Source organism: Helianthus annuus, chromosome 5 (assembly GCF_002127325.2).
Source record: "Helianthus annuus cultivar XRQ/B chromosome 5, HanXRQr2.0-SUNRISE, whole genome shotgun sequence".
NCBI classification, from domain to species: Eukaryota; Viridiplantae; Streptophyta; class Magnoliopsida; order Asterales; family Asteraceae; genus Helianthus; species Helianthus annuus.
In genome coordinates, this window is record NC_035437.2 from 111,589,618 (window position 1) to 111,661,706 (window position 72,089).

The window sequence follows — 72,089 nt, forward strand, 5'->3', positions numbered from 1 at the left end:
CATCTCTTCCTCTTCCAGCTGCAATATTAAGGTAAATAAAATAAAAAAAAAAATAAAAAAAAATAATAATAACAATCTAATAAGCGAATTCGAAAGGTTCAGGAAAATAATGACAAATCCCTAATGAATCTTTTGTCACCCAGTATATGGTATATAAATAACGGTAAGTAAATATACGAGTCGTATAGGGTGCATATCCTTTTTACATGAACTACAGACTCGTATATGTGTATACGAGTAGAATAAAACAGATTAGGTATTGAACTTTTCAAATCAACAACCTCCAGGACTACCACATCAGCTTCAACTATGCATGTATCGTTCAGAAGATATCCTCGACGCGGGTCATAGAGGTCACTAAGAGGCATAAATGACGTGAAACCCCAATCACTTTCTCGTGCATTGAACTCATGTTCGGTATCTGCAAGGAGAATAGAGTCATAATTATCACTTAATCAACAACCCAAATTATAGTGTGATGATGAGAGCAAAAAAAGTGATGGAAGAAAGTTAGAATATGAGAAAACTAATATGTATCCCTGTCCTTAAAAGTTAAAAGATTTATTGAACTATAAAAACTTAGGATATCTTTAAAGGAAACTTCATTGGGAAGTGTGTATTTTCACTACAATAAATCTTTTCACATTCACAACAAATAAAGACTTCATACATCATATGTCTATGGCAAACACTGTTTTATATGGTAAGCCAAACAGTGATGATAGACACTCTAAAAACAACAAAAGCATCCACACACACAACACACAAAGCCATTGTATCATGTATCCTTCAAACTGAAAAATGCCAAATGAACATTACTTTTCACACTGTATCTTACGAGTTAAATAAAAAAAAATAACCTTATAAGTTTCAACAAAAGACAGTGTTCACAACTTTAAAAACTTCACGAGTTTTGAAAGTTTCATTAGCTAGCATCATAAACTATTAATTTCCATGCGCAATTATGAATAAAAAAATTCTGAGATGTGGATGATAAACATAGCATGGACACTCAGCTTGTCACTAATGTGTATGGCTTATAAAATTGTATTGTCCCCTTTAAAGAAGTAAAAGAGTGTTCACATTTCTCGACCAACATCACACAGTTAAATCTTTCTTAAAGCTTCCTTGGTACAGTAAATAACTTCTTGCAAGGAAGTGTACTTTATAATCCATCTTAAAGACTATTGATGTCATTAACAGTAGCCTTGTTCGTTAAAACTTAAAAAGAAGCAAGATATACCTTTGCTTATGGTGAACTCGCTATGAATTTGGTTAACCACAGCTAGGCTAAACAGAGCATTTCTACTCCAACCATGTGGCGATGTGGTAGAATCAGCAACATCAAGATAAACTGACAAATAGTCACCGTTGTTACCTTTCGGGAATATGAGCACTCGCCTGACCAAGACACCATGTCAGAAAAATACTATATACCAATCACCACAATAATGTATTATACAGAAAATATAGATTCATAGCTAAATCAAAAGATACCATTTATATCCTCCAACAAAGAAAACATTAGAATACAACTTTTTGCCAGTCAATTTTGAGAAATTCTCTATTATCCAAGTGAACCTTACTGATGGTGGATCATCAGCTATTGGTGCATCAACAGCATTAGCATTTTCTGACCAAAAAAGGGTACTACGTTAGTTAGTTTACTAACTATCTATCAATTACATACACAAGCACGAATATGAAATATACAGATTCACAGACGGAAAACAAAACAACACAAACCCATAAATACCTTCCACTGATTGAGATCCTTCAGCAGCAGCAAACTCAGAATGTGGGGCTAATATCTCATCCTCTTCCAGCTGCAATATTAAAGTAAAAAAAAAAAAAAAAAAAACAATAAAAAAAGAATAATGATAATAAGCGAATTAATGAATCTTTTGACACCCAGTATATTGTATATAAATAACCGTATACGAGTCGTTAAGGTGCATGTCCTTTTTTACATGAACTATACGACTCGTATATCTGTATACAATACAAGTAGTAAAATATCAGATTAGGTATTGAAATTTTCAGATCAATAACCTCCATGACTGCTACATCAACTTCAACTATGCATGTATCGTTCAGAAGATATCCTCTACGCGGGTCATAGAGGTCACTAAGAGGCATAAATGATGTGAAACCCCAATCACTTTCTTGTGCGTTGAAATGATGTTCGGCATCTGCAAGGATAAAAGAGTCACAATTATCACTCAATCACCAACCCAAGTCGTAGTGTGATGATGAGAGCAAGAAAAGTGATGTAAGAAAGTTAGAATATACGAAAAACAAACAGGTATCCCGGTCCTTAAAAGGTAAAAGATTTATTGAACTATGAAAACTTAGGATATCTTTAAAGGAAACTTCATTGGGAAGTGCGTATTTTCACTTGAAAGATTAATGTTTTCACATTCACAACAAACAGAGATTTCCTATATCATATGTCTAAGGTACACAACGTTTTATATGGTAAGCCAAAAGGTGATGATAGACACTCTAAAAACGACAAAAGCGTCCACACACACAACACACAGAGCCATTGTATCATGTATCCTTCAGGTTGAAAAATGCCAAATGAACATTACTTTTCACACTCTATCTCTACATAAGTTAGATATAAAAAAAAATAACTTTATAAGTTTCAACAAATGACAGCGTTCACAACTTAAAAAATTTTCACCAGTTTTGAAAGTTTTAGAACTATGGCCATAAGTTAACCACCAAAAGACAAACAATTGCTAAGACATGCAAAAACATCAAATTAAAAGCATGAAAAAAAAATTCTGAGATGTGGATGATAAACATAGTATGGACACTCAGCTTGTCAGTAATATGTATGGCTTTTTAAAGTTGTATTATCCACTTTAAAGAAGTTAAAAAAAGGTTCTAATTTCTCAACCAACATCATCCAACTAAATTCTCCTTAAAGCTTCTATAGTACAGTAATTAACTTCTTGCAAAAATGTATTTATGATCCATCATGTAGACTGTTAATGTACAGTAGTCTAGTTTGTTAAAACTTAAAAGGAAGCAAAAGAATTACCTTTTCGAATGGTGGATTCACTATGAATTTGATTAACCATTGCTAGGCTAAACTGAGCATGTCTATTCCAACCATATGGCAATGTGATGGAATCAGCAGCATCAAGATATAATGACAAATGGTCTGTGTTGTTCCCTTTCGGATATATGAGCACTCGCCTGACCAAGACACCATGTCAGCAAAATACTATAAACCAATCACCATAAAATCTTACTGTGAAATGATTGCAAACTTAGATAACAAATATTTATAGCCAAAACAAAAGATACCATTTACATCCTCCAACAAAGAAAACATCAGACCACAGCATTTTGTCAGTCAATCTTGAGAAATTCTCTATTGTCCATGTGAACCTTGTTGTTGGTGGATCAACAACTGTTGGTGCATCAACGCCATGAAAAAGAAATACACAGATTTAGTGGAGGAAACAGAACAACATAAATATGGGATGTGCTACAATGTCTGAAGTAAAGAGTTCATATAGCAAGTAGCACCTGCCACATCAGCTTCAACTATGAATGTATCATTCAAAAGATATCCTTTACTGGGGTCATATAGGTCAGAAAGAGGCATAAATGACGTGAAACCCCAATCTTTTGTTCGTGCATTGAACCGATGTTGGGTATCTGCAAGGATAAAAAAAAGTCATACACTATTATATCACCAAATCACAACCCAAGATTCTAGTGATGATGAGAGCAAGAGAAGTAATGGAAGATAATTAAGATATATGATTTATGAATAATTGAATACGAACGGATATCACTGATCTTAAAAGTTAAAAGATTTTATTAATTATGAAAACTTAGGATATCTTTAAAGAAAACCTCAATTGGGAATTTCCAGCATGTGATAAGTTGCCGATTTTCAACTAATCAGAGACTTCATATACTTTAAGGTTGTGACCATTAAGACTACCTTATTGAAACAATGAAGGTCTTAGGTAAACGATGTTTTAATAAGTCAAACACACAAAATACGCAGTATATCGTAAGCCAGACGGTGAGATTAACACTCTTAAAGAGACAAAAGCATTGACACAGCATCATATCATATATCCTTTAAATCGAAAAACACCACATGAATATTACTACTTGCATTCTATGTCTCTTCATGAGTTTTTAACAGAATATGAACTTTGTTAATCTCACCATTAAACTGTAAATTTCTCAAAAACATTTCCATATAACATAGGATCTCAAGAAAACTCTTAACAGATTCTTGCTTAATTGTCCACAACCTTGAAAAGGACAATCAAATAAATAAGAAATCTAGTTACTTGCATTACAAAAGTAAGACCCTTAACACCATTTGCAATTAATCCAACCGAAACAGGCAAAAAAAAGACCAATTTGAACTTTTTTTGTTGTTGAAACTTATGTGCATGATGCATGAAAGGCAATATCTTCAAATTAATAAATAGTCACAAAAACACCATGGAAACCAGAACTTTGTTAAATCTTCACCAGGCTCTTTGTTTTAAGAAGAAATCAAATATATCCTGCAGCGATACGCCGATACATACTAGCCAGACGTTATCTTAACTTCACTTCCATTTATTATTCTTTCATCTTCTGGTGGGAAGCTTGAATTAAAAAAGGGGTACCAATATTGCTCACACATAAATATACAAAAGCTTTAAATTTTTTGAGTTTTTGGCATCAACTAAAACATTCAAAGAAAGTAAATTCTTTCTAACTAAAACCGTCCAATAAGTTTTCCTGGCTTATATTGTCAGAACCACCAGAAGACGTTAATTGCTGACATGCAAAAAATCAAACTAAAAGCACGAGAAACAAATCATAAATTTCGACATGTGACATCGGTTGCAAATTAATAAACTCCACCGGTTTGAATTTTTTGTTAGCAACGCAAACAATAATTTCCATGTGTAATTATAATTAAAAGCTCCTGAGGACTGAAATCACTCCAGCTGGTCAGTAATTTGTATGGCTTATAAAATTGTATTATCACCTTCTAAAAAGTTAAAGAAGGTTCTCATTTCTTAACCAGCATCATACAATTAGATATTTTTTAATGCTTCCTTAGTACAGTAACTAATTAACTTCTTGCAATGTAAGTGTACTTTATAATCCATCTTAAAGACAGTTAAGGTACAGTAGTCTAGTTGGTTAAAACTTAAAAAGAAGCAAAATAATTACCTTTGCTTATGGTGAAGTCGCTATTAACTTGGTTAACCACAGCTAGGCTAAGTTGAATATTTTTACTCCAGCCATATGGCAATGTGGCAAAATCAGCAACATCAAGATAAACTGACAAATGGTCCGAGTTGTTACCTTTCGGGAATATGAGCACTCGCCTGACCAAGACACCATATCAGCATAAAAATACTAGCAATCACCATAGTACGTGATCTCTTATAGAGAATATAATTAATTAAAACTAAACATACCATTTATATCCTCCAACAACGAAAACATCAGAGTACACCTTTTTGGGAGTTAATTTTGAGAAATTCTCTATTGTCCAAGTGAACCTTTCTGATGGCGGATCATCAACTTTTGGCGGATCATCAACTTTTGGTGCATCAACAGAATTAGCAGTTTCTGACCAAAAAAGGGCACTAAGAAAGTTAGTTTACTAACCATCAATCAGATTACATACATCTGCAAGAGCGCTAACACGAAAACAAAACAACACAAATCCATGAATACCTTCCACTGGTTCAGATCCTTCAGCAGCAGTAAACTCAGAATGTGGGGCTTGATCGTACATTAGTTTGAAAAGATTGATCGTTGTTGTTACATCAAAGGGAGGCGGAGTCAATTTTGAGAAATTCTCTATTGTGGAAGTGAACCTTTCCGATGGTGGGTCATCAACAGAATTAGCAGTTTCTGACCAAAAAAGGGTACTAAGAAAGTTAGTTTACTAACGATCAATCAGATTACATATATCTGCAAGAGAGCTAACACGAAATACACAGATTCATGGACGGAAAACAAAACAATACAAATCCATGAATACCTTCCACTGGTTCGGATCCTTCAGCAGCAGTAAACTCAGAATGTGGGGCTTGACCGTACATTAGTTTGAAAAGATTGATCGTTGTTGTTACATCAATGGGAGGCGGAGTCGGGAGAATCATCGCCGGAGATTGGTGGCGAGATCCGATCGGTGAAGGGGTTCCGAAGAAAAACGTCAACTTTGATGAGAAATTAGCAGGTGAGGAGGCAGGAGACTTATAGACAAGGGCATAAATAAGCAGATTCTCGTTTTCCTTGACACGTGACACATACATCACCTTTTTATTGATTTATTTTTTTTCACAAAATTTTCAAGTGTAAAATGAGAGAACAACCGTAGGATTTGTGTGTGTAAATTTTTTAAAATATGGTTGGTATTTCAAGGGTTGAAAATAGGATTTGTTTAATTTTTTTAGGATTTTCGTATCTCTAAAATCTTATTTTCATTACCCTACGTGTATAAGAGAATTCTTTTTAAAGAATGTTTTTTTTTTGTTTCCATCTATACGAGCCGCATAGAATTATACGATCCGTACAAAATGTTATACGGCCCATATAATATTATATGATCCAAATCTCATATAATATTGTTATACGACCCGTATAATATTATAAGACCCATATATAATGTTATACGACCCAATATTTTCTCTATTTATACGAGCCGTATAACATTATACGATCAATACTTTGTCGACATATCTTCTAGAATGCGGATACACAAGAGGAGGTATCGACATGACTCTTTTCACCAAAAGAATCGGAGATGACGTGATGCTTGTTGTCGATGATATCATTTTCGGGTCAACAAATGAAAATCTCTGCAAGGAATTGAAAAGGTAATGAAAGCAAATATCAACATCAAATCCACCACTCAAATATCAATCACATCGAGATTCGAATTCATGCGGTTCAAGATGCCTACGAAACATGTTACATTCAAATCTCATATAATGTTATACGACCCGTTTAATGTTATATGACCCATATAGAATATTATACGACAAATATTTTCTCCATCTATACGTGTCATATAGCATTATACGACCAATATTTGTCGTATCAAATTATTATATACGTCGTATAACCCTATACGACCTGCGTAGAGGGTGTGATAATAAGATTTTAAGGTGTGGCTTTATTAACACCCTTTTTTAAGTAGTTTAATACCCGTCTGGTGGATGGGTTACGTTGAACAGCTTAACAAACAAAGCTAATCTATATTAAGTGTACACAAATGTAAATAACGTTACAAACAAAAGCACCAACTTTAATTTAAAAAAGGAAAACGAACGTCAACATTTTACAACCATAAAACGATAGAAAATAAAACTAATAAAGTAGTAAAACATGAAATTGTGTCCTTTAATGCAAAAGTAAATGGTGTGGAAAACATACGCATGGTAACGTACAACAACATGGGTGGAAAATGTAATAACATTCAAACATGGTATACTGCCTTAATATTTTCGGCTTTTGGATTGTCGTCTTAGACCTCAAAGGGGGCCTATTTTCGACCTGCTGACTTGATGCCCGGTGCCCGTCTGTCAAATTTGATGTGTTTTTTTGCATCATCTATTGGGGGACACTTAGAAATGTGAGAGACAACCTCATGTTTCACATCAACAACCACTTAAAGTTGTTATACAAGTATGAGAGTAAGGAGTATAATGTATAAGTAAAAGTTTCTTTACATATAAAAACAATTATCGATGATGTATATTCTTCTTGCTGACTTGTTGCCTTGTGTCCATCTGATGAGTTTGGTGTATTTCTAGCATCATCTATTGGGAGACATTTAGAAATGTCAGTGTCGACCACATGTTTCACATCAACAACCACCTAGAGTGTTATGCAGGTGTGAGAGTAACACAAGCATGCTTAAACCTTTTTGTCATAGGTGTATCATCCTCTTCCAAATCTTTGTCAGAACTATTAATGTGTATCACCTCGTCCCACTTCCAATTCTTTAGTGTAATTGTCCTTTTGTTGATTCTTTTAAAGTTGCGAACCTAAGAAAAGACATTTCAGTCATTTTTACTATGTTAACTAAATCAAGAATCGTCAAATATCATTCCAAATGAACACCTAACCAACATGCCTCAGTAAGTAAAGATCAGTCATCTTCTTGGGAAGATGATTCTGGAGAACTATCGAGTACTCCTCACTCAAGGACACATGTGATAACTCCTCCGACTTTTTCTTATTACTAAGAATGTCCTTCAGAAATTTGGCATACTTAGGCCTATGCGCTAGAGCCTCTACGAAGGAAGATTAATGTGGAGCTGCTTAAACAAACCTAAGAATCTGGAGAATTGTTCTGCTTCCTTCCCTCTCTTGAATCTGCCTAGAAAAGGAATAGATGAGTAATCATGAACGGGTTCCTACTTCTTTGTTGATGCACTTTTGTGTGGATGTGGCTCGGTTCGGTTCAGGTCGGTTCAAGACCGACGTCGCGACATTCCTCCGTCATTAGACTCGGAGAACGACACACAAATGACGAAGACACGAGCATGATGCGGTTGAATATTGATGACATCATGATGATATCATCATGACATCACCACATTACATATAGATTATGTCAACAACCTTCTATATATCAATATAGTCAACATATGTATATTGATAGAATGCTTTTGATAATTTACTTTATATATCGATATAGCAACATAGTATATCGATATATATATATATATACTATATCGATATAGCATGTATCGATAAGGTCTAAGGTATGTCGATAATCATAAGTGTATTGATGTCTAGATGTTATATATCGATGTATATCGATTAGGAAATTGTGTGTCGATGTAATATCGTCTACTTATAAAACCAACAGATCAGATTCTCTGTTTCAAGGTAGAGAGCACGTTTCAGAGATTTTAGGGCAAATATTGTAAACCTTGTAATGTTACACTGCTGAAATCAATACTTGAGCTTTGAGTGTGATATATTTCTTGTATTGATCGCGTTCTTGCTTCGATTTGCATACAAACTTGGATTCCGCGCTTGTTCGTGTGTTCAACAACAAGGAAAAGGTTTCTCTAAGATCCTCATTAGGGAGCTACAAGTGGTATCAGAGCTGTTAGGGATAGATTTTTAATACTTATGGATCATGTATCCTTAGTTCAGCCTGGATCATGGATCCTCAGCAAATGGTGCAGAAAGACTGAGAATCACGGATCCTTACTGTTATCTTATCTAACTAACAATTGTTTCCAGTATGATCAACCTTGTTTTGCTGGTATATTACGAAGTGGACTTGCTCTCACCTGAAATATCGGGAAATATGCTTCCATTTCGAGCACGTGCATGAGGCTGGTGACCATTATGGTGAACATGGGTGTTTAGCAGAAGTTCGGATAGTTAGTTGGTTAGGATTAGCTAGATATTTTAATAGGGTATTGAGCTTGAATAGTTAACAGCTTCACACACACACTCTCGTATACATACTCTCTCGAACACAGCTCTCAAACACACTAGAAATCTCTTGTAACAAGCTCAATATCATCCAAAGTTGTAACCTTTTTATTCAACATAGTTGGTGATCAGTAGCTTCCATCACCCGAGGTTTTTTATGCCGGAGATCATTCATTGATCAAGGGCTTTTTCCTCGTATAAATCATCGTGTTCATTATCATTTATATTTAATAATTATTCATCGATTTGTTCATCACATAAAGCACTCTACCTCACATTCAAACTTTGGTTACATTGTCATTAATCAGATTTTTGACCAAAAACAAGAGATTTAGCTCATTTCCTTGTTGAAAATCAAACATATTTGAGTGATTTGAGTGGTTTTGAGTGTTATTCGAAGAGTTCTTGGAAAAACACTAAAAACCCACTTTCTTGAATGATAATCTGGACTAAAAAATGATTAAACATGAAGTTGTTTGTTGATAATTTTGGTTAAACACTGGTTAAAAAGATTGGAGATTGTCAAAGACGTGATTTTTAGTGAGTTTTCAGGTTTAAGATTTGAACTCCTTTTTTTCAGTGACAAGCTTGGCTGGAATTCCTAGCTGGAATAGTACTTTTTGGTGAAGATTTGTGATTGGTTGACCTGTAAAAATTTCAGGTGGAACAGGAGTGTACCTTCTGTCCCTTTGTTGTTTAGGTGCAAGTCTTGTCTGTTTACTCATATACATCTATATACAACACTTATCGAAACACATTCATATATGAATACTCCATCAACACTTCCATTATACCTCCTGTAACGCTTCACATTCTTGTATTTTCCTCATTTAGAAAGTACAGTTGTACTTCTTAGACAGTTGTAATTGTTTTGTACTTGTATTTCCTTTCCAACATTGTAATCCGAGACCTCGATCATAATGAAACTCGAATAATTTTATACATATTTATGTTACACATTTCAGACTTGTTTACATGTTCATACTCGAAAAAACTTATACTTTAAACACCATTTATACATGCTTTATATTTATACATTATATGGTTATGCTTGAGATACCTAAACCCGGCTAAACTACGTGAAATTGGACAAACTTAACCCTTCACACGACTGAACTACCCTTCGTGCGAATAGGACCCTTTTTCGTGCGAAGAGAACCATCTCTTCGTGCGAATTGGCCTCAGTCGCACCAAACCTTTCCTCACCCTATAAATATGTGCCTACCTCCACTCCTTACACTTTCCAGCCGCATCAACTCTCTCAGAATGCTCCGAACTTACATTTTCGGGCAGATTATTGCAGCCACATTCTAAGTGAGTTTTAACTCACATCTTTGTAACGCTCCGCTTTTTCGTAAGTTTCCTTAACTAGAAAGTTGTCTTGTAATTCTATTTTTGGAAACCTGTATCCTTATAATCGTATTTCGTTTTGAGACCTTGTAATCCGAGACACCGATCATAATGAAAGTCATATTTATATCAATTATGTTCCATTTATACTTGTTATGTTAATTTATACTTGTAATCGCATGCAACGAATCCTAATTCGAAACTATGTGACGATGCGTGCAAATAACCGACTTTCAACGCGTTTACGTGCAATACTTGTGATTAACCAACAATTAATGATTCCAATACTTATTATACATCATAATACATCATATTATACTTGTAACCACCTTCGACATATTAATTATACTTGCAATTATGTGTTATAGACCGTAAATCGCATATACTTGCATTTTGTGCGATAACCGACAACTATGTGTTACAACCGGCATCACCGATACTTTTTTTACATAATTTCACATACATGGACATACTTGACATCACTATTAAGTTTACGATACTTGTATGCTTGTTACACGCTTGAAACTACGCGAAAAGCATTCAAAAACACCCTAAAACCTAACTTTGGGGCCCTAATTGCATACTTATCAAACTTGAGGGACCATTTGTGACAAAAAGCCAAACCTCCCATAAAACCCACGTTTTGAATCTGCATTTTTGGCTCCAACCTCCACCCTAAAATATAAATTTTGAATCTTGTATTTATGGCTCCAACCTCCACCTTCATTCTCCACCAATGGGCTTCTAGACCTCATTAATCACTTACCTAACCTCACTCAACAATAAAACCAAGCCTCCCAACACTCATTTTCATTTTTCCAACTCATTTACACTCTCAAAACACTCTAATCTCAGCTAAAAATGCAAGTTTTGGACACATTATTCTAAGTGCTAAATGAGCACTTTTCTTCCTCTTTCTTCCACCTTTTTCACTTCTTCTTCCTCTACAAAGTGTGGAACACCTCTAGAATTGTTCTCACAAGGTTTTCCATGGAAAACCAAGGTGAAACATGACCAAAATGAGGTCCAACATTCTGTTTTGGAAGGAAAATTTATTAAACAAACATGAACTTATATTTCCTTTATACGTTCATATGTCCTTATGCCACTAATCAAGACTATAATTATGTGTGCTTAAAAACAAGGTTGTAACATACAATTCCAGAGGTTTAAGCTTCAAATCTTTCTGTTTTAAAAGGTTTTTAACCCACAAGTGATGAACAAGTCTTGAACTTGAATATGTGTGATTATTTGGATAGCTTGGGCTATCCTACTTACAAATCCACACATCACTTGATGTTTTCTTCTTAGTTAATTAGTTAGTTTATTTCAATTCTTTAATGTATGTTCATGACCATCCTTGTTGTCTTATGACAACTTGTGTATTGGTGACAACTAAAGAGGTTCCTAAATGGAAGATTCATCTTCCTACCTCATGCATGACTTGTATGAAACATAAAGAGGTTCCTAAATGGAAGATTTATCTTCCTACCTCATGCTTGACTTATATGCCATTCTTGTAGACTAGAACCTATAAATATATACTATAAAGATATATAATACTAATAATAACCAAAATTTTGATGATAACCTAATGGTTATTGGTCCAAATAGTAGGCTACACCACCTAAGAACATAATACTCGTCACGATTCTAATGGGTACTTTAACCCATGAAAACATTCAAACCCTATGGGTTTCAAAGTGTCAAGAATGAGTATTATGAGCTATATGGTTATTTTCTCATATATTTATTTTCCATGTACTTTTAAATTCCAAATTCCGACCTTAAGCATACCTTGAACTCCAATCCGTATACATTCAATCCCCTAATTCCATTACTCGTCAACACTTGGATAATAGGAAAGCATATGCAATATGTGTGAGTATACTTGAACCCCTTTTTATTTACCACCTTTTGGGGTGTAACATGTTTATCTATGAAACTTACACTTAAACTTTATTCGTAAACGCACAAACATTCCTTATACATGCTTGCATACTTGATTACTTGATACATTAAACTTGGGGTTATACGTTTTGTGTTAGACTTATCATTAACTTCGTACAAGTCTATCCTTGACATATATAGCGCTATAGGATTAACGCACCGCCTGTAAACTTTGGGTTATGTCATGAGCTTATTGTGTTTCATCATGGGTTGATTAATTAAACACATGCCAATTTTATTGTTTATCTTGTTTCAATAGCTTGCTATGTGGAATGATTTAAAACTTATCTATTTCTTTATTTATGCTATGTACAAAAACCTGTATACTCGCCTTTGCTTTTGCATTGAACTTTATTTTAAACATGTTACAGGTTGAGGATGACGATGCTTTGAAACTGAAGTAGTGATGATGCTTAGATACACATTTAGATGTCTTAGGTTTTAAAATGTCGTATAAATTTCGTATTTATTGTTGTACTATTTTCTTGTAATGAACATGTTGTATTTCAAATTTCGTGTATTGTAACATTTTGTTATGAATGAAATCAATTTATCTTTAATTCTATTGTCACAATTAGTGTTATGTGTGATGAGCAATCTTTCTTCGTCTCACTCTGATGTTTCCGCCATCGATTGGGGTGTGACAATCTTTACTTGTTTTCTTGTATTCTCTTTCGATTCTTCCATTTTTTTTCAAACCATCTTGTTTGGCAACACCTCTTGGATGGTTTTCACGAGTTTGCCTTGGCAAACTAATGGTGAAACCTCACCACTTTTGAGGTCCAAACAAAGATTTAAAACTTTGATTTTATCCATGTTTTTTCACTTTACAAATCTGTTTTTATTTAAGTTCTTGAATAGTATGCTTTCAATCTGAAACTTGGTGGAATCTGGTACCCACCGAGCTCACAACTCAGTTCATGGTTGTGGATTTGCATTGAGGTAAATTTTCACCAAGAACAGGACCCACTCGCACGAAGGAAGTCCCTTCGCGCGGATGGACCCCATTTGCACAAATGGTTCTGATTTTAATCTTTTTGATTCACGTTCATTTATGTGCCAAGTGTTGAAGTCCCCTCAGATTCACCATATTCAATATGGATGAATCTGAGTTTGTGACAGAAGTATGAACTATGGGAGCCTTGGCTTTCCAACCTAGTTCCACCACCTCACCTGCGTGCCTTGTAAATGAACCCCAAACAGTTTCCTAGAAACAAAGTAAGTTAACCCCGCCTCGCCTCCAACACTTGCCATGTTGGGTATGACACGCCCAGGTTGTTCTTATTTGGCTGCTTGAGTATTTATTATTTATTTCTGTTATACATATTCATGATTAACTAGACAAATAATATTACTGTATAATAACATATATAAAACCGAATCCACAATGGTAACTAGTTTATGGTTAAGTGTCACGAATGGACCTTCGCACAACTGGATCCTTTCGCACAAACGGACTTCCCATTCGCACGAATGGGCCTCCATTCGCACGAACAGACGCCTGTTTGCACGAACTGATCTTCCAGTCGCCGGAACAGTGTTGTGGACTTAGGTTATTTTCGTAAATTCATACTTTTTGTATTTAAATTCTGATCTGAAAGCTTCGTCACATCTGAATACTCGCACCTTCGTTTACCCATTGTAGGATAACCTCGGTGTTCCATCCATCAACTCGTCAACTCTCGGTTTATTGGAAAACTACGCAAAACTGTGATTATACTTGATCCCATTTTCTATTTAATACACTTTGGGTGCAACATGTACACTTATTATGAATCACGCAATCACAATTAAACTTGTTATAATCACACTCTATCCATTCAAACATGAGACTTGTATCATTCTTGTTATCTGGCATGCTATTTATACATATGTCTATATGCTTATTAACTTTGCTAGCCTACCTTAACAATTTAGCGCTACAGGATTAACGCAATACCCGTATTCTTGTGGTGTTGTTAAGTAATCTATGTTACACCATTGTCGTCTCGACGACATTGGTAATCCCGATTGCGTTAAACTCTGGTTTTGACATATAGTTTACAATTGTTAGTATGTTAGTAACATTATATGCAATTACCATGTTGGATATGAGCAAACTTTTTCATTATTATGCTATGTTATCAAATTTGTATACTTGCCAACTTTTGTTGACCATTATTTTATTACATGTTGCAGGTCGCGAGTTAAGGTTGATGAAGAAACTTTTTTAGGGTGGATTTAGATACACACCTTAAAGTTGAACTTATATTTCTGTTTCATGATGTTTATTTGCAACTTGATGTATTTTCGATTCAAGACAATGTATTTTCATTTTAGAATTTATGAAATTTGAATTACTTAAATACTGTCACAATTAGTGTTATGAGGCCTCTTGCAATCTTGTTTTTGTCTCACTCCAATGTTTCCGCCATCCGTTGCGGTGCGACAGATTGGTATTAGAGCCATAATTATGGGGAATTAGGAAGATTGCCATGCTTTTGACCTAGTCTATAGTTTAGGAACCATACTTGACCATTCTTGTCTATGCTTTAAAACTACATGAATTCTCCCTAAGGCAAACACAATATACATGTGAAGACTTGAAGACACTCTTACTTCAAACGAGGCGAAATTACCAAAAATAGGTGTGAAAACCCATAACTTTTGGTGAAATCTGTCAATCCGCGTTTATCCATTTTTCACGAAATTTCACCATCAAGTTAGGTGTGATATCCATATCTTGATGGGAAGTTCCCTTTCATATTCTAGTGGATCTTTATCGACGACTCGAAAACTATTTTATTGCTTCGTCCGATAAGTACTAACCACACTTAGGGTACGATGTTACCAAGTTAGGGGTGAAACCGGCATCTTGATAACTAGTCCCACTCCTCGATTTTCAATCTCGCCAAAGTCTCAAATCCTCGATTGATTGGGGACATATAGTAACAGGAAGGGTGAGTACTATAACAACCCTCGTAAAAATCACCCCTAAACGTTCCTAATATACCCCGTATACTCATAAACGAATCCTAATAATCTTAATTTTAACAAAAATCAAATAAAACAAATATTATTGGCCGCTTGCGGGGCGCGACAAGGGTCAGATGACTCACAAACGGCGAGAAAGAGAATGGACTCACAAACTGTGAGAAAAAGAGAATGAACTCACATTGTAGACTTAGATAATGTTATAGCTTCCTGTTGGTGTTCCTGATTGTTATCTACTAAAAATAAACAATGCACACGTGTTAGTAAATTAACCCAAATCACATTAGCCATACAACACGAGACAAAACTTCAACGAACTGAGTTAGGCAGAGCCTTAACATGCGTTACGGAGCCCTAGATCAATCGGGTAGGGTAACGAATAAGTGATTGGGGTTTAAAATACTTACAAAGAGGCAGAGCTTCGCGTTTTAGGGGTATAATGCCCGTTAATGTTGCACTATATTGTCTGAGAGAGAAATAAAATTTGAGCGAGGAACAAATGAGGCTGAAAGCCTCAATTTATAGGCTCGAACAGGGGCGGCTCGCGCCCCGCGAGTCCCCACCCACTCTCCTTCGCGGCACGCAAGCCATCTAGACTAGGGTTTAGGCTTGGCGAATCACCACCTAGCTTCACCACGTTATTAGACACGTGGCTCAAGGGGTTTCCGCCATCTGACCCTTGGTCGCGCCCCGCGACTCACCTGGAGAGCCAATAATACTTAACAGTGATTGAGTCTATGTATTCTACAATTGCTGCCGGTATGTGGGGTTTTGTATACACTACTTGTAATCCGTTACTATTGGATGACGAGTTAGCAAATGAGTAACATGACAACAGTCATGGAACTGTGAACATGACAAATACTGAATGAGTATATTGGTATATATATAAACATTGTAATCGCTCTCAATACTGTAAAGTTATAAAAGCTGTTTTGATTAAACTGGGATGCACTCGCCAGTATTTCTTGCTGATAAAATCTTTTTAAAACGCGTTTCAGGTAACTTAATGTGAAGCTAAACGCATTCGGGATCTTGGCAATGTTTTATTCGTGCATGAACATAATTGTACACCTCGTTCCCATGCCCTTATATTAGGTAAATTATTTTCAGAATTATACTTATGTCAGACTCTTCTCCAGAGCTCCTATTAGTGTCTTTTACTTTATAATACTAGCTCTTAACACATAGCATTACTACGTTTCTTTCATCGAATTTATTCCAATTGTATACAATCATTAATTGTACAAACCTAAGTATGCGGCTTGTTTCTAACTTCCTTTTTAAGCATATCTTATTCATATATTTGCTAATCGAATAAATCGATTTACTTTATACTACTCATTCATCGTATGCCATCTTTCCTTTTGTTCAAATGAACATGGCCAACAAGCCGAGCATCAGAGTTAGCATTTCTTAACGGTACTTCCCTACTCATAAATTCTATCAGTATTTCCACAGTTACGAGCATTCGGGTTCACTACCACCAATTCGCATAACAGTATTATTCAATTGTAACTTTCTATTTAACATCCACAAGTTAAACCATTTACTAACCTCGCTAATTTGGAACAAACCAACGTGTAACAACCCGAGTTGACTTGCTCCTTTATGAGTCCATAACTTAATAGGGTTGATCTTGTCCATCGGGTGTCATAAACTTTCGTTCATGAGCATTCTTTCACCGTTCTAGGTAGTTTCATCGCATCGTGATTCCTGCCAATCTCATTATAAAATTAGGGGTTTACACATTCCATTCGATTCTTTCATACATGATGTTTATCACATCGCCTTATTTATATATTAATACTTTCTCAATTCCTTCGTAAGACATTAGTGCGTTAGACCTATTCATAACAGGTCAATACATGGCCATTTCTTAATATATCATTCTTGTTATTTATATATATACGTATCGAGGTACATGTTTTAAATCCGTCCCACGGATTTAAATGTAACATCCATACCCTTCATTCCTTCTATGTTTGAATCCATCTAGCGGCTCCAAACATATCATTCGTACCTTTTCCTCCTTACATGTGTTTTAACAAAAACTTAAAGTTTTACCTGCCTTCAGCAACTAGGTTTTAAGGTTAGTCATCTTAGTTGTCGAATCATAATTACTTCATTTTAGTTCTATCCATATATGAGTTTTCTTCTTCCTTACACATTCAACTACCCAAGTAAATGGGGTTCGGCATAAACACTCTCAATGAGAGTTAAGCATTCACATTCGATTACCCAAATAATTGGGTTTGGCATAAACACTCTCAACGAGAGTTAAGCATTCACATTCGATTACCCAAATAATTGGGTTTGGCATAAACACTCTCAACGAGAGTTAAGCATTCACATTCGATTACCCAAATAATTGGGTTTGGCATAAACACTCTCAATGAGAGTTAAGCATACATATTCCACTACCCAAGTAATTGGGTTTTTCGCTTTTAATCATAACTTCTTCTTTCAATCCGTAATACGGATTAAGCTTCTAGCATTCATTAGAGCATTCCAAATCACCCGTTCAAAACGGATGGTAGCTCATTCTTATTCGACTTGTTCGCTAGAACCGGTCGACTCGCATAACTTTTCATAACCTTCGTTAGCATAACCAAATCCGCAATGGATTTGCTAATTTGCATTCGCTACAACATAGCGCCCGTCTGCTACCCCGTTCTACCGGGCATACCTGCAACAATTGCCACGGTCTCACGAACGTCGTATGCTTCTTGCGTACTGGCCAGGTGCGCAATCCACACACTAGTTTCGTGCCTTCGTGTAATCATCGCCTTATGCCCGAGAGATGGGTTTCAGTTTCGTGCATATTTCCAAAACTTCCCCAAGACCACATCATGGCCTTTCGTTTAATAATTACCCTCCCAAGGAGACCCCTTCCTTTTTATTTTGACATCAGTATTCATACATTTTAGTATTGTGTACCTGGGGTTAATTTGCCTAGTTGCACCTTCGCCGCCTTGGCGTTCATCCTATTCTGCATTCATGGATCACCCTCTTCAAACTCTTACGCTTACCTTGCACATAACATACTATTAGTTTCCTTCAAATACATAATCTAATACATACTTACATTCGCTTTTGCATTTAGGCCTCGATCGAGTCTTAGATTGTACGGGTTCTTAGTCACGAGAGCACACCGGTTTGAGTTCAAGTATCTACCTCTTGTTACTTGATTCTCTCAAACCTGGGCTCTGATACCAACTTGTTACGCCCTAACACGTTATTAACGAAAGTCGCAGCGGAAGTCCTTGCCATAAAACTTCTTACATTATAAACCATACTTCTTACTTGAAAGTTCACTTTTTTTTTTAGAAAATAACTCTTTTATATTAAATACAACAAACTGACTCAATTATAAAATAATTGACAGCTTATGTACAATAAATTACATCCTTAGACAACCCCGTACAATCCCTCAAGTGACTCGACCCTCAATCTTTATTCCTTGATGATCCTCCGTGACTCGTACCACCTGCATTCACCACATATATTCAAAACATTAGCGCACAATGTATAAACATGATCATTCACATACGCTTCACTTCTCGTTCTCTATCAAACTTCGAGCATTCCGTCTGCGTATCCATTTCCTAACGAGGCTTCTTAAATGTACCTGCATTACTTATCATTCTCAAGGTACACCGATAATAACGTTAATCCTCAATGTGTCTAAATCATGCACATATATGTACTTACATACCCACATGCCTATACATCTACAAACGTACATACACTCATACATACCCTTATACATACCTTCATACACAACTACATACTTACATAACCTTTCTACAAATAGGCATAAGTACATACACTCATACTCATCATTAAGCATAATTACATATTCCACCACATGCGTACTCTTGGGGTTATAAATAAACATACGTACATACCTACATACCTACTTACATAAGTTCTACATACATATATAATTACATACGAACACACAAACTTGCTTATCTACAAACGTGCATCCCTATATGCTCATAAGAAACTTACGAATCATCGGGTTGCGTTACGGATGACTTAGAAATACAAATTAAGCAAAACGGAGAGATGGGCTAGACAGCCCGTCGGCGACGGGGTGGGGACCCGTCGGCGACGGCTTCTTAAAACACCCGTCGCCCAACTTTTCCGTAGCCAGGTAGATAGGCCGTCGGCCAAAGTGGTGGTTTTGGGAGCCCGTCGGCGACGCCCTCTTGAAACGCCACTTTTCCGCAGTTCCGTTCCATCGTTCGTACGCACTAAAACGCGCGTAACTTTTGAACCGCTTACCCGTTCGACCTCCCGTTTCTTTCTACATGCTTGTAAATTCACCATTTATCATATGGACCTAAAACCCAACATCCGAGTTAAGGAAATTCTTGACTTACACGCTCTTGGCCTATTATTCTCTTATGAATTATTCGACCCGTTATGGGTATTTATACATTAAAAGATCTATAACATACAAAACCCTATACTTCGCTTTCATACTAAACCAAGACATTACTCTAATCGAATAGCTCACTTCTAAATGACTTTTAAGGTCGTTTACCCGAAATCCCCACCAAGGGCGTTTTTGACAACTTTGCCCCATTATTAACAACAAAGTACTACCTTGCATAAGTAACCAATCCTACTACCTAGTTACGGTTCTTAATCACGCATACCTTGCTCGGATCAAAGCTGAGATCCGTTTAATACTTCGTCGATATCATACCATTTGTTCCTATTCGACTTCAATTATCATACCTAGTTAAGTTGCATATAACTTTACATAAATAACTAAGAAGTGATTACGGAATCACTTACCTTATGGTTCCGTGCTCGTATCCGATTCCTCGCCTCCTCTTGACCCGTTATCATTCCGTTCTTGAGTCCATGCTAATGTGATCCCTATCCTTTCATGTCATTACAATCACATTATGGTTAGCACAAATGTTCATTCATACTAACATTCATTTCCTTTCATTCATACATTACTTGCATTTTTATTAATCAAATACCACATACACAAGGCATAGACTAAAAGTCACCTTGTTCCACACTCACACAACTCAATTATCTTCGTACACGGCATGTAGATCACCTAGTACATAACACATTACTTCTTTACTATTATCGTTGTGTCCGAAAGGCTAACCATGTTATAATTTATCGGTTGACTTTCAGAAAGTCAACCTTCTAGCATATAACTTCTAACTTTTGAACACGCATTCATGTTGATATAGTAGACCATATTAATGACATGATATTCATTTTATACATAATGTTTTATGTCACATACAACTACATGATCACCTAGTCACATACACAATATACGCATAATCAATTTACACATACTTATGCTTTCATGGTTCTACATTTGACAACCACATTACTAAGTTAGATAATTTAACGAAATTCGTAACATCATCCTTTACTAGTTTGGTCATATGTCATACATTAGTACCCATTCACTTCTTAATCGCAATTAAGTGCTTAATAAAAACATATGGCGAGCATCGCCCGTTCAAACACAATGTGCAAGCTTCTAATGCATAATTTTGACCAAAACATACATTCAACCCGAATTCTTGTACTAGTTCCATCTATAGCACATTCGTTAAGTTAGTATACTACTAATTACATCATTACCACGAGTCATTCATATATGTCAAGCCACTTCCTAAAATCTTACATCCTAACTTCTCTTAGACATTTCATCAAACACTTGGTGGGCATACTACCTTCTAAGCACAATGTACAACTAATTCATGCATAGTCTTCTAGGTTCTCACTTTCAATTATCAACATAACAAAACATCAAACTAACTCCATACCATATTCAACCTAACTAGCAAGGATGAATCACATACAACATAATATATCAAGAATTTAAACAAAGATTGGACATGGGTGACATACCCATGTCGCCACTTTTACTAACCCAAACGGGTTTCATCTTCAATCATCAATTAACATCTAATCTTGTATAACTCACCTTCCATATGATAATTTTAACATATATTCATGCTCAATTTCATAGAAATTCACGGATTTATCATAACCCACTTCATATCAAAATCACCAAATCATGAATTACAACTTACCAAGTGATTTGTAAGGCTAGATGATCAAGAATCCTTGCACATGCAGTAGAATTAGGCTGGATTCCCTCTTTAATTTGATGAATTTGATGTGGTTAGGGTTTTGTGGGGAAGGTTTCCCCTGGTCTTTCTTCTCGATCGCACACCCCACACTTTCCAAGCACTGGCCATTTTTATTAAGTGTTTTATTTACACATTTTACATTTTCACCCCCTCATTCTTTTATAACATGACACTTTCCTCATTTCTACATACTAACATAGTTAACCTTCATGCATACCTAATATTTTAGATTTACTAAGATTTGTAAACCTTTAATAATGGTGAAAATCTATGTTGCCATTTCTTTTCGTTGAAATATTGCGATTGTAATATTATAAGATGACATACGAATTTTTGGGGTGTTACATCTTTACCCCCTATCATTCAGCCTATAATTAGCCGAAATATTTTGCATTATGATCATCACTTCTCAAGCGAATCTCAGGTATTTCTCTCATCTTCTCTGTTTTTATTTTCTTTGGATTTCCTGTTTCTCGGCCGATACCCTTTATGGCATCTCGAACAAGATCCTGGTCGAATGAGCCAGTCGCAACCCTAACGAGTCAGAACCTCATACGAGAACCTCAAAATGAAATCTGCTCCTTCAATAACGCTGATATCGCCGCTCTGAAGGATTCTGGTGCGTTCCCTGCCGGAGTGGTCATTCGCCCCTTTGATCGGGAAGTCCGATCAGACGCGTCGTCGAATGAATGGGTCTGCTTCCTTGCCTATCCCTTTTCCTTGGGACTCCGGTATCCATTTCCACCCTTTGTTTCTCGTTTCTTTGAGCTTACCGGCCTCAGTTATGCCCAAACCATGCCGATGGTTTGGCGAGTTTTAATAGTGCTAAACCAGATTAAATCTCGTCATTGTCCTGACCTGTGCATCGAAGACCTCCCCATAGCATACCGATTGAGATCCCATGGTAACAGCCGCTTTCTTTTGTTCTCCACTTCCAAGAACCCTTTAGTCCTTAAGGCCACCAAGAATGAAGACCAGAGGCAGCGAAAGTTCTTTTTTGTAAAAAGAGACTCTATTGACAAGGGTTTTTATCTGCCGGTTAGATGGTTAACCAAGGGTAGGATCTAGGGTTTTAGGAATATCCCCAACTGTATTCTTAAACTATATCCTAGACTTATATCTTGATATTTTGTGCAGCGAATTTCAGAGATCTAGCATCCCCAAGCGCGGAATCAGAGTCCAGGATCAAAGAAATCTACCGACTTCCTGCTAGTGAAAGAACCTTCTCCCTGTCACTCACAAACTTAAGCCAAAAATCAAGCTCAGAGATGTCTTGTAAGCACACAATTATAATGATTGTAAAGTACAAGAGTTACAAATTGAATATTTCTTCCCTCATTCAGTGCCAGTTATCAACCTCGAAGGCTTCCAACTTGACGAGTTGGACAGTTATTCCAGTCTCGCACCTGTCAAGCAAGAATCCAACCCGAAGTCATCTGTCACACCAAAGCCTACCAGTTCGAAGACGACTACCGCTCCCAAAGCTCCTCCAGTATCCCGGACCCGGGCCTCTAGCTCCCGGAAGAGAAAGGAAACAGAGCCTCCCGCTACCCCCCATGTATTTCCATTTGAAAATCATGGGTTTACAGAGTCCGACAAATTCATGACCGGCTTCCTTAACCAGGTTAGTATCCTGATCCATATCCTGCAACATATGTTGGTTAAAGTTAATTAAAGTTAATACATGTTTCTTTATTTTGCAGGGTCTTGAACGCCTGGTATTCCTCTACGAGGATGCATGCGGCACGAATGTTATGCTTGAAAGCCAGCTGAAAAAGGCCGAAGCCACTATCACAGACCAAGCAGCAATCGCTACCGCTAAATCAGAGCATTACGAGGCCAAATACAAGGCAATGGCCCAAGAGCAGCAGTCCACTATCCAAAAGGTCACCCATAAAGCTCGGGCCAAGATCGACGCCGCCCAAGTCCAACATGAGCAGGCTATGGCTTCATACCGGGAGAGCCTCAAGAACTCCGTTGTCATCTCCCTTCTCCAGGCCAGACTGAAAATGGCTTACGAGGCAATGGCTTTGGGCCTTCAATGCCCTTCTTGGAACACCAAGGCCTGGGAGGCGAAATTGAGAGATCTTGTGGGAAATCCTGTGGAGCCTCCTGCCAAATCTGCTGTGGAAGAACCTGCCAAGGTGCCTGATGCTAATGCTTCAAAGGATGCTGGTGACGATGCTGGGACAGACGCTGGAGAGAATGCTGGCGGAGAGAATGCTGCTGATGATGCTGAGAGAAATACCGGGAAGGATGCTGGTGGAGATGCCATGATGAAGGAGGGAGCTGCCCCTTAAATGCAACGATGTGGGCGATGATGGATATATGTGCCAAGGCCGGAGCCCACTTTTTTAAATTTCATGGTTGTGGTCTGTTTAAACAATTTACTTTCCCTGTCGTCAAACAATTTACATTTCCTGCACTAGAACAATATGATGACCAAAGGTGGATGGGTCCTGGGTTTCAGGATGAAACCCTTGGTCATCAATTAGTATAAATTGTTTTGAATGACGCAACGGTCGTGTTGGTGCACGGAATGTCTGTTGACTACGTTTGCATTGAGTCTTAGGTCAAGTTAAGTCAACATAGGAGCTTGAAAGTCAAAATTAGGTTTAATATATAGGCTTCGCTTTTAGGGACTTGAGGTTTCGCTCTTATGGTCTCTTTAGGGTTTCGCTTATTAGTACACATGGGGTTTCGCTCATAAGGCATGTCTTATGAGCGAAATCAGCTGCATATAAATACCTGATGTGTGTATTGAGTCAGAATATTGGAGCGAAACCATGTCATGCTTGGTGTAACGAAACTCTGTCAAATTGTATTCAGAAACCATCAATAGAGAAGGAATTGAACGAGAAAAGCTGTGTAACTTCATTTGCATTGATTCCGTCTTTGTATCTGAAGATGAACTACCTTATACTGACTGTTTAGGGTTAGAAACCGGTCCAACAAGTGGTATCAGAGCTCAGAACGAGGAGTTCATACTACTACAGCTTGATTCTACCGAATTCTCTTACTTCTACTAACTTTCTCTCATACTTTTTCGATTTGAACTGGTTCCTACGGTTGAAATGGCCTGAATTTCGAATATATTGTGTGAAACATAGTAATAACAAACCCTAGAAAGAATCAGATTAAAATACCGCTTAAAAATGGTAAAAACTGATTAAAAACTAGGTTTCGCTTATTCGGACATCAAAAGATTGTGCTTGATTTCCTCATAAGGCCTTGTAAAGACCTAATTTCCCTCATTTGGACAATCAGGTTTCGCTCATAGGGACACACAAACCTGATTCGCTTACACGGACAAATCTGATTTCGCTTTTCTGTCAACATTGATATTTCGCTTATTTGACACTGTGCTATTTCGCTTATTGTGTCAACATACTGATTTCGCTTATTTGTCACAAATTGGTGATTTCGCTTATTTGTCATCATTTTTCAAAATTTCGAAAATTTTTCTAAGTGTTTGCTGATTTTGAAAGGTACATTCAAGATGGATGACATATTCTTGAACCCGTTTAGCGACATGTATGCATTCTCTGGAACTTCTGGAAATAATGATACTTCGTCAAGCAAAGAGAATGAGAATCCGCCGAATCCGAAGAAAAAGGAAGCTTGGGAATCTGAAAGTGCCTTTGGAACCTTCAATAAACCTCCAAAGCTAATGGCTATCAAGGAGTACAGTCGGTGGTCAAGAAAGTTTGAAGATTGGTTGATGGCATTTGCATTTCCCAGCTGGAGGAGTCTGAAAAACCGTTATCAAGATGGAAACAAAAATGGTGAAACTTTAACTTCAGCTGAGGAGATTGAATCATTTGTGGCTGAGCAAAAATGTGTGGCATTGTTATTTCAATCCGTTCGGGAAGACATAATCTCATTGATCGATTATTCAAATGTAAAAGATCTCTGGAAAAAGCTAGAAACTAAATGTCTAGGAAGTGCTGAAATTGTGAAAAGTAAAAAGAAACTTCTTAGGAAAGAATTTGATTTATTTGGCTGTCTAAAGAATGAATCAGTGTCAAAGATGATCGAGAGGTTTGGACATTTGAAACTGGAGCTAGCTAGACATGAAATTACGTATTCTAACGATGAGCTAGTAGACAAGTTGTTCGATTCATTACCAGACGAGATGGATTGGAGATATTATGCGTTGATGCTGAAGAACACTATCGAGCCTAAAAAGTTGACTGTGGATTTGTTGATTGAGAGACTTGAAAGTCACTCATCTTACCAGCAGAATTTGGATTTGTATTATCCAAAAAGCATGATGCCTAAAGCAACTTCTCCCAAGACTGCGTTTTCTGCTGAGAATGTGTCCACAACAAGCAAAGAAAGTCAAAGCAGTCAAAACAGTGGAAATCACAGTGGTTATCACAATAGATCTTCATGTTGGTCCGGTTTTCGCTCCGAATCGATTGCGTAACGACACGTTCGACGTGCGGAATCCGTGAACGTGCGTGACCGAACACACGAGAATGTACTAATGACGTGATTCTATTGATATGATGTCGTGTACAAAGCCGTGAATCACGTGGAGAGTCTTTCTCTCTCTAGACTTTCTTTCTCTAGAATTAGATCTCCAAATCTCCAAATGAGCCAAAAGTCTCAAATCTAAACCCTAAGGCTCCTATTTATAGGCCAAGGCTTATAAGAGATTCCCTCTTATTTACAATAATGCCACCTTGCCTTTTCTCTACTAATTACAACATAAAGCCTAGAATTAAACAGTTTTCAGTTACGGACTGGATTGACGGAGGCGATAGACATAAATGCACTAACAGACTCCCCCTTGGATAATGCCGTAGTCAAGCTCATAGCCACTTGTCTTTCTCTCTCTCTCTGAGTCTTCTTGAAGGTTTGATATCATCAGCAACCACAGACTCCCTCTTTCTTGAACATAATCCCCGTGGATCTGTTTTCGACTTCAGTTGCTCCCCCTCTCGCTTAGACTCTTTTTCTTCAGGCTCCCCCTTTCGTCAAGCTTCTGTGCTTTTGGGATCGACACCTGGCTTTCCGGATACAAGCTCCTCCAAGATAGTTATCTGGTTCTTTGAACCCATGCTTCCTCTTGCGTTGAGCTCGTCTTCAGACTCCCCCTTAGACTCAGCTGTCGGGATCGTAGTCTGGCTTTCACCGGTTCACAAGTTCAGGATCAATTCCTGACTTTGTTCTGCATCTGCTCAGGATTTGAAACCTGGTTAACCTGCACATCCTCTACCTCACCATAAGTTTCACAAATTTATAACATTTAGATTTAGGAAACTTACTGGTAGAAATCATTCATTCATTAATCTGTAAAGTTACATTAAGTTCAAATGAATGACCTTGATTAACTAACCACACAATCTTTCAAAACATTTGTATATAACATTCAAAGTTTTCAACATATTCTCCCAAACCAATTCATCATGTTTAGCACTTTGAATTTTGAATATCAGCTCTTCAACATCAGTTGTCGAAAATCTTTTTGAATTTTCAAAATTTTATGCTAAAACACTCCGAAAATCTTTTTGGATTTTTGTTTTTAGAGAAATGCAGTAAAGAAATATATACAATCTAGGTGTATATTGTCTGTATATATTTTTGTGAGTTTGTGTAAGAGGATCATATCAGTTCATGAGACAAATCACTAGCACCATTAAGCTTCTAAACATTTTAAGTTCTAAACGATTCACGTTGATTAACGATATAGTTGTCCTCTTAAGCTCAATCTAAAAGCTTTCGAAATGCTTACCGATACGTTTAAGGTATATTAATTTTGCACTAAGTTCTATGGACCCCACGATCTCAGTATATCCCCTCATCATGCAATACGCTAACTCAAGTAATGCCTTTAAACTTTCATCAACTGTGATATGTGCGAAAACAAAGCAGAATGTTTAACCATTAACAATCAGGTCGATACTTCCGTATACGCAGAGAAAGTCCAATGTTTAAACAAAATAAGAAATGAAAACAAGTTGAAGTTGTTTAGGCTTTAACCACCTGGTCGATACTCCCGTATACGCAGAGGTGATCCAAAGCTTAAACGAAACACCAAAGAAAATAAAGCAGAACGTTTAGGCAGTAACATCCAGGTCGATACTCACGTATACGCAGAGGATGTCCAATGCTTAAACAAAATAAAGAAATAAAACAAGTTTAAATCTTTGCAAAATGAAATGCACAATCACAGTGACTTTTCAGCAATTTGTGAAAGTTCACAAACTGACCGGTTTTTATGCCCTTTTAGCATTCAGCGATTACTGAGTAGGTACACAATCACGAAGGACAAAACCAAGTACTATGCTTTCAACCATGTTTCCCACTAGAACTAGGCTTTTTCATTTATGTTTGTATCGTTATCGTAAATCTACTAGTCTAGCTGAGCCTATCGTCACATCTTTAGTGAGACCGTTTATCGCTTTTAACATCTCATTTCTTTAGCATGCAGTGATAGTCCACTGATTTACTATCATTTCCTCTTTTCTCAACAAAACTCATTTTGATTTTTTTCAATGTTTTTGGCTTTTTCTGGTTTTATCATGTTTTTGTATTTTCAAATTTTCAAAATTTCTAAAAATTTTCTTACTCCCCCTGAAATCAAAATATGTTTCAATTTTGATTTTCCAGGAAAATTTGAAAACAATAGACTGTACAAATAACATGACATACTGATGAGAATTGCCTCAATTCGCCATCCACTTGGCATAAACAATCAGAACTCCCCCTGACAACAAACTATTTTCCCATTTAGATTTCAAAACACTTAAGTTTATTTTAATCAAAATGGTTTTTCCGGAAAATTAGTTTTGAGTGTCATTTTTACAAATATGGGGATTCATCACATTGTTTTCCTTTAATCACTTGTCGAAAAGAGAAATCAAGTACAACTTAATGTCCTTGATTAGTCTTTTGTAATTCGAAATATCATAGTTACCAACCTGTGAATTTCTCAAGAAAGATGCTGATACCTGTTCCACACTTACCAACCTGGGAACTCCGGCAAGTCAGGATTTTACTTGAACAGATTCACCCAAGCCTGACCAGCCTTGGGTTTGACAGTTTTTACCTCACCAAATGGCTCTTCTGGTTTTGACGAACCAGAATCATTGCCTGGATGTGGCTTGTCTGACTTTGATGAGTCAGATTCATCGCCAACACGTGGCTCCTTTGCTTCCAAAGAAACAAATTCATCGCCCGGAACTTTTTCTTTCTTTTTTAACCTGTCTGTCCTCAGATTTGTATCTGATGAACTTAGTTTGCTTGATTTGTCAGTCTTTGATGAGCAAACTGGATTATCAGAAATCTTTTCTGATTTTCTTGTTGTATCCGAGAACAAAATCCTTTCGAGATACTCTCTCGCCTTCTTCCTTTTCTTCCTCAGTTTGTCTTTCTGCCCTTGTGAAAGCTTTATTTCTTTTCTTGAACTTTTGGTTCTTGAACTTTCTGTTCTTTGGGCTTGACATTGACTGGTTTCTTTGCCAATTTCTGAGATTCAGCCCTCGATCTTCCTTTTGATCTCATTGGGCAATCTCTTGCAATGTGTCCTCTGATATGACATTCATAACACCTTCTCGTTTCAAATCTCTGGCTTTGGCAGTTAACAGAAATGTGTCCCTGATAACCACATGAGTAACACACTCTGTTATCATACCTATTCTCATTTTCATATCGTACACCATTTTCATACCACACACTTAGATCATAGCATTGAGTTGCCTTGTGGTAGTCATTTCTCTTCTTGTATCCTTGATTTGGCATTTGAGCACTGTGGTCAAACCTGCAACACTGATTACCAACTATTTTTGAGTTTTGATTTTTAAATTTTTGTGATTTTTTATTGTGATTGAATGATTGATCTGATGAGCTTTTATTTTCTTTTTGAAAATTTTCAGATTTTTTATCTTTTTGTTTCTGTTCCACATTCTTCTTTATGGGTTTTTGCGTTGAGCATTCACCTTTCTCAGTAGAATGTAAAACAGTATTTTTAAACATTTCATTTAATTTCAAAAATGTTTTTTTTTCTTCTTTTTCTTTTTCATCATCAGATTTGTCATCACAATCTTCAATTTTGACTTTGTCAAAATTTGTGACATTGTCACTTATTGGAACTGAATTGATCGGTTTTGGACAAGGATAATTCAATAATTCTGAAGAAATCACAAAACCTTTCAATTTCTTTTCAAGCTCGTCAATTTTATTTCGAGCACATTCAGCTTCCTTTTCAAGTCGAATGACGATGGGAATTTATTACCTTTTGCTTTTCAATATTGTTCTTGCTAAAAACAGATCTCCCATCTTCAAGAATCTTTATTTGACTTTGAAATTCTTTTTCAATTTTTAATTTTTCATTTTCAAAACTTTCAATTTTTTCTTTCAAAATTATGTTTTCTGATGTCAAACTGTTCACACCACTCAACAGTTTGACATTTTCAGACTTCAATTTCTCACAAATTTCTCGCATTTCAAGAATCTGTTTATTATCAGATTCTTTCTCATCCTTCAAGCTTTTGATTTCCAATGTTAAACTCTCCACATCCTTCAAGAATTTAACATTGTCTGCTGCAGATTTTTCGCATTTTGAGCATACAACTTCATATTTTGAAGTTTCATCTTTCTTGGATTCTTCAATCTTTGACGTTCCTGCAAGAAAAATTTTAACCATATCAGCAGGATTCAAATCTTCATTTAAAAAACAACCTCTCTTGTAATCATATTTCATCCTACTTCTTACATCAAGGCCATTTCTAATTCTTTTCATTATTTCAAAGATTACATCCAAACTTATATTTTCTGAGTTTCTTTCTAATTCCTTTATCAACTCTTTCTTTTTCTTCTCAATTTCACAATTTTGTGTTCTAAGCTCTCTGATGAAATCTCCTGGACTAAATTTTGAGAACCTAGAATCCTTTTTCACTTTACACACAAATCCATCCCACTCTAAAGGTAATGCATCTGCAAACTTAGATATCTGTTCAGCGTCTGATATCGTTATGTAATGCATTCTCAAACCTTTAAGTAAATCATCATATCGCTTTTCCAGATCATTAAGCTTCTCATGTTTCCTACGCATAAAATATTTAAATCTTTCAACCACAACCTCCTTTGACTCAAGATAACAACCACTATACCAATTGTTTGATCTTTCAAGTTTAATGTTTTCCTGTTCGTCAAGCATTTTTAACCACAATTTCTTTGTTAAACGATTGGTTCAAAAAATTATTTTTCACTCAAATTCCTCAAAATTGCACTTTGTAAATCACCTTGAATCACCTGCAAACACACAAACAAACAAATGATCAGTTTAAACGGACTTACAACAAAACAATGGGTCGATGATATGCAAACCTGATGAAATATTATAAATGGCCTATTAAGTCAAATAGTTGTTTCTGAAGACATCACATGGGCCGACAAGATTAATTGTTCATAAGATTTTGATTGGACCTTTATAAAATCTCACAAAATACAATTTGACCAAACACCCACTAGGCCGACATTTCAAAAAAAATGTAAATTATATTCTCATTGGGCCTTTGAATCCACTATTGTCTTTTATTTTTTTTTTGAAAGGAAAACTTCATTAAACAACAACCAAACCCGAAAACCGGGCAGGCCAACGAACACCAAAACAACCCACTATATAATTACAAATTTACACCAATCCGACCATGAGGTAGGATTGTTCTTAATTCTATTTTTAAACCAAAGGAAGCCTAAAGACCTGACATCGCTAAAGATAAGGTTCACCTTCGCATCGATCCCCGAGAAAACGGCCCTGTTCCGGGCCAACCAGAGGCACCAACACGCAACAACAATAATACCATGGATAATCGGTCTGACTTTGATTGCAATGCTTCTATCGAGATGAATTTCTAACAGGTCCTTGAAGGAGAACGCAAAGATCGGCGGTAACCGACACCACCTACTAATTCTGTGCCACAAATGAACAGCCGTAAAGCACGAAGAAAAAATATGATCAGCCGTCTCGGGCACCTCCTTGCAGAAAGGACACAGACCTTCGCTTACAAAGATGTTTCTTCTCCGCAAAGCATCCGAAGTCGGAATTCGGTTCATCTCAGCCCTCCAGACAAGAATGTTGCATTTTTTGGGGACCCAAGAACACCATTCCATCACAAAAAGATTTCTGTTGACAGTAGCCTCATCCAAGATCTTTTTAACCGACTTGACGGAAAACAAACCCGAAGGATCAGACAACCACACCCAATCATCCTCCCTATCGGCAACCGAGACTGATGCCAAAGCATCCATCAACTCGTTCAGCTCTCTCCGTTCCTCGTCCAACTCGGGATCGTGTCTCCATAACCAGTTTCCTTCCACACGATCACGGACACAGCAGGTTTTAACCATCTCGAGCGAATAGAGGCGAGGAAAGACCTCCTTAAGAGGCACATCTTTGAGCCAGGGGTCAAGCCAAAATAGGATACGGTCTCCCCTGCCCAATTTACCGCAGAAACTCCCCCGAAGACAAAAATTACCGGCCAAAGGTCTGTTGATGACAGAAACGATATTGACCCAAACACCTCCTAAGCTCTTTTTAACAGGAAGAAGGGACCAGTCAGAGCCGCCAGAGTGAATAGCGTCCACGACCTTGATCCAAAGACTGTCTTTCTCCTTTTTGAACCTCCACCCCCATTTGCATAATAAGGCTCTGTTGACATTATCCAGTTTAGATATACCCAAGCCCCCCAACTTGACCGGGATGGCAAGCCTCTCCCAAGCAACCCAATGGGTTTTTCGAGCCTCACCAGACCCTCCCCACAAGAATTTTTTGATCATACGTTCTAAGTCTTTGATAACCGCGGCCGGAGCTTTATAGAGCGAGAAGTAATAGTTAGGAAGACTAGCTAAAACTGACCGAATAAGCGTTACTCTCCCGCCGATGGAGAGTAAAGCGGATTTCCATAAGGCGAGCCTAGATTCGAAAATGTCGTAAACGGGTCTCCAGTTGCCAATACGATTCATATTCTCCCCCACCTTGAGGCCAAGATATTTGAAAGGGAGCGAATCCGCCTTGCACCCAACGCTATCCGCTACCTGAGACACATCCGACATGTCCACCCCAATTCCAAACAGGCTAGATTTTCCCAAGTTGATTCTCAAACCAAAGCACACATAAAAACATCTTAAGATTCTCACAACATTGAGAGCATTACCTTTGTCCCAGCCCCCAATGATAAGAGCATCGTCCGCGAAGAACAGGTGAGACAAAACCGGCCCGTCATTGGGAAGAGAGACGCCCGAGAATATGCCCAGTTCCTTGGCTTTGTCAAGGAGGCACGACAAAGCCTCCATAACCGCCACAAACAAGAAGGGAGAAATAGGATCGCCCTGCCTCATCCCTTTTCCGCACTTGAACTCGAATGTAGGAGCTCCATTCACTAAGACAGACGCCCTAGCCGAAGAGAGGATACCCCAAATCCACTTGCACCATCTCCCCCCGAAGCCCATCTGTCTAAACACATCCACCACAAAACTCCAGTTAATATTGTCATAGGCCTTCTCGAAATCAATTTTGAAGAGAAACGCTTTTCGCTTGCTTTTTCTGAGCCATGAGCACACCTCATTGATGATGAGGGGCCCATCCAAGATAAATCTACCTCCCAAAAACGCAGACTGATTGATCGAGATAACCGACCCCAGAACCTTCTTGAGTCTGTTGGCTAAGATTTTGGAAATCACTTTATTGACAACCCCGACCAAGCTAATGGGTCGGTAATCGCCAAGGCCCGAAGGATCTCTAATTTTCGGAATAAGCGCAATGAAAGAGGACCCGCATCCATCGTTAATCTGCCCGGAATCGAAGAAAGCCGACATAAGGGCCGAGAAATCATTAGCAAAGAGACTCCAGAATTTTTTGAAGAACCGGAAGTTGAATCCGTCCGGGCCGGGAGCCCTATCGTCCCCACAATCAAAAACCGCAGCTTTGATTTCATCAACCGAGAACTGATCTTCCAGCGAGGAAGCGTCAGAGGCAGAAATCTTCTTCAAATTATCACAGACTAGACGAGGCCGAGACGCACAGTCCTCCACAAACTTGGAACGGAAAAACTCAAAGACGCCCTTTTTGACCAGAGAAGGCTTTGAAATCCAGTTACCGTCTAAATTAAGCCCATGAATCACATTGGACGCTCTCCTGCAGTTGATCATAGAATGAAAGAACTTAGAGTTTTCGTCACCGTCTTTGGCCCACCTGACATGAAGCACATGTAAACCGACAACAACTTTAAATTTGATATGTATGAACTTTGATAGGGCCTCTCAATTGGTGCCTTTTAATGATTTGTGACAATTAATCCTTTTTGACCCCAAAGTTCACTAACCCGACAACTTTCAATGTATCACAATATCATTCGGCTGTTGATTTTGATCACATGCAAACAATTAATGAAGTTGACTGACAATGTTGATAAAGTGAGATCTGAACGAGTTGTGTGTTATAAAACTATTTGTTGATCGATCGGTTATGCTACTCGATCAAGACACTTCCTAGTCGATCGAGTGAGCTACTCGATTGAAACACTTCCTAGCCGATCGAGTGAGCTACTCGATTGAAACACTTCCTAGCCGATCGAGTGAGCTACTCGATTGAAACACTTCCTAGCCGATCGAGTGAGCTATTCGATTGAAACACTTCCTAGCCGATCGAGTGAGCTACTCGATTGAAACACTTCCTAGCCGATCGAGTGAGCTACTCGATTGAAGACACTATACAACACGACAAATCTTGTTCGATCGGCTTACACTTCAACAAGGGCACTAAAAGACAAATCTTAGCCGATCGGTTGGCCAATTGAATTATCTCATGCAATCTGACAAACTAATGTAATTAATGAATTTCATTACAATCAACAATATAATGGCCGACAACACTCTTGATGATGGCTGACAAAAATTGATTAATAAAGTCAACCGAATCACGTGACTTGTTCGTTTCAAAGCTGACAATCACTACACGACAAACAGATTTAATTGAACCGCTAAGCTTTAATGGGTCGGTGCATGATGATTGGGCCGTTTTAAAATGATTTGTTTATTGAGGATAGTGTCGATGATACATACACACCTGCACAATGATTTCAATTCAAATGCACATGGGCCGTCAAAATGATATGATGCATTGATTGGGCCAATGTTTTAGTGGGACGGTGACAGTAACCTCACTTTGATTGGGTCGATTCAGAATCACGTGATATTCTGTTGTTTAATAAAGATGACAGCTGACTAAGTGTGACGTATTGCTAACCGATTGGTTGCCAAGGTCGGTCGATCGAACAGAAAAGCTAGCCGTTCGGCTAGAGTGCTAGCCGATTGGATGAATATGGCGGTGGAACGAACTGAAGTCCTAGCCGATCGGCTAGGTCAACAGGTCAAAGACTTAAATGAGTGTCAGTGATGCTACTGTTCGATCGGTTACACCAGCCGATCAAGTGACATTTAATCACTGCTGTTCGATCGGTTACGCCAGCCGATCGAGTTGCATATAAAGCTCCTGTTCGATCGATTACGCCAGCCGATCCAAGTTGTTGTTCGATCGAAGTTGCTGTTTGATTCAAGTTGCTGTTCGATCCAAGTTGCTGTTCGATCGGTTTAACCAGCCGATCGAATGGTAATGAATACTGCTGTTCGATCGAACAGTATATATCAGCTAATGACGAACAATTTCAGCAATATCGAACAAAAAAACGCAGATTTCTCCCAAACGGCTTGGAATTTTGACCTGAAAATTTGTAGTATTATAGATCATCTGATTACGCACAACATATCAAAAAATCAGCCAATTTGAACCGTAAAAACCCTGTTAATTTCGCAAAATTCATAGAAAAATGTGAAGAACAAGAAAGTTAAGAAGAATTTGACAAATCTGAAGGATTTTGGCTCTGAATCTGATCAAAACTTGTACGAATCTGTGCGTTTGATCTTCGCAACCGAGCTCCTGCTCTGATACCACTTGTTGGTCCGGTTTTCGCTCCGAATCGATTGCGTAACGACACGTTCGACGTGCGGAATCCGTGAACGTGCGCGACCGAACACACGAGAATGTACTAATGACGTGATTCTATTGATATGATGTCGTGTACAAAGCCGTGAATCACGTGGAGAGACTTTCTCTCTCTAGACTTTCTCTCTCTAGGATTAGATCTCTAAATATCCAAATGAGCCAAAAGTCTCAAATCTAAACCCTAAGGCTCCTATTTATAGGCCAAGGCTTATAAGAGATTCCCTCTTATTTACAATAATGCCACCTTGCCTTTTCTCTACTAATTACAACATAAAGCCTAGAATTAAACAGTTTTCAATTACGGACTAGATTGACGGAGGCGATAGACATAAATGCACTAACACTTCATCATCTGCAAGCCATTCTGATGCAAAAAATCGTTTTCAATGTAACATCGCAATAGACTTAAAGAATGCTCAGAATTTTGACGAGGAATCTGCTAAACAACAGATGATTTTCTTAGCATCTATGTTGGAATCATATGAAGGGTTAGTAGCAGGGAAGATAGGCAACACCAACCTAACGAAAGAGGACTATGATCAAATAGATCCTGAAGAAATGGAACTAATTGACATAAGGTGGTGCATGGCCAGTGCTGTTCGTCGAGCACAACGTTTCATGGAAATAACCGACAGGAAGACAATTGGTGGTCCATCTACTAAGCTGGGTTTTGATAAGTCCAAGGTGACATGCTTCAAGTGAAAGCAGAAAGGTCACTTCAAGCGAGAATGCAGGAACGCATATGCTGATGAGTTGGAGAACCCATTCAGAGAGGATTACTACAAGAAGGCAATTTATCACCAGAATAAATCTGAGCCGCCTAGATTGAAGCAGGTTGAAGACAACAAAGAGAAATCTAGAGCTCTTGCGGTGATTTATGATGATGAGGGTTACGACTCGAGTGAAGAGGTTCTACCAGAGGAAGATGCGGTTGGTTACGCGTTCATGGCGAAAAACGAACCTATTCCTTGGAAGGATAACCGAACTGAAGAGCAGAAGTATAAACACAGAAAAATGTTGGCTGAAAACAGAATAATTCGAATATCTGGTATCTATTTGGAAGCGAAGAGAGCGAGAAGATGGGATCCGGACATGGAGTGTTATCTTGATCAAAATGGAAATATTGTAGTCGATGACAAAACTCTTGATCTGGAAGCAATAATCAAGGAGTTCAAAGATGAGGATGATTATTGGTAGAATAAATGGTGGGGAACTGGAGACGAGAAAGAGAAAGAAGAGAAAGAGAAGAAGGAGAAAGAAGAGAACGAGAAGTCAAAGAAAATTGATACTGGGGTTATTGACACAACGCAGGAGTTAACTGCTGAAAACCTCAAAAAAATGGCTGACAAAGTGCTGGCTGCTAAGGCACTTGAGGTAGACTCTAACTCCGTGTCTGAGTCAAAAATCCAGGTCAGTTCAAACTTGTCAACAAATGTGTCAGGTAAGAAAATTGATGGAAATGTTGATTGCAAAAATTGCATCAAAGAATGCAAATTTTGTAACACAGTCACGTATCTCAACGGTAAGAAAGTTGAAGATTTGACAGCAAAAGTCAGAAGCGTTGAGAATCAAATTCTTGATCGTGACAAAAGGGTTAAAGCTTCAACTGAACGGATAAAAGAGTTAACTAACAAAATTGAAAATGATAAGATTGATCATGAAAGAATTAAACAAGAAAATGAAAAGTTAATTCTTGAAAACCGTCAGATTTCTGAGAAGTTTGAAAAACTCAAAAGCACAATGAAAGATAATGATGATCGAAATGGTAAAACTTATAAAGAAAATGTTCAATTAAAAGCAGTGCTTAGAGTAAAAGAAGAATCAATCAACCAACAACTGGATGAAATCGCTAAACTGAAACTTAAATTTCAAGAGGCTGAAATTGAAAACGAGCGAATCCAGTTGAAGCTTAACAGTTACAGCTCCGCAAGCTTTGTTTTGCAACACATTGTTCCCAAACCCACCGGGAAAAACAAAGCTGGCGAAGATGTTTATTCTGATGGAACCGGGGTGGGTTTTCATAGAGTTCCACCGCCGATTTTGGATAATTACACGAAAAAGCAATCTAGGTTGGTTAAAATTGAAGAAGAAAGTGAAGTGAAACTTCCTGAATCAATTGATGTCACGTTCACATCTTCCAATGATGATAGTGTCCAAAATGATATTGTAAAAGGTGTTGTTGAAAATGTGCTAAAAACATATAGTGACACTACTGAGGAAGATGGGTGTTTCTTGGACAAATACACTCCGAAACAAAAGTCCAAGAACAACTTAAATGAAGAATCAAATCTTGTCATGTACAAGATGTTGGGTTCAGATAAGTTGTTTTCGGATTCTGAGTTTCCGATTGAGAATGTTAATGTGAACAAATTGACAAACGTTTTCAAGTTGGTCGAAGTTGAGTTGTCAGAAGTGAACAATCTGAGTCAAACAAAAAGAAAAATGAGTTTTGAGAAAGAAAAAGCTTACAACAAGAAATCTGTTAATCCATCACGTTTTTATAATAACAACAAGAATCGAAACAATTGGTCGGGTGGTTATCAGGGTGGTAAGAATTATCGGAGAGGAAACGTTCAAAACAAGAGGTTTGTTGAGAAGAAAAAGTTTGTGAACAGTTCGAGTTCACTTGCTGATGAGGAAAAAGAGATTTTTTTCAAAATCGAATAAAGAGTTATTTGAGAAGAGAGCTTCATAGGCTCAGTCTGAAGGCACAAGTCAAGCGGCTGATACTCGAACATGCTTCAGATGTAATCAAGTTGGTCACATTGCACGAAAGTGTACCAACGTGAAGCCTAAGACTGAAACTGTGAAGACTCAACAGAAGAAAGTTGAGGTGAAGGGTAAAGCACAAATGATTGTTGAGAAAAAGAGTTTGAAAAATGACAACACCAAAGTGAAAAATGAACCCGTAAAGAAGACGGTAACTAAAAATGACAAATTTTACAAACGGGTTGCATTATCTCAACAAGTTTGGAAACCAAAAACTGAGAAAAAATTTCATCTTCTGAGGATTCAATTCCAATTGATTATGATGCAAATTTTCCAACTCTGAAGGATGAAAACTTTAAAATTCAAGTTGCGAGAGTTAAAACTGTCAAGGTTACATCCAAGGCTGATGAGGCTTGGGTGGACACAATGTTTAACTAAGCAGTTTGAATTGCCGGAGCTTCCTTGATCGCGAAGCATGAATCAGCATCTTTATTGAAGTGTTTAAATCATATTGTTATATGTGCAGGATCTTCCGAGATTAGTCTCACGGTGGATTATGGACACTGGAGCATCTCGACATATGACAGGGAAGACTGCATTGTTGTATGATGTGAAAAATATCAATGGAGGATATGTTGGTTTTGCGGGTAATCAAGGAGGAAGGATTATTGGTGAAGGAACGTTATCTAACGGGATTGTGACGTTTGAAAGAGTTAATTACATTGCTGAGCTGGAGAACAATCTGCTGAGTATCTCGCATATCTGTGACAAGATGTATACCACTCACTTCACTGATAAAGAATATTTGATCTTGAAACCAGGATTTGTTATCCCTGAGGAATGGATTATCATGAGGGCACTGAGAGTTAATGATCTGTACATGTTGGAGATGAGCGTAGCTACTACAACCACGGGTCAAGCTCATTGTTTCGTGTCCAGAGCAACTGAAAAAGAATCGAGATTGTGGCACCGGAAGATGGGGCATATACATCTTAGAAAAATGAATCACTTGGTGCACAATGATTTGGTTACAGGAGTTCATGTCAAAGGTTTTCATCTGGAAGGGGAGTGCATTAGCTGTGTCAAAGGCAAGCAGAAGAAGAAGTCACACCCTACAAAGCAAGTCAATTCAGTCTCAAGACCTCTGGAGAGACTTCACATGGATTTGTTTGGTCCGGTGAATGTCAAGAGTATTACGGGAGATAAATATTGTCTTGTGGTTACTGATGATTATTCCAGATTTTCGTGGGTTTCTTTCTTGAAGACGAAAGACGAAACGTTTGATAGTTTGATGGCGTTATTCAAGAAGATTGAGAATCTGTACCAAAGGCGTATTAAAAGAATTCAAAGTGATAATGGTACTGAATTCAAGAACAGCAAGATGGAAGAATTTTGTGATGAAAGAGGTATATTGCATGAGTTTAGTGCTCCATACACTCCGCAGCAGAATGGAGTCGCAGAACGCAAAAACCAGACACTGATCGAGACGGCTAGAACGATGCTCGCAGATTCAAAGTTACCAATTAATTTTTGGGCTGAAGCTGTTTCTACCGCATGCTATACGCTCAGCAGGGTTCTCACTGTCAAGAAGTTCAACAAAACTTGCTTTGAGCTAATCAATAATCGCAAACCGAATTTGAAGTATCTAGAACCGTTCGGGTCACCCTGTACTGTTATAGAGCCTTTTGGAAAGTTTGGTCCGAAGTGCATTGAGGGAATATTTGTTGGTTATGCAAATCTGATGCGACGTGTCTTCGTTCCAAGTGAGAAGCAGATTATTGAAGGTGCAAATGTTGAATGTCAAGGTTATACTATGCCGCCACAAAGTCCAGGAGATTCATGGCAATATCATTATGACAAGTTGTGGGAATCGTTTGACATGACAGAAGAAGAAGATGATGAAGAAGATTTCTTTGATGAGTTGGATATTTTGCGTGAATACGAGTCACAGCAAAGGTTCCCAACTGAGTATTCGAGGCGACCACGGGAAACTTCAAATGATGATGAAGCAGGTCCGAGTAATGCTGGTGAACACGATGATGTCCAACAGAATGAAGTTGCTCAAAATAATCAGTCGGATCAGAATGATAATCAAGAATCTGAGAACATGCCGATCTTTGATCATGGAGATTCAGATTCTGAGGGGGAGCAGATTCAAGATTCAAGTCAAATAAACCAAGTTGGTGAACAAAGTGCAAATCAAAATGTTACTAATCTGGAAGGTGATGTGGATGTTCCAAGTGAAGTAATGCCGAGAACTCTTTCATATCATCCAGAGGAGTTGATCATAGGAGAATTGCATTCAGGCGTTCGCACGAGACGTCAAATAGACCAGGGCTTAACATGTTTTTATTCTACAGTAGCACCTTTACAAACTGAATTTTCACTAAGTTGTTTTATCTCGCAGATCAAACCGAGAACGTATAAAGAGGCGCTTACTGAAGACTCTTGGGTCATTGCGATGCAAGAAGAGTTAAGTCAGTTTGAAAAGTTAGGAGTATGGAAGCTAGTGGATTTGCCGGATGGTCAAAGGAAAATCAATACAAAATGGGTATTTAAGTGTAAGAGAGACGACAGAGGAGTGGTTGTAAGGAACAAAGCTCGACTCGTTGTTCAGGGCTTTAGTCAACAGGAGGGGATTGATTTTACAGAAGTCTATGCTCCTGTGGCATGACTAGAGGCAATCAGAATTTTCCTTGCATTTGCGTCTTGGAAGAACTTCAAAGTATATCAGTTAGATATGTAAAATTGTCGTTTCTTTATGGGAAGGTCAAAGAGGAGGTTTATCTCGGACAGCCGCCGGGCTTCACCGATCCAATCCACAAAAACAAGGTCTACTTACTGGACAAAGCGCTGTATGGTTTACACCAGGCTCCGAGAGCCTGATACAAGACTTTGTCTCAACATCTACTAGCCAACAAGTTCATTCGTGGAAAAGTGGATGCCACTCTCTTCACTAAAGAGGTCGACGGTCATCTTCTGATAGTACAGATTTATGTGGACGATATAATCTTTGGGTCGACGAATGAGAATCTATGTAAAGATTTCGAACAGGTGATGAAGCAAAAATTCGAAATGTCATCAACGGGGGAGATGAAATACTTTCTGGGTCTACAAGTTGAACAACTACCCGAGGGAATTTTCATTCACCAGACGAAGTACATTCGTGATATTCTAGAGAAATTTGGGATGTCAAGTTCCACTCCAGCTACTACCCCACTTGCAACAAATCATGGGATTCACCCAGATCTCACCGGAGACAGGGCTGATGAAACGTTCTACCGTTCCATGATAGGTTCTTTGATGTATCTAACTGCTTCACGTCCTGATATTATGTACCCAACGTGCCTCGCAGCAAGATATCAATCTAACCCAAGAGCTTCGCACATGATTATTGTGAAGAGGATATTCCGCTACCTGAAGGAACTCCTTCATTGGGGTTGTGGTATCCTAGAAAAGGCGACCTTACGCTCGAAGGGTATTCCGATTCGGATTTCGGATGCTGCAAAGTCAATTCAAAATCAACGACTGCAGGATGCCAGTTCTTTGGACCTAGATTGGTTACCTGGCAGTGTAAGAAACAAACGTTTGTGGCGCTATCTACATGTGAAGCGGAGTATGTTTCTGCTAGCAGTTGCTGCTCTCAGATCCTGTGGATACAACAATAGATGCGCAACTACGGTTTGCAGTTTCTTAACACACCTCTTTTTGTTGATAATGAGGCCGCTATAAATATAACAAAGAACCCAGTACATCACGCTAAAACTAAACACATAGAAATTCGTCATCACTTTATTCGCGATTGTTTCGAGAAAAAGTTGATACGAATTGAGAAAATCCACACTGACGAACAGAAAGCTGATTTACATACCAAAGCTTTTGATAAAAATTGGTTTAAATATTTGTTAAAACTGAACGGTATGAAGCTTCTTTCGGTGTCGGATGGCATAATTGGCGTCGATGAGAGTACTGTTGCGGATGAAGATGAGAAACAATCTGCAATGGTTTGTCGATTTTTTACTTCTTTTGGTATTTAGGGGGAGTAGATGTATATAGTTTATTTTCAGAAAATACAAAAACAGTAAAAAATGTAAAAAATACAAAAACATGATAAAATTTTCAAAATCCAAAAACATTAGAAAACTGAAAAAGAGCTTGTGTATAAAGGGAAAATGATAGTACATCAGCTAGACAATTACAGTATGCTAAAGAATTGTAAAGTTTAATTGAGTTAAACAGTCTCACTAATGATGTGTCGATAGGTTTTCGCACATTTAGTAGATTTATTCGGGATATAAACCTAAAATTCAAACTTGTGAAATTCGTGGGGAACACTACTTGGATATATAGGTAACCCCTGAAATCTCGTTTGAAAGGTCTCGTGTTCTGATATACTAGGTTTTTATACTCAATGATGTCTAGGGTATTATTCCGGGACTTCTGCTGAATGGAAGTTCTGACCTAGTCCTTGGATAATACTTTCCTCAAATGCTTGAAACATAGCATAAACCCTCAGCATGCTGATGAAACAATAAAATTGATAGTCGCTGCTGTTGTAACTAAAAGATCCTCTAAAGGGGACATACTGAAAAGTCGAAGCTGATATCTCTCTGCGCATACGGAAGTATCGACCTGAGATCCCTCGACCCTCGCATTACATAATTTATGCACAGATATCATTGTAGTATACTCACCTGTAAGACTGAGTATCTGGGATTCTGGATACGGGAGTATATTCAAGAGGTGGGACACATGAATGAGCTAAGTTCATAAGATATCTAAATCGTATCCTGAATAGATTGAAATCTGTGTGAGAATTTAAGATGGATCAGTATATCGACAATCGAGGTGAATTGTTTAAGTCTGAGTATGTAATGAAGCTTAACGGTACTTGTAATTTGTCTGAAAAGCTGATATGATTCCCTAACACGCTCGCCAAAAATAAGTTTGTAAATAATTTACTTTGTTTACTTTCTGCGATTTAAGTTTCTGTATTTCATTTCTTAGTTTAGAACACTTTATTAAAATCCAAAAAGATTTCATTTATGCTTCATTTTTGACAAACCAAAGTAGAGAGTTAATCGTTGGATTCTCGAAGATTGAAGCAGATGCAGGAAAGTTCTGAGCTGAAGAATGAGGAGAGCTTACTTTGTTGGAGTTTGAGATGTTAAAAATTAAAACAAGTTCATTAATTTGATGCTTGTTACATTGTTCAGAAAATGTTTGAAAATGATTTTACAAAATCAGTTTGTTTTGTCAAATGATCAACCAAGGTCATTAAGTTGAACTGGGTAGATTAATTGAGTAATCAGGGTCATTAACTTGGACCTGAATACTTGAGTGGATTTCTAAAGCTAATTGAGTTTGTGATTTATTGTTGAAAAGATAGTTTGTAATGATTGATGTTTGAGACACAGGTTTTGGACTTCATTATTCCCACGGAAGCTAACTGTCAAAGCTTGAACCAGATCAAGACCTCAGATTCTAGCATATCGATAAGGGAAGTCTGTGAAAGGGGGAGTTTGGATCAACAGTCAAAGGGAAGTTGAAAGATGGGCCAGGACAAGATTGTAAATTTGTGAAGATAAAATGCTTATGATGAGAAGACAGAGAGTTGGAGAAAAGACCAAGACTGAAGACTCGGAGCTAAAGACTTCGTCAACATCTAAGGGGGAGTCTGTTGGTGCATGGAATGTTTAGGTCAAGTTAAGTCAACATAGGAGCTTGAAAGTCAAAATTAGGTTTAATATATAGGTTTCGCTTTTAGGGACTTGAGGTTTCGCTCTTATGGTCTCTTGAGGGTTTCGCTTATTAGTACACATGGGGTTTCGGTCATAAGGCATGTCTTATGAGCGAAATCAGCTGCATATAAATACCTGATGTGTGTATTGAGTCAGAATATTGGAGCGAAACCATGTCATGCTTGGTGTAACGAAACTCTGTCAAATTGTATTCAGAAAGCATCAATAGAGAAGGAATTGAACGAGAAAAGCTGTGTAACTTCATTTGCATTGATTCCACCTTTGTATCTGAAGATGAACTACCTTATACTGATTGTTTAGGGTTAGAAACCGGTCCAACAGGTCGGAGGTGGATGGGTCTCGTTTTGAGATGAAACCTTCAACCGTTGCGTAAATATGGTAAAACTAATCGTGCTTTTGGTGGATGGGCCTCGGTTTGAGGTGAAACCAAAAGCACAACTTTTGACTTGTTAATAATATAACCACCTTTTGACTTATTTGTTGTTGCCTTTAATTTTTTTTCATGCATTACTTAGTTTAGATTTTAATTTTGCAAAATTAGTGTTACTATTTCTGTGAAAATATCTTGATCCATATAGTCATTGGTGTCCTATGAAGACTTTTGGCAAATAGAACTTCTCAAAATCCACACAATTCAGACAAAGTTTCAAAAATAGTTTATTTTTCAAAATCTCAAATAATTTTAAGTTTTCAAAGGAAAATGATGGTTTTTATAAACAAATTCAACTCTGATTTTTAAACCCATGTATTGTATCCCAAATATTCCAACCAAATATCCTGAATCATATTTCGAGAATATATTCTAAAGATATATCCTAATCAGAATATATCAGCCGGAAAAACTTATGTATGATTCATAAAGGAATGATCATACCAGGAATAGAGTGTAACCCTAGTACCAAACTTCAATCCTTCTTGTAACTCCCTCCACTAAGGTGTCCCCAGTCTTAGTGCACTGGATTCAAATCTGACTCTTTGTGCCTTATATAATCGCCTTTGGAGATATTTCCCCTGTGCACGAAATCTTTCAACACTTAGAAAATTTTCTGAATTCAAGTTTTGACTGTATGGACAGTTCTTGTGTTATTGGGGGTTAACCCCAAAGTATGCTGGAGATAAATCCTTAGCGTTCTGGGGGTAAACCCACAAGTATCCTGGGGAAAATCCCAAATTTTCATGCGCTACAGGCGGGAGTGTAAACTCCAAGACTTAGAAAGGTGAAAACCTTTAAACCTTAGAGAGTATGAAAATACCCTTTCACGAGAGAGGGTGATCAATCCTCATATACCTTAAGAGTCCAGGATATAGCCAACAGTGACGAAATTGTTAGCCACTTTTACATGAACTGGTCCCGCCACCTTGAACTATCCCTGGATAGCTTGCGCTCCAGGCGGGGTGTTTAAACCCAATTCGTGAGAAAGGTGAATACCTTTAAACCTGTGAAGGGACCAGGATCCCTTAAACGTGAGAGAGGGGCCAACCTCTAATCTTTCGAATTATCCTGAGTGTGTATCCTGTAGCTATATCCCAAAGCATATTCTGCAAAGCAATGGTAAGCTAAGGTGGGTGTTAGCCTGGCTAACACCCCTACGATGCTTAAGTCAGTAACGGGTTCAAAACAATAATATTAAACATATTAAAAGAAATAATATTCATACCATACTGAGTTAGAAATTAAATTCCTAACTCAATTGAAATAGAGCTTCAAATGTATAGCATTCCGGGATCTTGGTAGCATATCCCCCTCCATATTCTTGAGTCGGTATGCTCCTTTTCCTGATTCTGATTCAATCTCATAGGGTCCTTCCCATTTTGGAGCCAACTTTCCATCAGCAGGATTAGTAGTATTCTGAAAAGCTATTCTTAATACCCGGTCTCCAACCTGGAACCTTCTAGTTCTTATATTCTTGTTATATGCTTTGGATATTCTTTGTTGATATGCTGCCATCCTTAGCCTTGCGACATCTCTTGTCTCATCAATAGTATCCAATTCCTGGCATAGGATTTCAGGGTTCTGCTCAGGATCACGGAGGCTGGATCTTGCTGTAATTATTACCATTTCTGTTGGGATCACCGCTTCTGCTCCAAATACTAAGGAAAATGGGGTTTGGTCGGTTGCGTTTTTTCACCATTGTTCTATCAGCCCATAAAACAAAGGGTAATTCTTCTGCCCATCTTCCTTTTTTGGCTCCTAGTCTCTTTTTCAGGTTGTTGACAATTATCTTGTTTGAGGATTCTGCTTGTCCATTCGCTTGAGGATGTACTGGTGTGGATGTGATCATTTTGATTCCCCAACTCTTGCAGAAGTCAGTAGTCCTCTTACTTATGAATTGAGATCCATTGTCACAAATTATTTCAGCTGGTACACCAAACCTAGTTAGTATATTCCTTTTTATGAAGGATACCACTTCCTGATCTCTGACTTGAACAAATGCTTCAGCTTCAACCCACTTAGAGAAATAATCAGTCATTGCCAACATGAAGACTTTTCCTCCTGGAGCTTTTGGCAATTTTCCTACTATATCCATTCCCCATTTCATGAACGGCCAAGGGGATACAATAGGATATAATGGCTCTGCAGGCTAATGTAGTATGTTGCTATGTCTTTGGCATGCATCACACCTTCGAGCATATTCTGCAGCATCTTTTCTCATGGTAGGCCAATAATATCATGTTCTTAATACTTTTGAGAATAACGACCTTCCCCCAGTGTGGTTACCACAATCCCCTTCGTGTATATCCTGAAGCACTTCTTTGGTTTTAGGATCCTCTAAGCACCTCAGATACGGTCCTGCAAGAGATTTCTTATTCAAAACATTATTTATAATAGTGAATCGTGATACCTTCATTATTAGTGGCGGGGAACTCACATCTGATAGCCTGGGGGTAATATGTCCCCCTGTGGCGATTTTAGTAGTATACCCAAACCTATGCCTCTTACATTAGATGCACCATCAGTATATAATATCCAGGATTCTAAGTTTTCTCCTAGCTGTTGTACTTCTAGGTCTACTTCTTTTTGAATATCACTACTGAAATCAGCCACAAAGTATGCTAAAGCCTGAGACTTTATGGCATTTCTAGGTTCATATACTAGATCAAATGCACTTAATTTTACCGACCATTTAGCCATCCTACCTGACATCTCGGGTTTCCTAAGCACATTTTTAACAGGATAGTTGGTTTTAACATGAATCCTATGTGTTTCAAAATAGTGTCTAAGTTTTGTTGAAGCCATAACAAGAGCTAATATCAGCTTTTCTAAGTGAGAATACCTAGTTTCAGTATCTAATAAACTTTTACTAACATAATAGACAAGATATTGCTGACCTTCATGATCTTTTACAAGGACAACAGTTACTGCATTCCATGATACTGCGAGATATAGGGATAATGGTTCACCATTCTCAGGTTTCATCAATAGAGGTGCGGTTGAAACATACTGCTTCAAATCCTGCAAGGCTGTTTCATGCTTCTCTCCCCATTCGAATTTCTTATTTTTCTTTAGAATATCATAAAATTCCTTGCATTTTTCGGAGGATCTTGAGATAAATCTATTCAATGCTGCTACTCGCCTTGTTAATCGTTGAACATCCTTCATATTTGAAGGTGACTTGATATCTAAGATGGCTTTAATCTGCTCCGGGCTTGCTTCTATCCCCCTTTTTGTCACCATGTACCCTAGAAACTTTCCTGCCCCCACACCAAAATGGCATTTAGCAGGATTCAATTTCATGTTGTACTCGTCCAGGATATCAAATGCTCCCTTAATATCTTGGAGGTGATCCTCAGCCTTCTTAGATTTTACTACCATATCGTCGATGTACACTTCCATGGTGTCCCCCAGCTTATCTTTAAACATCATGTTCACTAGCCTTTGGTATGTTGCACCTGCATTTTTTAAACCAAAAAGCATAGCAGTGTAACAATAAATACCTGTGATTGTCATGAAAGCAGTATCCTCCTAATCGGAGGGTTCCATTTGGATCTGCTGAAATCCTAAAGAGGCGTCCATGAAGGTTAACATCTCATGGCCAGCGGTAGCATCCACCATTGAATCAATATGAGGTAGAGGAAATGGGTCTTTGGGACAAGGTTTATTCAAGTCTGTGTAATCCACACACACTCTCCATTTCCCGTTTTTCTTTTGCACCACAACCACATTAGCCAGCCATTTGGGAAACTTCACCTCCCTAATCATCTTGCTCTTTAGTAGCCTTTCAACTTCCTCTTGGATGATCATATTTCGTTCCGGAGCAAATTTCCTTCTCTTTTGTTGGACTGGCTTAAATGATCTGTCTATACCAAGCTTACGTGTTATAATATCCTTGGAAATACCTGTCATATCCTCATGTTTCCATGCGAATGTCGACATCCTGCATTTCAAAAAGTTAGTCAATTGATTTTCAATATCCTGAGGGATATTGGTTCCTACGAGCACCGAGATATCCGGGTTATCCTGATCCAGGATAATTTTCTTTACATCCTGCTCAGAAGCCTCCAGAATATCCTGGGCCCGCATCTTTAATTGCTATGTTGCGTTAGGCTTGGTAGAGGATTTCATGGATAATGAGTAGCACTCCTTCGCTTCCTGTTGGTCACTATCCACTTTGACAACTCCCCAAGGTGTAGGGATCTTGATGCACTGATGATAAGTTGATGGCACAGCTTTCATATCATGGATCCATGGTCTACCCAATATAATGTTGTAGCAGGATAGCGAGTCCATCACACAAAAGCGTTGTATTGAATTGACCCCTTCAACATATACTGGTAATTTTATCTCCCCTACAGTATTCCTGGCTTCTCCACTGAAACCGACAAGCACAGTGGATTTCGAAGTAATATCCATTGGGGATACATTCATTCTTTTCAATGTCTCTAACTGAATTATGTTGACGGAACTGCCGTTATCTACCAGTATCCTGCGCACAAAATGGTTAGCAACATATAAAGTAATACTAGAGCATCATGGTGAGGATCCTGAACAGTATCCCTGTCATCACTATCAAAAGTGATCACTTTGTCAGTTGTGAGCGTCATCATCCTGGTCGGCTTTTCTCCTCTTTTTGCCTTAGCTTCCTTTGCATGTCTCTTGGCTGCGGAATATGAAGTCCCGCAAATGTCGGATCCTCCTGAAATAAAGTTAATTATTTTGGCATCTGCTGGGGGTGATGTTGCTCGTCCAGGATCCTTCTCAGGATCCTGCCATTTATTCTTCTTTTTTTCCCAGCAGATCCTTTAGATATCCCTTGCTCAGCAAGTAACTTATTTCTTTCCTTAGAGCAATGCAATCCTCAGTGACATGTCTGAAATCCTCGTGGAAGGCACACCATTTGGACTTATCATTCCAATCAGCTTTTTGTTGATTTTTGCGAAGGCACCTGGCTTTGTCTCCTAAACCCTGCATAGCATACATTAGTTTAGGTATATTAACAGAAAAACAATATTCAGACAAATCAGGATACTCCTCAGGATCCTCATCTTCAACAGCATTGACTTTTTTGCTATCATTTCTGCCATATGGCTTTGAGCGATATGGTTTATAGGAGGATTCTGATTTCCTGTTGGTTGACTCATAGGTTGTGGACGAATTCATTCTCTCTTGCATCTTTTTGTCATCCTCCAGCCGAATGTATCTCAATGCCCTGTTACGAGCTTCATCCAGGTTCCTGCAGGGATTCATTACAAGATCCTGGTAAAATTGGGAATCTTTTTGCAACCTCATCTTGAAAGCTTGCATAGCTGTTGCAACATCAAGGTGCGGGATATCTAAGGATTCCCGGCTAAACTTATTCACATAATCCCTCAAGGATTCCTGAGGTCCTTGAGTTATCCTGTAAAGGTCACTGGTTAGTTTCTCAAAACTTTGGCTGTAGGAAAATTGTCTATTAAATAAATTAACTAAATGAGCAAAAGAAGTAATTGAGTGAGGAGGAACGTTTAACAGCCATATTAGGGCTGATCTTGTTAAGGTAGAGCCGAAACCCTTGCACAAGCATGCTTCTTTGAGATCTGGAGGGATAGGATTAATTTCCATCCTTTCCCTATACTGGGCGATATGCTCCTCAGGATCCGTAGTTCCGTCATAGAGTTTCATGTTGGGGGTTTGAAATCTTTTTGGGATTTCAGCATCACAAATGGGATATGCAACTGCGATATCCTGTGGCTATCTTGGGATACTTCAGGAATTGGCTGCACCACCCCAGGTACATTGGATATCATGTCCTTCAGCTTCTGAAGCTCTCTAGACAACGCAGATGTCATACCTGCATCCTGCAAAGATCCAACACCGTTAGTGGCAAGAGTATTATTATTATTATTAGATACATTACCGTTCTGAGGATTTTGACCATATCCTGAAGCATATCCTGAGCTTCTCACAATTGATATTCTAACTGATGAGGGTATCTCAGGAGTATGATTCTGGGAGTGGCTAGGCACCATATTTCCTCGGTTATCCTCAGTGTAAACTGCAGAACTGAAGTTCAAAGCCCTGGGCTGCAAGGGAGTGATAGTATCTTCAGCGGGCCTGCTCGAGCTTGATTTCACGAGTTGTGTCTCTCTCATCAGCATCTGATTAGTTTCCTGCTGCTGCCTCATCTGTTCTTGTACACTACCAAACAAATTTAGAATTTCCTCATTAGAAGCTAAAACAGGACCGGATCCCTGGACATTGCGAGTGGGAATAACATCCCGAGCCACGTGAATTTCAGTTCCTTGGGAAGAGGCTTGAGATCTCGGAGGAGGTGGTGGAAGCACCGAACCAATTGTTGCAGAGGTTGTAGCAGATATGGTGGAAGAGCTCATGTTTGATCTTGAGGCCATTAAAAATAATGTAGCAAAAAGTTTTGAAAAAAGAAAACTAAGTAGCGATTTTGCAAAAGCTTTTAGTAAAAATAGCACTACTCGCCCCACGGTGGGCGCCAAATTGTTTTGGTCAAAAATTACCTAAGCAATTAAGTGATCAAATTGGTTTTGTGAGGTAGTGTGCTAGTAATACTTTGTGAAAAATATGTTGGTTTGTTAGTTTACAAAAACAGTTAACAGGATACGGCTCAGGATATCGAGTTGTATCTATAATCAAACAATGAGCGAAAATGTAAAGGTTGACACGAGATGTACGAGGAAAGCCCTTGATCAATCTAGATCGCCGGCATAAAACCTCGGGAGCTGAAAATCGCAGCTGCCTTGTTCTTCTATTGCTTCAAATTTTAGGATACAGTGCAGGATATGATGCGGATCAACTAGGTGTTACAATGTGATTTGAGTACAAGTGTTGGTGTATAGTGATTGCTAGTGACTAGAGAGCAAAGTGCAAATGAAAGTGCATGCCTTAACTTGATCCGATCATACTATTTATAGTTAAACGAAATCAACTAACTATCCAATTAAACCGGGATGCCTCGAATATTCCTCAAGTTAACGTTGCAGTCCTGGTCTTTCGGGTTCAACGTCCTTAATCTAACCGATTAGCCCGAGTCTTGGGGGAAGAAGTCTTCTTGAACGTTGGAGACTTGTACCTCCTAATCTGCACGTGATTAATTCGGTCAATACCAGGATATCGTACCAGGATGTTACCAATATCCTGATCCGGTATCCTGATTACAAGTAAACAATCAGAAGCAGAATATTAGTCAGGATATATGTTCAGAAAATTACCCATATCAGAGATAGTTCATTCTACAACATACTCACAACCATTGATTTGTCCATGATTTCATTCACCCCTACACTTGCATCATAATCTATAAAAGAATATGGTAAATCTTCATGAAGAAGAAGAGGGACAACATGATCTTGTGGGTTCTTTGATTGAGCTTCTGCTACAAGACACTATTAATTATAATTAAGAATTACATATTCACCTTTCTAGGCTACGTCTTTAATCTCTCTTCTTAACTCACCAACATGGAAATTAACTAAGTTTTAAATGATAGTAAGGGTATGAGTTATGCAACCTTAGAAAGTTTCATCCCATACAAAAAAAATTGAGAGTTTAATAAATAGAGTGAGAATGTGAAAGATTAGGATGTTCGTGAGTTTGATTAAGAGGAGTTGAGATAATTATATGAGAATGTGCGACATCGACGTCACGCTAATTTGTGTAGTTGTTGATCTTATCTTTATATACCAGAAACCATAAAACTTGATGACATAAAAATAAACCACATTTTGATCTTATCTTTATATACTCGTAAGCCAAATCAATACCTATGTAACTTAGGTGCATGCAATGATTTAGAAGATTAAGTTAGACATAAGATATGATTAGTGTTTAGATGTTATTGAATGGGGCAACAAACATACAACAACTGAGATTAAAGGGTTAAGATTCAGTTCGTTCATGATTATTGCATTCAAGTCCTAGTACCTTTAAATCCATGAATAAGCAATTATTCCGAACATCTATGGTCAATCAAATTTATGGGAAAATCTAAATTAAGACTATCATGGTATGTGTGTTGGTTCATTGAATGAAGTTGTCATTAATGAAGATTCAGGTAGTTGAATGCCAAATTCAGGTAGTTGAATGCCAAATTCATGGATATTTAATAGAAAATGATTATTGGATATAAGTTGCTTCAAGAATACTTCGTGGTTCCTAGTCATAAGTAATTCATAAAAAGGGTGTTTTTATCGTATCCTCAAATTTAAGATTCATATTAGAACTCACATTTACCAAAGATTGTTCTTTGACATTCGCCTAATGTTATTCTATGGCAGACAATAAAAAAGGCAATAGTTAGAAATTAATCTGAAGTTCAATGGGAGTTGTATGTAGCCAGTATGGGATTTTGTTCTCTTGCTAATGTGACAGTTTGATATCTTGAACCCCTCATTGATTCAAAGTGGTATAAATCCATTGTCGTGCTCAAACTAAAAGTTTGTTAAACCATTTGAATCTTGATCGAATATAAGAATAGTTAAATGCTATGTGAGAATGAAAAGCTGACCATGTCTCATGTTCAGCAAGCTGATTCATACAAAAAAGGATAATCGACAAGCAACCATGACTATTACGAGACAATAAAGTAAGAGTACATGGACCTTGTTGGGGAAGTGAGATGTAACTAAAAGTCTACCACCATCTGTGTTGATAAAGGATTGAGACTTGTGCAAGTGGGAATAATATGTTCAAATAACGACATTCGAAAACACTGCTATCAATGTACGATCTATGGGTTACACCCAAAACAACAACTATGTATATGACTGTTTTAATAATTATTATTGATGCGCATACATTTAAGCATGTTTTTCACATCATTTATGACACATTTTAGAATCTAGATTGTTTTCTAGTGAATCTTGATAAGTTAGTTCTAAATTTGTATACGTTTCATTTTCAGGACGATCGGGCCGCAAGATGATAATATAAGCGAAAAAACGAAGAAAATTAAGAAAATGTCAATTTGCAGTTTAACGTTCTGTATTTTTCATTTCTTTTTTTTCCATTTTATAGTAATTAGTATTTTCATTTCAATCCTTTGTGATTTGAGACTTGATCATAATATAAATCATATTTCGTATTATTTTTGCCCAATCATACTTGCATAATACGTAAACAATCACGAATACGCATTTTTATTCAAAACTGAGCCATACATCAAGTTTATATTTTATATCGAAATGTAATCATTCATATTTAATAATTATATATACTTGCATACGCCTTAAAACCCTAAAAACATGCTTAACATTGAGTTTATAGCATAAAATTACCAACAAAACAACTCAAAGAGCTAAAAATGAATTTTGTAATTTTGACGGTCCGTATGGACCTCTTTGCGGTCCGTATGGAGCGTCGCTGCAACAAAAAAACGCGAAATTGTTTGATTTTTGAACTATTCCCTCCTATATCTCCCAACCAACTCATTTAAGACCCCAACCACTTTACCCACTTATAAATACAACACTTCCATCCACACCTCCTAAACACTTTCATCACTTCTAAATCTATGTCAAACACTCTCTAATCTTCCACTTTTGCAACTTTGGGTAGATTGCTCAAAAATCAAAATAATGAGTTTTGAGCCTTATTCTTGCTTGTTTCTTCTTATTTTTCTCCTTCCCTATACTTGGAACACCTGTAGGAGTATTGCCACATGTTTACCAAGGTTAACAAGTATGGTAAACCACCATTTTTGAGGTCAAAGTTAGGATTTGTTAAACTTTATGTACTTGTTTTCCTTTACTTGATTTTGGAACATCTTCAGGTCACCAACAAACTACCATGTTGAATGACTTGAATAGATGTTAATTTCCAGAAACATGAGGTTCATATACCTCCATTTCTTATCTTGTAAATCATTAAGTAACCATAAACGATAAAGTGAGTGAAACTACACCAAGTCTCCAATCGCACAATGTTGGAAGCACTCTTCTAGGATGCCTCTCACTTAGTTACTTAGCAAATTAGATAGTTTATTTATGTATTCTTGCTTATATTCATGACCATCTAAATCATCAACTATATTGGTGATTTTGTGCAATGGTGAATCCCTGTGGTTAATGGATTATCCTACCTCTCATGCTTGACTATATACATGATATTATATCTATATTATATATATATATATACACACACACACACACACACACTTACTCTAAAACCTAAACCATGATATCAACCAAATCCGTGGTTGAATGTGATATGGTGAGGTGGAGAATATCTTGATCTTAGATTTCCTTATTTTGGGCTTCTAATGAGTGATTAACACTCATGCAAACCATAAACTAATAATATTGTCCAAATAAGTATCTAAGCTAGATATGTTTTATGTATCTAAGTCATCATACTCATACACCTTTGTTTACCTTCTTAGGGTGACTTTGGTGTTCCATCCTTCAAACTTACTGATGCGTGGTCGAAAACCGGTGATCGTAATTCCTTAATTTGATGTTTTTACACAAGTTTTAATTTCGAAAAGCCTACTTTTGATTAGACATATATTTTGCAGGTCTAGCGGAGTTAAAGGAGCTTTTCGGGAGCTTTACGTGTCATCGGGATGAAAAACGGACAACCGGGACGCGTTACGGATCAAAGGGGAACTCAAGAAGCGAAAAACGGAAAATGGGAGATGGGGAGGTTGTCGACGACACCCCTAGGGTCATCGGCAACACCCTTTAGAAACTCCCGTCGGCTAGAAAGCTCGTAACCAGGTAGATAGTGCGTTGGACGGAAACAGGGAAAGGTGAGGCCGTCGCCGATGGGTCCCTAGGCCGTCGGCGGCGGGCCTCGGTTTGTTCAGACGTGAATTTTCATGATTTGGTTATTAGCAACGATTTTCATTGGCTTTTGAACATTGAAGTCGGGAGTTACACATTACTTTGAGTTTGAAAGTGATCTTGGAGCCATTATTCATCCTCATCTTCACTTCTAATCCATCTCTAACATCCCTATCATCCATAACCAACCCGAATCATAAACTCAATAGACCATCATCATCAATCCCCAAAACCCTAGTTCATCCATTCCACCATCCTCTCATCACCATCATTTACCAAAACCGTAACCATCATCCTCCCATCATTCCACAAGCTCAAGATGATCCAATTCAAGTCTCAATCATCCGTTGATCAAGTCCTTTCGATCATGCGCGGCTAATTTCTTGGAGGTTTCACCCCGGTGTAGACTTTTGTAAGGTTTAGGGTTTATTATTTGTTTGATACTTGGTTTGTAACTAATTGAATTGCATTTGAATCATTGGATAATTGTCATACGTTTGTATTGCATTTGCGAATTGTCGAATGAACGATTAAATTTGACTTTGTGAAATGAATATGCGTATTTATGCCTTGTCTTTTGATAGGATTTACTTATCCAAAGTAACGAAGTGCATCGTGGTCCGTTGTCTATAACGTCGATAGCGATTGGCACCTAAGCTTTGTGATTGTCAAACTGTTAATGAACTAATTCGATTAAACCAAGTTAAAATGTGTAATAACCCTAGGTCTTGCATTTGTTGAACCAGGTGTGAACCTTGTTTTCTCTATCTTGTTTAAACCCTTAATTACATTCTTGCAATTGTTAATCTTTAGTTAGTTAATCAATCCGATCACCTTAGTAATTTTATTCAACATCTCTTTAATAAACAAAAACCATAAAAACAATTTAGCAAGCTTCGTAAAAGTGACATTTGTTTAAATTCACTCAAGTCCATTCACAAACCACATACTCTCAGTGGTTCGACCCCTTACTACCACTAGCTATCGCTAAGGGTATTTAAGGCTTATAAATCTTATCTTTGACTGGAGCGCGACACTCCGATCAAATTTTGGCGTCGTTGCCGGGGAGTGCGTACGCTTTATGTTTGGATTATTGTTTGAATTTCGTGATTAACTGTTTAATTTGCATAGTTTCTTTTCTTGTACTTTGTCTTTTTCCTTGTTACGCGGGTTGTGTTACTTGCGCAGATTACAGGTAGTGCATGCATACAAAGAATTCCGGGAGGACTTCAGCATTAGTCTACGAACCGGAAACTGAAAGAGTTGCAAGAAGGAACCTAGCAAGCCGGTTAGAAGCAACCCTTGTTACTAACCAAGCCACCCAAACACCACAATTTACACCATCCATTGAAACCGATTCAATGGCAAACCAAAATTCCAACCAAAACCAAAATCCTAATCAATTCCAATACCGAGGCAATCTCCGTCCAGCTCAAAACATCCAACCTATACGTCAAGATCAACCGGGTGGTGGTAACAACTCAAGACCACCCACACCACCTTTCCGAAACCAAAATCCCAATAACAACCAAAGAACACCCCAACAACAAAACCTTCACCGACATAACTCCTTACCCACTCAAATTGATGACCGGAATGTTAATTCTGATCGTAGAGGCAATCTAGATTGTGGCAATCCCGCAAATGAAGATCCGTTCTTTAACTTAGATGATTTGAGAAATGTTATCCCCGATGATGAGCCATTTAATGTTCCCGGTTATTAATCGCCGGAGCATGTGAGTATTCATTCGGAATACTCGGATGATGGGGGTAACTATGATGATCGGGTCGATGATGACGATTGGGGGTATGTGAACCGGGGGAATGTCTATAATGCTAGAGGCTTCGATGATGATGAATTTGGCTATCAAAATGCCAATTTTGTGGGGAATGACAATTATGGGTGTTTTGGTCAAAAATTACCTAAGCAATTAAGTGATCAAATTAGTTTTGTGAGGTAGTGTGCTAGTAATATGTGTTGGAAATATGCTAGTTAAGTTATTTGCAAAAAACAGTTTCAGGATACGGCTCAGGATATAGAGCTGTATCTATGATCAAACAATGAGCGAAAATGTAAAGGATGACACAGGATGTACGAGGAAAGCCCTTGATCAATCTAGATCGCCGGCACAAAACCTCGGGAGCTGACAATCGCAGCTTCCTTGTTCTTCTATTACTTCAAATATCAGGATACAATGCAGGATATGATGCGGATCAACTAGGTATTACAATGTAGTTTGAGTACAAGTGTTCGAGTGCAGTGATTGTTTGCAACAGGAGAGTAAAAGTGTGCGTAAGAGTGTGTGTGCCTTAACCTGATCCGATCAATCTATTTATAGTAAAACAAAAATAACTAACTATCCTATTAAACTGGGATGCTTCGAATATTCCTCAAGTGAACGTTGTAGTCCACTTCTTCCGGGTTCAACGTCTACAGGCTAACTGATTTGCCCGAGTCTCAAGGGGAAGAAGTCCTCCTGACCGTTAGAGACTTGTTATAATAATCTGCATGTGAGCTAATTGGTTAGTACCAGGATATCGTATCAGGATGTTACCAATATCCTGATCCGGTATCCTGATTGCAAATAAACAATCAAATCCAGAATATTAGTCAGGATATATACGCAGAAAATGACCCATAACAATTGTCCCCAAAATATATCTATTGGAATTCCGAATTCAAACGGATATATTTTAAACTTTATCACCTAGATCGAGGAAATCAATACGACTGGACTCTTGAAATAACTATGTACAACTTCCAGTGCGATATTTACTCTTTACCCCCTACGCTCAGCCTATAATTAGCTTAAATACTTTGCATTGTGATCATTACTCCTCAGGCAAATCTCAGGTACGTCTCTTCTCTTTTCTTCTTTGTTTTTCCTTTCTTTGAATTTCTTGTTTCTTGGTCGATACCCTTTATGGCATCTCGAACAAGATCACGGTCAAACGAGCTGGTCACAGCCCTCACGAGTCAAAACCTCACCCGAGAACCGCAAAACGAGATCTGCTCTTTCAACAACGCCGATATCGCCGCTTTGAAGGATTCCGGTGTCTTTCCTGCCGGAGTAGTTATTTGTCCTTTCGATCGGTAGGTCCGATCAGATGCGTCATCAGCCAAGTGGGTCTGCTTTTTTGCCTACCCCTTCTCTTTGGGACTCCGGTATCCATTTCCACCTTTTATTTCTCGTTTCTTCGAGCTTACCGGCCTCAGCTATGCTCAAACCATGCCAATGGTCTGGAGAGTTTTAATGGTGTTAAACCAAATTAAATCTCGTCATTGCCCTGGCCTGTGCATCGAAGACCTTCCCATAGCATACCGACTGAGATCCCATGGCAACAGCCGCTTTCTTTTGTTATCCACTTCCAAGAACCCACTAATCCTTAAGGCCACCAAGAACGAAGATCAGTGGCAACGAAAGTTCTTTTTCGTTAAAAGGGACTCTATTGACAAGGGTTTTGATCTGCCAGTTAGATGGTTGACCAAGGGTAGGATTTAGGGTTTTAGGAATATCCCTAAATATATCCTTAACTGTATCCTTGACTGATATCCTAATACTTGTGCAGCGAATTTCAGAGATCTAGCACCCCCAAGCATAGAATCGCAGTCCAGGATCAAAGAGGTTTACCGACTTCCTGCCAGTGAAAGAACTTTCTCCCTGTCTCTCACAAACTCAAGTCAGAAATCTAGTTCAGAAATTTCTGGTAAGTGTTTTGGTCAAAAATCACACAAGGATAATGCAACCAAACTCTAAGTAAATGGGGAATGATGCTTGGTTAATTGAAAGAGTAAAGGATCACTTCAGTATGAAATATGCAAAGACACAATGATTTATACGAGGAAAAAGCCCTTGATCAATGTATGATCTCCGGCATAAAAAACCTCGGGTGATGGCAACTACCGATCACCAACTTCAATATATCAAAATATGGTTACAACTTTGGATGATAATGAGCTGAGTACAAGGATCACTATCGTAATGTGTGTCTAAGCGTGTGAGAATTGTGTTGTGTCTTCTTCCGAATGGGGAAGAGTGTTATATATACAAGTGTAGGTGACCTATTTTAGGTAAAAAGACTAATAATCAGCTCATTACCCCTTTAGAAATAAAAGTAAATCTAGCCTAAATTGTTGCCCTTAAATCATGCCAAGTTTCCATATCCTTTGCAACGTCCATCTCCGATTAAGCACATGCTATAATTGTAAAGACGCGTCCTTTGATCGTGATGCTAAGAGCGGATCCTGCTAGATGTTCCTGCAAAATATCATTTAATTCAATGAAGGTAACTGTTAGCATGAGGATCCTACAATGGTCCATGATCCTGATCCTGAAGTCCTGCTGAGGATCACTATCTGCTAAAGAAACAAGGATCACTGGTTAGGATCACATGTAAGGATCATATATCATGAAAATCCAGCCCTAACAATTGCCCCCAAAATATAAGGAGTTTATTGTAAATTAACGAGTTATATTTTGCTTTGATCTTATCTGCAACGGGCGACTCGGATAACTAGCCGTTATAACCGGACTAGCCGTTGCAACCTTTACGTCATTGAGGTGACATCCCTGCAAATCATGATTATAAATAGGAGATAGGGTTAGGATCAATCTGCATTTAAATTCAAGATATACTCCCTTTATAATCTCTACCGAAGATCGATCAGGTATTCTCTTCTCTTCTCTTTCTTCCTTCTCCTGCTCTGTTTTTCTGCTCCCCTGTTTTTATTCTGCCATGAGTATGTTGCTCCGAAATTCCCCTCACAAGGATCACAAGAAGAGCAGTCCCCTGAAAAGCCAAGGGATCATTAAAGACTCTCCTACCGAGAGATGCTTCTTCACCGATGCTCATGTTGATAGGATCCCTCACTGTTTTCCGGCGGATGCTATCTTCAAGTCATTTACTTCCACCGCTTTAAGCGATTTTGTTTCCGACACCTGGGTGGCCTTTCATGCAACTCCGTTTACCATAGGATATTCATATCCTTTTCCAGCTTTCACCCAATCCTTTTTCTCCTTGACCGGCATATCTTATATCCAAGCCATGTCGATGATCTGGAGGGTCTTATATACCTTCGAGAGGATCATCGAGCAGGAAGGGATTGACCTAGGGATGGTAGAGCTGGCTGAGCTTTATGATCTTACCACGTTTGGTTCATATCGATACTTGCTGAAACGGAAAGCCGGGGAGGATCACCCTGTTTTTAAGGTTACCAAAAATGACACAAACTGGAAGCGACGTTTCTTCTTTGTTAGGAGGGATACCATCCCTAATGGGAAGGATCTGCCCAAGGAGTGGGCCACTCATGGTAGGATAGAGGATCCTGGAAGGATCACTATCAGACTTGTCTCTTATGATGAGGATCACTAATGTCTTCTTTGTCTTTTGTGCAGCTATATCCGTTGCTCATCTCAAGTTAACCCCTGCTGCAAGAGAGAGAGTTTTATCTTTCAAAAAGCTTGATCCTGAGACCAGAAGTTTTCAGGTCACCATCCAAGATTCACAAGAAGTATCCTCCGCATCTGCCACAATGTCAAGTAAGTATCCTTATCAAAAAGTAAGTTCCATGTAGGATTTTTTGAATTAGTTAAAGTACTTATCTTATTTTGATTGTGTAGGCGCTGGGAAATCTGCTAAGTCTGCCAAATCTGCCTCCAAGTTCGGGATTGATGATCTTGCCAATGTCAAGTCTTCAAGGAAGAAGACTTCTGCTGCCAGTCCCTCTGCTTCGGCCCCTAAAGCACCTGTTAGGGGTAAGGGAAAGAAGAGAAAGACTTCTGAGGATCTCCAAGGATTTCCCCTGCTCCGCCAGCAGTTTCTTGACTATGTTAATGAAGTAAGGATCATTGCCCCTGTTGGCTATCCTACTTGAGTATCCTGTCTGTGTATTCCGTTTCTTTGAGGATCACCTGGTCCTGATCTTACCTTTTTCCCTTTTTTGCAGAAACTTGCTGAAGTAGAGACCTACCTTGGCGATGTCGAGGATCAGGAAAGCCAAATCGTCGACCTTCAACGAATGGGCGTGTTGAAGGATCTTAAGATAGCTGATCTTGAGAAGGAGCTCCGGGCTACAAAGGATGAGGCTGCTCAAATGCTGATCAACATGGATGGCGAAAAGCAGGAGATCACTCAGGATGCCAAGGTCTCTGCCGCAATTGCTATGTATAAGATACAATTGCAGATGGCTGCGGAGGCTCAGGATCCTGCCTTCGACAAGAGCTCATGGGATGTGGAGGGTTGGAAGGCAAGGCTGGCGGAATTGGAGGACGATGATGAAGCTGAGGATATCCCTATGCTTGAAGGTGGTGATGCTGGCATGGATCAGGGTGGAGAAGCTGGTGGTGATGGAGTAGCGAAGGTTTAAGCTGCTGGATTGGGCGATGATGGATATTTCGAGACTAGGCCGGAGCCCAATTTTTTAGGTTTGGTAGTGGTTTTTGTGGTTGTTGGTGTTTGAAACAATTTATGGTCTGTACTTAAACAATAGTTTTTAGGGTTAAGGATCCTAGATCCTTTGGACAATAGGTAGGATCGCAAATGGTGGAGGGATCCTCTGTTTGGGGGATGAAGCCTTTGTGATCCTGCCGCCTTTAATTTCCTGCACCTGCTAAGACCTCATAGACAATGGACACCCTTTGCGAACCCATGTGGACGGGCCACGTTTTGCTGGTAGAAATGTGGGTTGGCAATTTTGACAACTTTTAGAAAGGGTTTAAGATCCTTTTGTTAATAATATAACTTTAATTTTTCTGGCTTATCTCGTGTTGTTATCCTTTATTTATCCTCTTATTTTCCAGTTGTTTTTAGAAATATGTTTGTTAGAGTTAACAGGAATTTGAGCAAACCATGTTTAATAAATTTAGGATATGATCCCAGATCAAATATCCTGACACTGAAAATTTTTGAAGCAATCAATTTCAAGAATCATAGGTTTAGTTGTCAAAGTGTAAGGGTTGTTCAGTATAATCAGAATAGTCAAGGATCATACCTGAGGATCCAAGTTAGGATCCTAACCTTTAATCGAGATAACCGTAGACGAGATTTTAATGGATAATAAGGATTAAGGATCCTTATGTGTTTAACTTTAAAAACCTGAAAAATGAAACATAACTTGGGACTAAGCCAATGTAAAAGATAAGTTAGTAGCTGGGGACATGCCCAAAGGGTAACTGGGGATGATCCCAAAGGATCACTGGGGACAAGCCCAAAGGATAACTGAGGACAAGCCCAAAGGATAACTGGGGACAAGCCCAAAGGATCGTATGTAAACTGGAGTATGGCCCTTACTGGCGACTATCCAAACATAGTGACATGAAAATGTCAAAACCTTAGCTAACGTGAAAACGTTAGAAACCTTAGGAACGGATGTATGGTACGTCTACCATTATACGTAGGATCCTAGATATAGCCAGTACGATGAGGTTGTCAGCCCCGGAAGTGGGTACTGGTCCCAAAGACGTGAACTATATCAGGATCATCGTGCGCTGCTGGCGGAAACTGGGGATAATCCCAAGGATAACTGGGGTTGAACCCAAGGATCTGCGTTGCTTTTGAAGATCTTTAACGATATGCTGAAGATACCTGAACTATCATAACTCAAATGGTTCGTGAGAAGAGGATGAAGGATACAGGATCCTTATCCTTTGGTAAAAAGTAAGGAAATGTAATAGTTTTAAGATAAGGATATTACCAGAGTAAGGATCACTGACATCACCGGGATCCTTCGAGGATACTTCAATGTAAGGATCACATGCTTGAAGGATCATGTTCACATAAAGTATTTCTTTAAGTGAACAGCATTCCAGGCTCTTGGTAACAAATTTCCTTCCATGGTTAGCAATCTGTATGCCCCCTTTCCTGCTTCAGCTTCAATCAAGTAAGGGCCTTCCCACTTTGGTGCTAACTTCCCGTCAGCAGGATTGATAGTGTTTTGGAATGCTTTTCTCAACACCATATCTCCGACTTGGAACTTCCTTATCCTAACATTTTTGTTGTAAGCACCAGCCATTCTTTGTTGATAGCTTGCCATCCTTATCCTAGCCAGATCCCTGATTTCCTCAATGGTATCCAAATCCTGAGCTAGGATTGTAGCATTCTCTTCAGGATCACGAGCACTTGTTCTAGCAGTTGGGATCACCATCTCTGTTGGGATCACTGCTTCTGCCCCAAATACTAAAGAGAAAGGTGTTTGACCAGTGGCATTCTTGGGAGTTGTCCTATCAGCCCATAGTACATAAGGTAACTCCTCTGCCCATTTCCCCTTCTTGGATCTTAGCTTCTTCTTTAGATTGTTGATGATGATCTTGTTGGATGATTCTGCTTGACCATTGGCTTGTGGATGAACTGGTGTTGATGTTATCATCTTAATTCCCCAACTGTCACAAAAGTTAGTGGTTCTACTTCCAATGAATTGGGAACCATTATCACATACAATTTCAGAGGGAATGCCAAATCTAGTTATAATGTTTCTTTTGATAAAGGATATAACTTCCTTTTCTCTGACTTGAGCAAAAGCTTCAGCTTCTATCCACTTAGAGAAGTGTTAGGGCTGGATTTTTACAATACATGATCCTCACATGTGATCCTAACCAGTGATCCTTGTTTCTTTGGCAGATAGTGATCCTCAGCAGAGTTCCAGGATCAGGATCACGGACCATCATAGGATCCTCATGCTAACAGTTGCTTTCGTTGAATTTAATGTTGTTTTGCAGGAATGACTAGCAGGATCCGCTCTTAGCATCACAATTAAAGGACACGTCTTTACAACTATAGCATGTGCTTAATCGGAGATGGACGTTGTGAAGGATATGGAAACTTGGCATGATTTAAGGGCGATAATTTAGGCTAGATTTAATTTTATTTCTAAAGGGGTAATGAGCTGATTATTAGTCTTTTTACCTAAAATAGGTCACCTACACTTGTATATATAACACTCTTCCTCATTCGGAAGAACACACAACACAACTCTCACACGCTTAGACACTCGAAACTATAGTGTTCCTTGTACTCAGCTCATTATCATCCAAAGTTGTAACTATTTTTCTTATATTGAAGTTTGGTGATCGGTAGTTGCCATCACCCGAGGTTTTTTATGCCGGAGATCATACATTGATCAAGGGCTTTTTCCTCGTATAAATCATTGTGTCTTTGCATATTTCATATTGAAGTGATCCTATACTTTTTCTACAAACCAAGCATCATACCCCATTTACATAAAGTTTGGTTGCATTATCCTTGTGTGATTTTTGACCAAAACAGTTTGGCGCCCACCGTGGGGCAATTGGTGCTTCATTCATAAGAAAACCTTTTGTTCGAAATCATTTCAAAGAATTACATGGCTTCATCATTGAAAAACATGTCCACGGCAATGTCTGCAGTCACCTCGTCTCAGAACACTCTGCCTCCTCCGCCGACAGGATCCCAGAAGAATGCTGAGAAGAGACAAACTCCTACTAATTCTAAAACTCCATCTCCTTCTGCTATGAATTCTTATATTCCCAGTACTAGTGACGTATTTACTTTGATTTTGCAGATGAAGGATCGTTTGTAGCGGCAGGATGAAACTAATGAAAGGATCCTCAGGGAAATTGGAGATCTCAAGAGACAAAAGAAAACGGCAGAGGATCACTCCCCACTGATGCCCAAATCCTTGAGCTTTGATACTCCAATGATTACTTCTCAGCCATCGGGAATTCTAGACGTGCAAATTATGGGAGAATCAAGAGGATTGCACCTCGGATCGACAGCAATGACTCAGGCATCAGGCTCACACTTTCAGCTGGCAGGATCCTATCCCCAGCATATGGGATCCTTCATGAATTCGGGAGCCTATCCGAGAGCACAGCAGTTTCAAGGATCCTACTTTATTCCAGGATCATCTCAGGGTCAAGGATCCTCCTTCGTTCCAGGATCATCCCAGGTTCAAGGATCCTCCTTCGTTCCGGGATCATCCCAAATAACAGGATCCTTCCAGATGCCAGGATCCCTAAAGAGTTTGCAAACAGGAAGTCTAGATGTCCATCAAGGGGACTTCATTCCAATGCAGACCATTGCTTCCACTGGTCCCTCTGTTATTCCAGAATCCCAGCAATATGGATTCACTAACTTGAACCCAATAGGAGGTAACACTTTAAATAATTATCTTACCACTAACCATGGATTCATGCAGGATACAGGTATCAATCATGCTATGGCCAGGGAGTTGCAGAAGCTAAAAGATATGATCTCAAGTGTTCCAGGGGTAGTCAAGCCTATCCCAGAGATCGCAGATGGAAGCCATAAGGTATCTCGCTTTGCACCACCAATTTGTGATGCAGAGGTACCCAAAAGGTTCCATATCCCTACTATGAAGCTGTATGATGGTACAACGGATCCTGAGGAGCACATAGCACAATACAGGGAAAGGATGGAGATCAATCCAATCCCGGAAAAGCTAAAGGAAGCATGCCTATGTAAAGGATTTGGATCCACTCTTACTAGATCAGCTCTTAAATGGCTGCTAAGTCTTCCCCCTTACTCTATTACTTCATTTGCTAATTTAGTTAATTTATTCAATAACCAATTCTCTTGTAGTAGAAAATTTGAAAGATTAACCAGTGATTTATATAGGGTAACTCAAAGTCATAATGAATCATTAAGGGATTATATAACTAAATTTAGTAAAGAATCCTTGGACATTCCCAACTTGGATATGGCTATGGCTGTTGAAGCCTTCAAAATGGGACTGCTTAAGGATTCATTATTCTATGATGATCTTGTTATGACACCATGCAGGAATCTAGATGAAGTAAGAACTCGGGCACTCAGGTTCATCCGGCTAGAGGATGACAAGAGGATCTAGGAGAGACAAGTAGGATCCTCAAAACAGGAGAAGCAAGGATCCTCCTTCAAGAACAACAAATTCAAATCCTACCATAGAAATGAGAACCAGAATGTGCATGCTGTTGACCAAGAAGAGGATGATGAAGATTATCCTCCAATCTCAGAATATTGTTTTTCCGTTGATAATCATGAACTAATCCTTGCAATGCAGAATCTAGGTGAAAAAGCTAGGTGGCCCAGGAAGAATGATAAACCATCCGGGACTAAAGACAAGTCAAAATGGTGTGCATACCATGAGGATTTCGGGCATCTAACTGAAGAATGCATAGCTTTAAGAAAAGAGATTGGATATCTGTTAAGCAAGGGGCACCTGAAAGAATTGTTGGGAAGAAAAAAGCAAAGGACTCAGGATCCTGAAAGGATCCCTGAGAAGGCTCCAGCACCTCCGGCAAATGCACAAGTGATCAACTTTATTTCCGGAGGATCAGACATCTGTGGTACATCCTTCTCGGCGGCCAAAAGGCATGCGAAGGAGTCAAAAATGGATAATGGAGAAAGGCCTATTAGAACATCAAGTGTCTCAGAAGGGAAGATGATAACGTTTGATGAGGATGATCGCATTAACATTCAGGATCCTCATCATGATAGTTTAGTTATTACTCTCTTTATCTCTAACCATTTTGTCCGCAGGATCCTTATCGATGGAGGAAGCTCAGTGAACATTATCCAGCTTGATGTTCTGAAGAAAATGGGTATCCCAGAATCAGACATCACACCAAGATCCTCCGTGCTTGTAGGATTCAGTGGAGAAACGAAGAAAACTCTGGGGGACATCAAACTCCCAATCTACGTGGAAGGATTACATAATTATCAGAAATTTTGTGTTATTGACTGTTTGTCTTGTTGCAATGTTATCCTTGGCAGACCTTGGATACATGATATGAAAGCAGTCCCATCCACCTACCATCAATGTGTGAAGCTCCCTAGCCCATGGGGAATAATCAAGATCGACAGTGATCAGCAGGAGGCTAAGGATTGTTATACCTCATCCATGAAGCCAACCTCGAAGCCAAGGGAGCAATAGCAATTACAGTATCCTCCGAGGAATGTCTTGGAGGCAAGGGAACAAGATGTGGACGAAATCCTCTTGGATCCTAGTGATCCTGAATCAAAAATCTGTATCGGATCAGGGATCCTTGGCAAGATGAAAGAAGACTTAATATCCTTCCTCAAAAGAAGAAAATCTACCTTCGCTTGGAAACATGAAGATATGACAGGTATATCTAAGGATATTATTACTCACAAACTTGGCATTGACAGGTCTATCAAACCAATCCATCAAAAAAGGAGGAAGTTTGCACCAGAAAGGAATGCCATTATCCAAGAAGAAGTAGATAGACTACTTCGAGCAGGTATGATCAGAGAGGTAAAGTATCCAAAATGGTTAGCCAATGTGGTCGTTGTCCAAAAGAAAAATGGAAAGTGGAGGGTATGTGTCGACTTCACCGATCTAAATAAGGCATGTCCCAAGGATCCTTTCCCATTACCCCACATTGACTCCATGGTGGATGCAACAGCGGGGCATGAACTGTTGACCTTTATGGATGCATCATCTGGATTCCAATGAATTCAGATGGAACCATCTGACCAAGAGGATACAGCCTTTATGACCCCAACAGGTTTGTATTGTTATATTGCCATGCCTTTTGGACTAAGGAATGCAGGTGCAACATATCAAAGGCTGGTAAATATGATGTTCAAAGATCAAATTGGACAAACTATGGAAGTATATATAGATGATATGGTAGTCAAATCAAAGAAAGCTGAGGATCACCTAAGGGATTTGGAAGAAGCATTTGATATCCTTGATAACTATAACATGAAGCTTAATCCTTCAAAATGCCACTTTGGCGTTAAGGCAGGTAAATTCCTAGGATATATGGTAACTCAGAGAGGTATTGAAGCAAGTCCGGAGCAAATTAAAGCACTAGTGAACATCAAGTCCCCTGCCAATGCTAAGGATGTGCAAAGGCTAACAGGCAGGATAGCAGCTCTGAACAGGTTCATATCAAAATCCTCAGAAAAATGTAAAGGATTTTACGATATCCTAAGGAAGAACAAGAAGTTTGAATGGACTGAGAAACATGAGAATGCTTTACAAGCCCTTAAAGAATATATGTCCTCGGCACCAGCATTAACAAAGCCCGAAAAAGGAGATGTGTTATCCTTATATTTGGCGGTATCCTCAACCGCTGTAAGTGCTGTCCTTGTTAAGGATCATGAAGGTACACAATATCCTATCTACTATGTAAGTAAGAGTTTACTTGATGCCGAATCCAGGTACTCACACCTCGAAAAACTTATTCTTGCATTAATCATGGCATCAACTAAGTTAAGGCATTATTTTGAAACCCATACTATCGTTGTTAGAACTAACTTTCCAATTAAGAATGTCCTCAGGAAACCAGAGATGTCAGGAAGAATGGCTAAGTGGGCAGTAAAGCTTAGTGCCCATTATATAAGATATGAGCCAAGAACAGCCATTAAATCCCAAGCATTAGCTGACTTTGTGGCTGATTTCAGTAGTGATCTACAAAAAGAAGCAGAATTGGAAGTCCAGCAGCTGGATGAGACCAAGGATCCTTGGATACTACACACTGATGGATCCTCAAATGTCAAGGGCACAGGGCTCGGGATACTACTAAAATCACCACAGGGGGACATAATACCCCACTCCATAGCCTGTGAGTTCCAAGCAACTAACAATGAGGCTGAATATGAAGCCTTAATTGCTGGCTTACAAATTGCTAAGGATATGGGGGTAAAGTATCTTAAAGTATATGTAGACTCATTATTGATCACCAAACACTTTAATGGATCCTATGCTGTTAAAGGTGAAAAACTAACCAAATATTTAGAGATAGTCAAGGAATTGGCACTCTCTTTTGTCTCTTTCAGCTTAACACAGGTACCAAGGGAGGATAACACGGAAGCTGATGCATTGGCCAACTTAGGATCATCCTTAAAAATTCCAGAAGACATAAGTATCCCTATCATCCATATCCTGGCTCCTGCTATTGAAAATCAAGTGGCCATGGAAATAGAAGAGGATACTGCAGTAATCCCTAGTGAAGAAGCTCAATCTTATGCAGGATCATGGGTCTCACCAATCATGAAATACTTGCAACACGGGGAGATTCCGATGGGAGAAAATCCTAGAGCTTTCAGGATTAAGGTATCTCAATTTACAATCTTAAATAATGTGCTATATAAACGATCCCTTGCAGGACCATATTTAAGATGTATTGAGGATCCTGAAATTGAAGAAGTGTTGAGAGACTTCCATGAAGGAGATTGTGGAAACCACACTGGGGGCAGGGCATTATTCTCAAGGATCCTTAGAACAGGATACTACTGGCCAACCATGAAAAGGGATGCTGTAGAATATGCTAGGAAATGTGATCCTTGTCAAAGACACAGCAATATCCTTCATCAACCAGCTGAATTGCTACACCCCATACCATCCTCTTGGCCATTCATGAGATGGGGAATGGATATAGTTGGCAAGCTCCCTAAAGCACCTGGTGGAAAAGTATTTATGCTCGCCATGACTGACTACTTCTCTAAGTGGATAGAAGCTGAAGCTTTTGCTCAAGTCAGAGAAAAAGAAGTTATATCCTTTATCAAAAGAAACATTATAACTAGATTTGGCATTCCCTCTGAAATTGTATGTGATAATGGTTCCCAATTCATTGGAAGCAGAACTACTAACTTTTGTGACAGTTGGGGAATCAAGATGATAACATCAACACCAGTTCATCCACAAGCCAATGGCCAAGCAGAATCATCCAACAAGATTGTTTTGGTCAAAAATCACACAAGGATAATGCAACCAAACTTTATGTAAATGGGGTATGATGCTTGGTTTGTAGAAAAAGTAAAGGATCACTTCGATGTGAAATATGCAAAGACACAATGATTTATACGAGGAAAAAGCCCTTGATCAATGTATGATCTCCGGCATAAAAAACCTCGGGTGATGGCAACTACCGATCACCAAACTTCAATATAAGAAAAATAGTTACAACTTTGGATGATAATGAGCTGAGTACAAGGATCACTATAGTTTCGAGTGTCTAAGCGTGTGAGAGTTGTGTTGTGTGTTGTCGTGTGTTCTTCCAAATGAGGAAGAGTGGTATTTATACAAGTGTAGGTGACCTATTTTAGGTAAAAAGACTAATAATCAGCTCATTACCCCTTTAGAAATAAAAGACAATCTAGCCTAAATTGCCGCCCTTAAATCAAGCTAAGTTTCCATATCCTTTGCAACGTCTATCTCCGATTAAGCTAATGCCATAATTGTGAAGACGCGTCCCTTGATTATGATGCTAAGAGCGTATCTTGCTAGATGTTCCTGCAAAATAACATTGTATTAAACGAAGGTAACCGTTAGCATGAGGATCCTATAATGGTCCATGATCCTGATCCTGAAGTCCTGTTGAGGATCACTGTCTGTCAAAGAAACAAGGATCACTGGTTAGGATCACGTGTAAGGATCATGCATAATAAAAATCCAGCCCTAACAATTGCCCCCAAAATATAAGGAGTTGATTGCAAATTAATGAGTTGTATTTTGTTTTGATCTTATCTTCAACGGGCGACTCCAAATAACTAGCCGTTAACATCGAACTAGCCGTTGCGATCATTACGTCATAGATGTGACAATCCCTGCAAATCATGATTATAAATAGGAGATAGGGTTAGGATCACTCTGCATTTAAACTCGAGATATCTTCCCTTTATAATCGCTACCGAAGATTGACCAGGTATCCTCTTCTTCTCTCTTTCCTTTCTTCCTTCTTTTTGCTCTGTTTTTTCTACTTTTACTCTGTTTCTGTTCCACCACGAGTATGTTGCTTCGAAATTCTCCACATAAGGATTCCAAGAAGAGTAGTCCCCTAAAAAACCAAGGGATCATCAAGGACTCTCCTACGGAGAGATGTTGCTTTACTGATGCTCATGTAGACAGGATTCGTCATTGCTTTCCGGCGAATGCTATTTTCAAATCCTTCACTCCTACTGCTCTGAGCGACTTTGTTTCAGACGTCTGGGTGGCCTTTCCTGCTACTCCGTTCACCATAGGGTATTCGTATCCTTTTCCGGCCTTCACCCAATCCTTCTTTTCTTTAACCGGCATATCTTATATCCAAGCTATGCCGATGATCTGGAGGGTCCTGTATACCTTCGAGAGGATCATCGAGCAGAAGGGAATTGATTTGGGGATGGCAGAGTTGGCCGCACTTTATGATCTTACCACGTTCGTTTCTTGCCGATATCTGCTAAAACGGAAAGCTGGGGAGGATCACCCTGTCTTCAAGGTTACTAAGAATGACACAAACTGGAAGCGTCGCTTTTTCTTTGTTAGAAGGGATTCCATCCCAGATGGGAAGGATCTGCCCAAGGAATGGGCCACTCATGGTAGGGTAGAGGATCCTGGAAGGATCACTATCAGACTTGTCTCATACGATGAGGATCACTAACGTCTTTTTATTTTTTGTGCAGCTATATCCATTGCTTATCTTAAGTTAACCCCTGCTGCAAGAGAGAGAGTTTTAGCTTTCAAGAAGCTTGATCCTGAGACCAGAAGTTTTCAAGTCACCATCCAAG

The 72,089-nt window shown here is 38.6% G+C and overlaps 1 protein-coding gene and 1 long non-coding RNA gene across 3 annotated transcripts in view; both read right to left on the bottom strand.

The window, feature by feature from the left end:
• The window catches only part of LOC110940971, an 11,489-nt gene extending 5,245 nt beyond the window's left edge, over positions 1 to 6,244 (bottom strand). For both annotated transcript variants that reach the window (XM_022182541.2, XM_022182540.2), the window contains exons 1-13: positions 6,038 to 6,244; positions 5,728 to 5,907; positions 5,466 to 5,619; positions 5,215 to 5,372; positions 3,547 to 3,678; positions 3,322 to 3,427; positions 3,053 to 3,210; positions 2,053 to 2,192; positions 1,757 to 1,826; positions 1,498 to 1,633; positions 1,244 to 1,401; positions 282 to 421; positions 1 to 18 (exon numbers count right to left, since the gene is read on the bottom strand). The exon at positions 1 to 18 is cut by the window's left edge and continues 52 nt beyond it. In XM_022182541.2, the coding sequence (XP_022038233.1) occupies positions 1 to 18; positions 282 to 421; positions 1,244 to 1,401; positions 1,498 to 1,633; positions 1,757 to 1,826; positions 2,053 to 2,192; positions 3,053 to 3,210; positions 3,322 to 3,427; positions 3,547 to 3,678; positions 5,215 to 5,372; positions 5,466 to 5,619; positions 5,728 to 5,907; positions 6,038 to 6,158 (1,671 nt within the window). In that variant the 5' untranslated portion in view covers positions 6,159 to 6,244. The remainder of the gene's footprint in view (positions 19 to 281; positions 422 to 1,243; positions 1,402 to 1,497; positions 1,634 to 1,756; positions 1,827 to 2,052; positions 2,193 to 3,052; positions 3,211 to 3,321; positions 3,428 to 3,546; positions 3,679 to 5,214; positions 5,373 to 5,465; positions 5,620 to 5,727; positions 5,908 to 6,037) is intronic.
• Positions 6,245 to 18,982: 12,738 nt separating this feature from the next.
• LOC118492239 lies at positions 18,983 to 22,165 on the bottom strand. Its single transcript, XR_004892754.1, has 3 exons — positions 21,825 to 22,165; positions 20,545 to 20,633; positions 18,983 to 19,222 (listed from the first exon to the last, which is right to left on the bottom strand). It is a non-coding gene; the product is annotated as an uncharacterized LOC118492239 (long non-coding RNA).
• Between the last annotated feature and the right edge of the window lie 49,924 nt (positions 22,166 to 72,089).